The sequence below is a fragment of the Ammospiza caudacuta genome, chromosome 8 (assembly GCF_027887145.1).
Source record: "Ammospiza caudacuta isolate bAmmCau1 chromosome 8, bAmmCau1.pri, whole genome shotgun sequence".
Lineage (NCBI taxonomy): Eukaryota > Metazoa > Chordata > Aves > Passeriformes > Passerellidae > Ammospiza > Ammospiza caudacuta.
In genome coordinates, this window is record NC_080600.1 from 12,240,647 (window position 1) to 12,312,735 (window position 72,089).

Here is a 72,089-nt window from a genome sequence, read left to right on the forward strand (position 1 = left end):
TAGTTAATGTTGGATATGGATTGTTGTGGTACTTAAAATTGGATATTGATTTTTGTTTGTGATGAGAAAGCTGCCAGCACAGTCCCAGCATGGTCACCCCTCATCTGAACTGCTCATCCTCATGTGCAGGCATGAGGTGGGCAGCAGAGATTTCCTTAGTCTCCTTAATTCCAGTAGAGCACCAATTTATAAAAAAATATTAAAAGGTAAGGTTGTTCAGGTGTTGCTTTATGTTTTCCCTGTGATATTGCTTCTTCCCTGGAATTATCATTTTTCTTCCCTCTTAAATGCTCCGGGGAGCTGTTTAACATGTTGACTCCTATCCACAAGCAAGCACATTCTATTTCAGCGCAAACACCTCATTTTCTGTTCAGCACAATAGGCATGGCAGAAAAAAAAAAAAAAAGAGATTTTTATGGTGGAGCAACCCTCATGTCAGACACCTTACTCTGCATTTTCCAAGTGCATTGCATGTGGAGTCCAAAGCGATGACAGATACTCCGGGTGGAAAAATTTGCTTTGAGTTCTTTTTTTGTTAGCAGAGACAATTGCAGTAACAAGCAATGAGGCAGATGTTCAGGTGTCTGCCCAGTGTGTGACATTTGGGAGCTGCAGAGAGGATGTGGCTGTGAGCAGGGGGGAGAGCTGAGTGCTGAAATAGAAATACCTGCTGGTGGCGGCCAGTGCATTTCCTCGAAGAGGGAAGCTCAGGAAACCTATTTTTCACTGCCAACAAAATCATTCTCCAGTGATTTTCTCTAGTAACACTTTCCCAAGTCAAGCTAGCTCAGTGTGAAGCTCCCCCTTCTAAAAAATGGAAAGGGTGTCAAGAAGTTTTGAGGTATTGATCCATGATAGATGGTAGAAAAGTGTTTAGTGAAGTACTTAGGTGCTTAAAATACACAAAACATTGCTGGACATAAAGGCAGCATTTGATAAAATCAGGGGTGGCCTTTTTACTCCTTGCTGAGTAGAGCAAACAAATCTGTTGTATTTTCTGTGCATTTTCTCACTGGCTTTTGAACAGTATCCACAGACAAGGGATGAAGTCCTTGACAGTGACTGAACATATCTAACCCCTCTGAATTTCAGAGGTTCCATAAATGATGCAAATAATGGATTTGAGTTATGAATTTGAGTTAATAATACAATAATCTTGTTGTACACATGATGCACGTGTGAAATTGTGGAGAAGCTCAGATTACTTCCTGTGCTGGTGCATGGTAACTCTTCTGGGGATCACCTAGGACATGCAAGGAATTCCTTCCCTGAGGTGTTAAAAATACCCTTGATCTCTGCACTTACAGCAGGATTATTTTTTTAAACATAAGACAGCATTAAAACTATTGCTGTGAATCTATTTGCATTCATGGGGAAAAATTACAATCTTTTAATATTCCCTTTTTCACCCCATGGGTGTCATGTCATAATCTGCTTAACCTTTGTTTTGCCTCTAATCTGGTGTGGAAATAAATCCTTTTCTTAGGGATATCCCCCTATGTGCTAGGCAATTTAGGCAATGTTGGTTTGTTTTTTTTTTTTTTTTTTGCTTTTAAATCTGTTAAAATGCTCACCTGAGGCAAAATTCAAAGATATCACCCTGTTTAAAAGATATTAAAATAAAATGGATTTTTCTTCATTTCCAAGTGTTGTACTTGATATATAATTATTTTTCCCCTAAAAAGTATATTTTCTCATTTCCTATTAGAAGCAAGAAATTAATTTAGCAGTGTGGATAAAGAGGTTGGAGAATAAAAGGGACCCAAGTCACTAAGGATCAGTTCCTAACTCAGTTGTAGAATAATCATTCTGGAAATGATGTCTGAAAACAAATGTGCTTATACTTTCACCAATGTTCTCCCTTCTCCTACAAGGAGTAATGGCTTTAAAATGAGAAAAGGCAGGTTGAGATTATATGTTAGGAAGAAATTCTTTATTCAGAGGGTGGTGGGGCACTGGCACAGGTTGCCCAGAGAGGTTGTGGGCTCTTGCAAGTGTTCAAGACAAACCTGAATAGAAATTTGAATAACCTGTTTTAGTGGAAGGTCTCCCTGCCCATGGCATGAGGTTGGCATTGGATGAGCTTTAAGGTCCCTTCCAACCAAAGTATTCTATGATTCTGCGTGATCCCTCTAATTTCTGTCTTTCTCTTTTCCTGCTACTTAAATAGATTTATTTTTAGATCCCTGAATGTGGAGGAGTGGGGAGCAATAGAGTTGTTCTCTACCCAGTCTGCTGGTTTGGTTTTTTTTTGTTTTTTTCCTACCTGTACACATGTTAAGGCCTTACAAGAGCAGATGGAGCTCCTGCTATCACATTTCCTCATTGCCATTTTTAATCAGAGCTGCTGGGCTCTCTGGCTACTGCCATCCTTGTGGAATTTACAGGATGGTTTCAGAAGAGGAGAGCTGCTTTGAAGGAAAGGTGTTTCAGCCATAACTGATTCCATTCAAAGTCTTTGCTGTGTTATTCCTTACTCTTTCTAGATTATGGATAATTATTGGTAAATGCATTTCTTTTATAAGGTATCCATGCAGTATTTTCTGTAAAATTCACTTTGTTTTCACTCTTAGCATTTTTTTTTTCATTTCTGTTCTTGTTACTGGGCCAGGTGAACTAGTGGTTAAAAATGAGTTTATCATTTTTCTCAGTGTATCCAGCCAAAAGTAGCTTTCTTTATTATGAGGGGAAAACTCCATTATAAAAATATAAAATATAAAAATATAAAACTCCATTATAAAATGGGACCAGACTTTAAAACCACATGAAGTACTCAAAGGAAATTAGTTCAATCTTTTAGTTGATCTCAGCTTACAGGTACATTCCTTTACTTTGACTTTTTCTTTCAGTGAGCAGAGTCCTGGGCAGCTGACCTTCCTGCAGGTAAGTCACACATTAAAGAAATTTAAAATATTAATCAAGAGCAAATACACATATTTGCATGAACTGATGTGTCCTGAAAAAGGACCAGGCAGAATTCCTCACTGAAAATGATCTGGTCTTCATGGTTTAATTAACAGTATTGCACAGACAAATTGAGGGCAAGAGAATGATGTGGTAAGTGAGAATTTCTCGTGCTCAGTTGTTGCACACGATGCTGCTCCTCAGCAGTGGAAGGTGGTAATGGACAGGCTGCTGGCTCAGACATTAATCTTCTCAGCTACATCCATAAATGAAATGTCATGCCTAACAACTCCTCTTTTATTGGTATTTCATCTTAGCTTTCCCTGATTAAAATTAATGTCTGTGCATGTACGTATGAAAATGGGGATTAAAAGATCCACATATTCAGATGGTCAGAGATGGTTCACAAACACACAGAGCCCACTTTCAGAGAACAGATAGGAAAAAAAACCCAGCTGCAAAAAGTCAGAGCACCTGTTCTTAACAAACATGACAACCTGCCAAAATTTCATCTTGAGATGTGCTTAAGAGTGTGACAGAGATAACCAGAAATTACTGTGCACTGGGATAGCAAATTAAAATCCAGAAGCCAGTGAGGCCACAGGATATTGGATTTAAGACCATGAAGAGGGTTGTCAGTGTTTTTGACATTTCATTGCTGGAAACATATCAGTGTACTCAACGTGTGGATATATTTGAATGCTAAAGCTGGGTGAAAGGCTAAGTCAAATCCACAGGAAAATTTGGCACCAGAAGCAGCTGAGCATCCTCAGTTCCAGTCAGTCGTGGGGGCCGTGGTTATATCAATGTATATATGAAAGAAATATGGCAAATATTATTGCAGTGAAACAAAAGTGAGATGTTTTATTGAAGTTACAGACTGGCCTTGGGTCCAGCTTGGTGTGGCTGCTCTGCTGGTGTAGTATTGATGGGAAGTAAAATGAAAGTTCCTCCCCAAGCTTTGCCATGTGCAGGGGTGGGTGTTATCACTGGGGCTAGAGAAGAGACACAAGTTTTACACTGAGTTCCCAAGTGTTGTGGGTTTGTTCCAGGTCTTTTCAGAAAACACACATTGATGTTACTTCTCTGAGCATAACTTCAATCCCTAAATTCTAAATCCCCTCCATTTTAGCTTGGCAATTAAGTCTGTTGAATTTTACTTGTCCCGCCCTGCTGACTAATCAAGCTGAGCATTTTGTGTGTTCTCATACTTTGATCAGCTTTGACTAAATCAGAGGCTTTTTAGAAGAATGCTTCAATAAGCTGTGACAGAAAGGGAAAATTTTAATGAACTTCACATGTACAGTTTTAGGGGTGTTTTGTGGATAACACTGTGAGACATGACTGACATGCTGAAGCATTTTGTCCTTTGCCTCATGGACTTTATTAAACTTTTTGCCTTAAAAAGGGTGTTTTTCCTCCTGAAACATAATCTCCCATCAGTTCTGACCACAGATCCAACCTGTGCTCTCTGACAGTAAATACACAGCCTCATCAAATCCCTCATCTTCCCATGTTTCAGCAGTAATTCTGAGGAAATCTGAATAAATTACCTCACAAATGGCACAGCTGCTCCCAAACAGCAGAACTAATGAATTGTCATGACTGGAGAGGGGGAGAGGTGCCTTGCATCTGTAATCCCAGACATCTGACAGGATGGTGCCTGCATCAGGTTTAGTCACCACTGCTAATTACAGGCTGAGGAATTACAGACACTCTGAGGTTAATGGCTGGTAAACACCTGGAGATAACTTACAGCAAGAGAGGATTTGCCCTGCAGCTTAAAAAGGGGATGGAGGAACATTTTGTGCCGCTGTGCTGACCCTCCAGCAGTGACTGTCCAACCCCAAGCCTTTTAATATTGATGCATTCTGGTTCCAAAGGATTCTAAATACCAAAACTGGGGACCTTTCCCCATTAATTTTATATATTTTTAAGCAGAAATATATTTTTTTAACACTTGAAAGGCAAGGGTGCTCAGCTGGAAGAAAGAATTCAGTTCTTATTCTCCTCCGTCACTACTTCTCCTCAGCTAAATCTGTAATGTTGTAATGAAAAATGTCAGTGGTGTGATGGTTATACCAACAATAAAACCATTTGCTCTCTGTTTTTTTATCTGAGGATACTAAATCTGACATGCCAGTTATATCTCCAGAGTGGGTTTGAGTGAGCAGTGAATACCAGCTCGGTCAGCAGAGTTTTAAATCAATCCTAGTGCTTTGTAAAAGCAGCAGGACCTTGTCAGCTTAGAAAATGTTAATGGACTATCTGGCAAGCATGACTTGAATTGCAATTTCAAACTTGTATTTTACTATACTCATCATTTTTGGCTTTTATTATTTCCTCTCAACAGTAACTCTCATAAATTCTCTGGTAAACCAGACCAAGTGGTTCATGCACAGATAGAGAAAGGTGATAAGTAAGAAAGGTAGGTAAAGGACAATAAAATCTGTAAATTTGAGTGAACTTTGAATTTGTAATACTGTACAAGCTTTTGTGTTGCTTAATATTCATCAGCCTGAGAATTTTGCTTCCAGACCTGTTGCAGTATTCATCCTCTCTGCTATCTAACAGGGATGGCAAAATCAAAAATCAATGTGTGTCTTAATACTGTGCTACTGACATGCTCAGACTTGCTTTGATATCCCTGCTTTGGAAATAAAAAATCCAAGAACAGGGAAAAAAAACACATGGACATTTTCAAAGAAAGCTCTTTTTACTGATAAGCTGAAGTAAGTCAAGTTGTTTAATTTATCAAGATGACAGCTGAGAGGGGATTTGATTGCTGTTATGTGAATAGTTTTTTGTTAGCTAAAAGGGGGAATGCTGAAAGGTCCTTTAATTTTTCAGGGAAGAGCATGACACATTCTGATTTATGGACAAATTCTAATGACATACCCTGCTGAAATCTATAATCTTTCAAAAGTGATGAAATGAGCAGAGCAGTCCAAAGAGACAAAAGGTAAGTTTAATGTACCTCTATCTTATCATATCTAACTTCTGGAAACAATGCAGGAGGATATTGAAAGTGAAAATACGTGCAATAGAGGGTTAAATTCTTTTTTTAAATTCTTTATTACTATTTGATATATTTCACTGAGGATTATTCACCTTTTAAAAAGTGAAAATGAACACATAAGCTTGGGTTTCTGGGCTAGAAGTGTTTCTTATAGTATCTGAAATTTGTACTAAGCTTGATATGATCTCGAAGTGAAAAAAAAAAAAAATTAAAAACCCAAAGTTATTGCATTTGAATTTCTTGTTTCTTCCTGCTCTGTTCCAGTCAGTTCTGGTGGCATTTGAAGTGTCACACTATTTGTGTGTGAATGCAGAAGAATCTCAGTATTGGAGAACTGTCTAAAGCTCATCCCAGATCTCTCAAATTTGGCTTCTATGCAGAGAGATCTTCTGTGCAGACATCTTCAGGCACAGAGAGAGTGTGAAAAACTACAGAATATCTTTTTATAGCTTCAAAATGAAAAATGTAAAGATAAAGCTTGGTAATTCATTCAAACTTTAGAAAGTCATGAATATGCTTACATTTAGGTCATTCTTTACATATATGGAAACCTCTTAGAGGGAAAGCCTTTTTAACGTTCTGTTTGAGGCAAAAGTAAATTGCTGATAACTGTTAAAATTGCATTAAAAAAATCCTTAAACCAGTTCATACTATGGCTATCCTGGTTCCCTTCCTAGAAGGAGCTTTCTTAGTTGTCTTGTGCAAATTCTTTCAGAGCAGATCTCCTTGGATATTTTTGGAACCAAACTGTGTGGTATGATGGACAAATGCCCACAATTTTGCAAAGTTGTTTGTTTTTTATATATTTTTTTTTGTTCAGAATTTTATGTGAAATGATCTCTGGTAGCTGAACTAATTCACAGACGCTTGATTGAACAGAAAAGTGGAAGATAACAATTTCTTGTGCTCAGCAGTCCTAGCTGGAAGGGCCATTCCCAAAATTACCCACGCAAAAATCTGAGCTTGCATCTCCTAGGACAGAAGGGAGCTCATGGTCATGGTCCCCAGTAAAGACCCAACCCTGTCCTGTGACAAGGGGCCAGGAGCCAACATGGGCTAAGAGCAGCAAGTCCCAGGGGCAGTTTGTATTTGTATTTTCCAGGTTCAGAGTGGATCCTGGCACAGGATACACTACACTCATGTGCAGCCACACAAGCTGCAGAGGAATTTGGCACAAATAACCTCCTGCAGCACATGGAACACAGCTCTGCTTCTCTGGTGTAGAAGGATTTATAAGTGCATGTAAGCAAAAGCATTTTAACACCTTTTTTTAAAGAAATAACTCAAGGACATGTTGCATGTTCAGATAATAATGATAAAAGAAAAGCTTGGATGAAACAAAATCTTGTAGTAATGCCTGTAAAACCTCCTGGCACTATCAGCCTTTGAAGTGTTTCACTCCAGTTTGCATTTATGCTAATGAGCACTTGAATATTTCAGTGGTTTTGTGTGTTTGCTTCAGCCTGACCCAATAGCATGCTTTTAAGATCTTATGCTCTGGGATAAAATCGTGCATTTTGCCCACTGTTGGAGCAGATGCTCCTCATTCCTCACTTTGAAGAGTCCCTGGACCGAGCCTGCTTGCAGTGTTGTGTTATTTTCTGCCACAGATGATGGGCTGCTGCTGTTTCAGGCATCTCTCAAATGGTCAGTGGGATGATGAGACAAACACCTGTTTGTTTGCAGTCTCTATAATCTGTACCACGCTTGCAGATGGTGCCCTGCACAGTTCTGTGAGGTATGTGCTAAATAGCCATGAATGACTTGGAAGCAGTGCTGGAAAAAATATTGACATTAAAACTTTCAGCACTTCCACTCCCATCAGATTTTTAAACCTGGCTGAGCACAGAAAGGGGAGGATCTGGAGATTGCAAATGTTCTGGGGCTGCTAATGTGCCATTTTTCAGCTTTGAGAGAAGTCTTGTGTAATACAGAAATGAAGAGGTTTACCCAGCAGAAAATAAGTGTTGCCACTTTATTGTTTTTGGCAGGAGATGGTGGTTCATCATTTGGACACATCAGGTACTTTCCTTGTGACTGTCATATAATTTAAAATGACAGTGCTTCAAATGGTGACAAAATGACAAAGCACTGATCTGTGGTGGAAGTCTAGCATGGAGAGAGAGCTGCAGCCAGGCAAAATTCTTTTGAAAGGGAGTTGGAAAAGCACTTTGCTTTGGGTTTATTTATTTGCTGGGCTCTGCCTTTGCTGATTCACTAGCAGGGACCCAGGAGCTGTGAACCTTGGCACGAATGTCTCCAGTTTGTGGGGTATTGTGTCCATGGCTCTCTCTGTGCTCCAACATTTGAGAACTTGTTTATACAACATTGTTCATCCCTGTGAAAAACTGCTGAAATCAAACCTGGTGCATTGCTGTGGTTGGAGTGCTTATATCCAACCACTTAGTAAAGAAAGAAATTCAGGGTTAAAACTCACTTGCTGGCTTGAATTGTCACAGTTACTTTTGAGAATCTCATGTAGCAGAGAATTTGCATTTTGGAGATATATGTTCAGCTGAATTTCCACAGCCTTAGAAATTCCTGTGAGTGCACAAGTTGCCCTGGGACAAACACTGTGAGCTGGTCAGTGTCAATAGCTGATGGCAGGAAAGTATCCGTGTGTGTCAAAATTCACTGCTGCCGTCAGAGATCCATAATCCGACAGACATTTTTTCTCAGGGAATTGAGTGCATCTTAGAGGTGATAGTGAAGATAGATTTTCTTTTTTTCCTACCAAAACAAAAGTAGAAAAATAGTGTATGTTATAAATATAGTGATTATATGAAGTCTAGTAAAAGTCCATCCTAACTGAAGCACATTCCTTTCAGCAAGGACTGAAGTTGAATGGATGCCTTGTGCAGGCTGACTTAGAACAGAGGCTGGGCAGAGTTAAAGAATAAAGTAGGGATTTATTAAAAGGCCTCAGTGGATGCACCTTGGGCAGCACAAGAGCTCAGCCAGGGCTACACCCAAGATGAACCAAAATAGTCACAAAATGAACAACTGGTCACGGGGTCTCTCACTTATATAAGTTCTGCTCCATTTGCATATTGGAGTTAATTGTCCAACTACAGCTTTAGGTTGTGAAGTCCCATCCTGCTTGTTTTCCTCTGTTCATTCTGCTGTTGTTTGTGCTCTTGGGCCTGAGAGTTGGATCATTTTTCCTTGGTTCCAAGCTAGGAAAGGAATTGTTCTGTCTCCCTGCTCTGTGAAGAGAGCTCACCATCCCCTAATATGAAGCTCAGAACTACACACTAAAGCAGCACAGAATGTGAAAAATATAAAAGCTAAAACCTGAGGCATCAAAATGAGATTCTTGAAGTGTACAAACATGTACCAGAGGAGTGTTAATGGATGACATTGCTATCTTAGAAACTGGAGCTGTTGCTAAAATGTAACACAGCTGTTTTAAACTGAAATTAATAGGCATAATGTACTATTTCATTTTTCTTAAGTCATTTTCACTGCTGTTCCCAGGAGAGGCTGTGGATGTGGGATTGATTTACAGTGAGGAGGATTTTCCTGCTCCTCATCCTCCCAATGGGTTTCCTCTAAAAGCATTCCTGCCCTCCTTCCCACCCCATGGCCCTGCTGGGCTGCAGGGGAGGCACATGTGGAGAGCTGAAGGAAGGTGTTCACACAAACCCCCCAGCTTTAACCCAGCCAAGGGGATTTTTTCTGTGCTGCCCCTGTTACTCAGTGTAGAAATCACTAATACTGACGTTCTTTTTCCCTGGTCATTCAGGAGATGTGAATTACCTGGCTGACTGGATGGTCTGTGCTTGTGGTTTGCAGGTTGGAACAATTCAGTGCCTGTAACCAACTCTAAAATGCCACCAATGAAACAATATCATGACTGGAGCTACCCAGTGTCCTTCAGATTAACAAGTGGCTCTGTAAGTACTGCTGTCCTGGTGGGAATTCTAAAAGGCAAAGCCAGCTCCTGTGGATGGTGGGAGCTTGGTCAGCAAATGACATGGTGGTAAAGAAAAAGCTTTTGTGCTTAGGAATTGTTCTATGGCTGTGTTCAGTTTGAACTTCTCTCATGTTTTTTGTGATTTATAGATATATTTCTAAACAAAGATAAACTGTCAGCCCTCCTAAAAGGGCTCATACATTCCCCTTTGGAACAAAGCATTAAATCCCCAATCCATCTGTGCTGCAGGAGACTCAGATTTGCCAAGTACTGCTTCAAAACTCAGGCTGGTGTCACTGGTCAGTGATGCACTTTAGAGATGTAAAATTTCTTGCTTCTACCTTGCATCCTGTGGTTTTAATCTTCTGTGGAGCTGTGCTGAACAGAGCAGCTGGCCTGTAATTGGGGGAGATTGCTGCAGCCATTTATCTCTGTGGGTGTTAGTCCTGTTCTCAGCATTATTGCAGTTAAAATGGTTATCATTTTCATCCATAGTGTCTTCCTAAGACAAAAATAAGCATGTGCCACTTACCTTTTAAGTGTTATTGAATCATTTTTGAATTATTCTAGTACAGAATGACTTACTTTTTTTTTCCTTGTTTTTTTTTTCCTGCTGATCTGTGACCATAGCCCAGGAGCAGTTGTGCGTTGTTATCACTCTCACGCTATTTAGCAGAAAGAAGAAAGGCCTAAATAAGCTTAAAAGTTCCTGATGACCGTGACTGGAGTGTCAAAATCCATTAACAATCCAAAAAAATTCAAATTATTTTATAACCGTGCATCTAAATTCTACAGGTTATTCAGCTCTTGTTACACTGCCTGCTTTTCATGCCATGTTACTGTTTTCTTCTAACTCTGAATGGCCCTGGGCAGGGGCCCCTTTTGTTGAGTCAGTCATTTCCTAACTCACGAAATTGGGAAGCCATAGGGGATGGTCGGAGCTCAGGTGAGTTTTGGCAGAGGGCTTGTACGAACAGATTAGGGCATGAAAAATCTGATTTCAATCATTATCTTTAGAAAATATTTCTAGTGGGACCTTATATGGTCCAATTATCAGTCTGGGTGTGATCTGCATCCTGCCAAGGTTAATAAGGGTGTTTCTTTTGACTTTGGTGAACTTTAGCATCCTCATCCCTTAAGTGGGGCCATTGCTGTCTTGTTTCTCTTCTCTTTCTAACAAACTGGCAATGCCTAATGTACATTTAGGAAAAACAAAACACTTGTGGCTGTGGCAGCACACAAGTAATGCTATTAATGCAGGAAGAGAAACCTTCTGAAGGTCAAGTTACCACACATCCAAACTCCAGAAAGCATTTGTCATGCCCTGGGAATTGAGCTGAAATCTGACCCATCTTGGAGAAGAAACCACCACAGAAAGAACACATTAGGATATCTCTTACTGACATTCCCTGTGGAGCTGATTTCCTGGAAGCAGCATTAGGTATGGTGTGGGTAATGGTGTTCTGGGAGGAGGCTTGTGCTTGAAAAGCAGCAGGGAAGAGCAGGAAATGCAGCAGAGCTCACAGAGGGAGGGAGGGCAGCTCAGGGGAAAGCTGGACCCCTCTTCAGGTGTGTCCTCATAAATGTCAGCACGTGGACCTCATTCTGAAAGATTTAATGCCTCTGCTTTACATTGTAATCTACAAATAATATCAGCTCCATGAAGACTTGAAAATAGGAAGAGGATGAGTAATCCTGATGTTGCTCCCATATTAGAGCACCTTGTACTGCAAACTCCACGTAAGTAAAAAATGAGAACATTTGACTGTTTCATAAAGCAAAGCATGTTTGATAGTGCCATATCATAAAACCCTTATCTTTTGGACAGCTGAGCGTGGTAGTTGTAAAAGTGCCTGATTTATGCTAGGAATTCTCTGTGTTCATAACTTGTAATTGCTTTTATTACTTGTAACTCAAGGCAGGTGTGCATAGAAAGAAATCAGCAATTTCTCCTCTGGCCACATGATTTCATGTAACCCAGCCAAGCCCCTCTGCACACAGAAAGAAAGCAAAGCCCCAGGATGAAAGCTCTGCCTGGGATTACCTGGCATTAAATGGTGAACACAAAAAGGGGATTAATAAGAAAATAGCTGAGGGCTAGCACAGGTCTTGTCCCCTGAATAGAGTCTAAGACACAGCCTTATACCCTGGTGGGTCTGTTCTGTGCCTCTTTAGCCATTTCTGTTTTAATGGTTTGTGCTAATGTGGGCTGGAACAAATGTAATGGATGTAGGGGGTAGGAAAAAAAGCCTCTTCTGTTCTAATGTTCAGTTTAAAGTGATTTTCAGACAAAAAGAAAGCTGAATATATAGTGCACAATACAGTTCTAGCTAAGGTAAGGAGCTGGCTTGGAAGAGAAGGTGGCTGAGACTGAAAGCAAACACAGCACAAGAGAAATGTGAAGGGCTGTCTTATAAACTGTGTATTTCTCCTGCTCTGTCACTTTATTCATAATTCTCTGTCTTTAAGGTAAATATACATACAGCATGGGTATTTTTTTCCATTTTTCTTTTGCCATTTGTATACTTTATTCAAACCATTTCTTTTCAATAGTGTTTTGCCTTTCTTTCCATGGCAACAAAGAGCCAAGGCTCCTTTGCTAAAGCAATGCAGTCCTTCACACAACACCCTCTCTGTGCTGAGGTGGGGACAAATCCACACCTGGGGTTAGGACTGCTGACATCCCTGACCAATATTGATGATAATGAGGCAGTTCCTAGCAAGGCATTATTAATAGGATGGTGTCACCCACAGCAAGTGATGCTCTAAGTTTTATTACACCAAGTCAACCTTAAAATTTTCAAATCATTTACAGCTTTATCACACTTTTTCAGGAGTTGTTATTGCTCAGCCATTCCTCCTTTTCATCCTCTCACCTTCTCAGATGAGAAAAGATCTTTGATGCTTCCATTTTCTCACTCTGTGAATGGATCAAAGAGCCCAAAATGCACAGGGCTTTGAAACAGGAGAGCCCAGGAAGAGAGAGATTACACTCAGATAGAACACACTGGTCTGGTTCTCTAGTTGATATTTGTGAGCATGAAAGCGTTAGGGACAAGTAACAAGGGCATTTTTAGATAAAATAATAAAAGTAATAATAAAAAAGTTAATTTTGTACTAAATACCACTGTAATATTATATCTTGCAGTGAATTTCTAACTATTGTGAAGTGCTAATCAGTTTTCTTTCCTGCAAAAGGATCCATAGTCTAAGGAGACTCTTGAGTGGCAGCCTAGGTATGAGAAATGTTATTTGAATTAGGCATTCTTATCCATGTTTATAGTACTTTCCAGAGGCTCCCTCTCACTTTTAGGCCTTCTTCACAAAAGCACATGCGATATAAATGTTACTGCTGCTAGCTTGTATGCCTGAAAGGTCAATTCTTCTTTTTGTTCTAACTTTATCAGTTTCTTTAATAAAAGATATTAACTCTCTTCACAAACCTGTCTCACAGAGAGAAGAAAAATATCCCCAGCTCCAAAGAAAATATCACTTCTATTTAATGATTAAAACAAATCAGTGTGAGAGAAGACATAAGGCAGCTACTAGAAAATTCTGGTGAGTAGCAGGTTATAAAAACTTCACTTTTCTGGCAAACCTGAAAGTTTTTGTTTTGGTTTCTTAGTAAAATTGAGCACAATAGAGCAAGAAATATTTTAAGGCCAGGGCTCATACATTAAGAAAAAAATCCTCTCTGGGAGAGGAGACCAACCCCAAACTCGCATCTTCCACTGCTGGAAAGGACTTTGAGAGCAAAGTCACCTTTGCAGAGGTGACCCTGGGGAGGCAGCACTGGATTTACCAGGGGACACTGATGGGAGGGCACTGCCTAAGGCCTCAAAATGAGCACACATCAAAACCATAGGAGATTATTACCAATAAGATCATTCTAATACTAGCAATTTAACATGATTAATAAAAAACAACAGTAATTGCATTTACATAAAATATAACCACTGTGGTATTAAAATAGTGATTTTTTTCCTAAGAAATATGTAAGTAGTTATTACTAATTAATAGTAACAAACAAAAACCATTGCAATTCCATAAAATGTAACAGTAATTAATAGTAACAAATTCAATTACATTCCTATAAAATGTAACAACTATGATAGTACCATAATAATTAAGACTGTATTGTAGCAACAAACAAAAATTATTACACTTTTATTAAATGTTGCAGTAATTAATAATTAATAGCAACACACAGAGACCATTGCATTTCTATAAAATCTGATGGTGATTAATAGTAACAGTCATTACATTTCTATAGATATAATTGTACAATGTTTGATCATTACGGTTCTAAAAAAAAATAATATTTTCAAGAGCCTGTATTAAAAATATATAATATTTTAAGAGCCTTTTAAAAAATATATACTATTTTTAAGAGCAATGCTAATAAGATGTTAGCCTAGTGCAGGTAACCAGACCTGTGGTGTTTATACCTAGAAGAACACAAGTTTTTGTTCTGAATTTCCCAGTTCCAATTCTGAGTGACTGCATTTTTGTTCCAGGTTCAGCATTTAAATTCCACCCCCTCTGGCTGGGAATATGATATGAGAGAAGTTATCCCTGTGTGACAGGGAAGAGCCAAGCCTGTTGAGGCTTCATCAGCACAGTGTGCTCTGCATGGTCACTGCTTGATTATTCAAAGGCGTTTGTGGAAAATAAGTCTAAAGTTCAGCTTTGGGGGCTGATCATTTTTTCTGCGCCATTTAAGCACATCATCTCATTTCTAAGTGGTGCTGATTACAACAATTCACGGGCAAGCACAGTCATTTTCTGAATGGAAGGGTGAGAGAAGTGTGACCCTGTCACAAAGCAAAGCCCACGCTGCAGTGAGCGCTGCTAACAGGGACTCAGGGCTTGGGGGGAGCCTGGTTCCATGTGTGATTAAATGCAGCTCGTTGGTATAATGCCTTCACATTTAAACAGCTTAATTTTTAAATCACCAGATAATTGTTTAATTGTGGTATTTCTGTTGCCTGTGATGAATCAGGGTCTGCTGTCTAATGGTTCTGTGGAAATAAAATTGCCTGAAAACAGTCTCTGTTGTGTGTTGTCAGTGTGGGGCAGGTAGATGATGTTTGACTTGGCAAATGCATCTACAGCCACCAGGGCCACTTCACTCCTCATTCCAGGAAGGACATTATCATGACTTCCTCCATGTGCTTCCACAGGCCAGCCAGCTGCTTCTGCTTTCTCCTTGTAGCAGCTCTTTTCAGGGTTTTGCAGCTGGGAAGCTGCACCATTGCTGTCAAAGGAAGGTCAATCCATTACAGACAGACCTGCTGGACTCTCCTGAAAAATATATACCCGAAGTATTTTCAATAAACAAGTGAGTCTCAGTGTTCTTTTTGTCTTCACATTTCACTCAAACACAAGCCATTTGCTAAACACATATAATTTGAGTTGAACTGGTATAAATGCCTGTCGAAGATAGGGATTAACACCAAGGATGATTTGGGAGAAACAGCTGGGTTTGTACAAACAGTCTGTTTGCGCTTTGCTTCTTCATATAGAATCTCCAGAGCCAAAAAAACCCCACAAGTAATTATGGGCAACTTCAGGTCATCTTTAATTCTTTCACTTCACCCAAATGGGACTTGGCACAGCATTTTCAAATGCAGCCACAGCCTGAAGAGAAACTGCTCTGCCCCAGGCTATGGGCTCTGCTGAAGGCAAAGGTAAGAGGGGCAGAAAAATGTGAGTCCAGGCCAGCAGAAATATTTGCTGTGTCCCCTGTGCCTGCACCCAGGGAGGGCTGTGTGCCTCACACACGGTGTGGGAAAGGATTAGAGCCCAAAGATGCCACAAAGCCAAGCCCAGGAAGCTCCTGAGAATTTGACTCCAGCTTCTCATGAAGGGGGATTATTCTATTCTATTCTATTCTATTCTATTCTATTCTATTCTATTCTATTCTATTCTATTCTATTCTATTCTATTCTATTCTATTCTATTCTATTCATCTGAATTTTACTCCAGATTTTCAGAATGCTGAATAATTATTCTATTCTATTCTATTCTATTCTATTCTATTCTATTCTATTCTATTCTATTCTATTCTATTCTATTCTATTCCATTCCATTCCATTCCATTCATCTGAATTTTTCTCCATCTTTTCAGAATGCTGAATAATTATTCTATTCTATTTTCTATTCTATTCTATTCTATTCTATTCTATTCTATTCTATTCCATTCATCTGAATTTTACTCCAGATTTTCAGAATGCTGAATAATTATTCTATTCTATTCTATTCTATTCTATTCTATTCTATTCTATTCTATTCTATTCTATTCTATTCTATTCTATTCTATTCCATTCATCTGAAATTTACTCCAGCTTTTCAGAATGCTGAATAATTATTCTATTCTATTCTATTCTATTCTATTCTATTCTATTCTATTCTATTCTATTCTATTCTATTCTATTCTATTCTATTCTATTCTATTCTATTCTATTCCATTCCATTCCATTCCATTCATCTGAATTTTTCTCCATCTTTTCAGAATGCTGAATAATTATTCTATTCTATTCTATTCTATTCTATTCTATTCTATTCTATTCTATTCTATTCTATTCTATTCTATTCTATTCTATGCTATTCTATTCTATTCCTCTGAAATTTACTCCAGCTTTTCAGAATGCTGAATAATTATTCTATTCTATTCTATTCTATTCTATTCTATTCTATTCTATTCTATTCTATTCTATTCTATTCTATTCTATTCTATTCCTCTGAATTTTACTCCAGATTTTCAGAATGCTGAATAATTATTCTATTCTATTCTATTCTATTCTATTCTATTCTATTCTATTCTATTCTATTCTATTCTATTCATCTGAATTTTACTCCAGATTTTCAGAATGCTGAATAATTATTCTATTCTATTCTATTCTATTCTATTCTATTCTATTCTATTCTATTCTATTCTATTCTATTCTATTCTATTCTATTCTATTCTATTCTATTCCTCTGAAATTTACTCCAGCTTTTCAGAATGCTGAATAATTATTCTATTCTATTCTATTCTATTCTATTCTATTCTATTCTATTCTATTCTATTCTATTCTATTCTATTCTATTCTATTCTATTCTATTCTATTCCTCTGAAATTTACTCCAGCTTTTCAGAATGCTGAATAATTATTCTATTCTATTCTATTCTATTCTATTCTATTCTATTCTATTCTATTCTATTCTATTCTATTCTATTCTATTCTATTCTATTCATCTGAATTTTACTCCAGATTTTCAGAATGCTGAATAATTATTCTATTCTATTCTATTCTATTCTATTCTATTCTATTCTATTCTATTCTATTCTATTCTATTCATCTGAAATTTACTCCAGATTTTCAGAATGCTGAATAATTATTCTATTCTATTCTATTCTATTCTATTCTATTCTATTCTATTCTATTCTATTCTATTCTATTCTATTCCATTCCATTCCATTCATCTGAATTTTTGTCCATCTTTTCAGAATGCTGAATAATTATTCTATTCTATTCTATTCTATTCTATTCTATTCTATTCTATTCTATTCTATTCTATTCTATTCATCTGAATTTTACTCCAGATTTTCAGAAAGCAGAATAATTATTCTATTCTATTCTATTCTATTCTATTCTATTCTATTCTATTCTATTCTATTCTATTCTATTCTATTCTATTCTATTCTATTCATCTGAATTTTACTCCAGATTTTCAGAATGCTGAATAATTATTCTATTCTATTCTATTCTATTCTATTCTATTCTATTCTATTCTATTCTATTCTATTCTATTCTATTCTATTCTATTCTATTCTATTCCTCTGAAATTTACTCCAGCTTTTCAGAATGCTGAATAATTATTCTATTCTATTCTATTCTATTCTATTCATCTGAATTTTACTCCAGATTTTCAGAATGCTGAATAATTATTCTATTCTATTCTATTCTATTCTATTCTATTCTATTCTATTCTATTCTATTCTATTCTATTCTATTCTATTCATCTGAAATTTACTCCAGATTTTCAGAATGCTGAATAATTATTCTATTCTATTCTATTCTATTCTATTCTATTCTATTCTATTCTATTCTATTCTATTCTATTCTATTCTATTCTATTCCTCTGAATTTTACTCCAGATTTTCAGAATGCTTAATAATTATTCTATTCTATTCTATTTTATTCTATTCTATTCTATTCTATTCTATTCTATTCTATTCTATTCTATTCTATTCTATTCTATTCATCTGAATTATACTCCAGATTTTCAGAATGCTGAATAATTATTCTATTCTATTCTATTCTATTCTATTCTATTCTATTCTATTCTATTCTATTCTATTCTATTCTATTCTATTCTATTCTATTCTATTCATCTGAAATTTACTCCAGATTTTCAGAATGCTGAATAATTATTCTATTCTATTCTATTCTATTCTATTCTATTCTATTCTATTCTATTCTATTCTATTCTATTCTATTCTATTCTATTCTATTCTATTCATCTGAATTTTAGTCCATCTTTTCAGAATGCTGAATAATGATTCTATTCTATTCGAATTTGACTCCATCTTCTTAGAAGGCTTATTAATTATTCTATTTTATTCCAATCTATTCTATTCTATGCCATTCTGTTCTATTTTTATTATATATTTTAGTTTTACTGAATAATGTGAAAGGAAACATCAGAAGGCTAAAAAAGAATGGTAATGAAAGCTCATGACTGATTCAGAGTCCAACACAGCTGATGGTGAGTGGTCATTTATTAAAAACAATTCACATGGAACCAATTAAACATGGACCCTTTGGCAAACAATCTCCAGACCACATTTCCAAGCAATCACATATTTATTATTTTTATTCTTTTCTGAGGCTTCTCAGCTTCCCAGGAGAAGATCTTGGTCAAAGAGGATTTTTCAGAAAATACCATGGCGACACTTGACTTTTATTTTGTTAATCTAAACAAGCCTAGCAAAGCTATTTGAATATGTCTTTAACAGAGAATATGTCTTTTCCTTCCTAGCAGTTCTTTTGTTATCCAGTCCAATAAAGGGATGGATATAGTTTCAAGGGAACTGTTATAAATGAAAGCAGATAAATGGCTTTTAAAGGGTATTTTTGGATTATGCCAGAAAACACCATGAAAAAGGCACTGATTTTCTCTTAGCAGTGGCACATGTGTAGGTCAAAGCCACAGTAAACCAAAAATACTCCCAGGCCTCTCTTTTTTTTTTTTTTTTTTTTTTCCTCTTCTGTAAATTCCAAATGATAAACTGCAGAAGTTCTTGTCCCCTGAGACATGAATTTATGCAGCACATCTTGTGATAGCAGAATCCAAAGTACACTTCCTTGCATAATTATGTTAATCTTATTTTTGTTATTGTACCTGTTGAAAGGCATTTAGTTCCTTGTTTAGACAGAGACAGCCCTGACTTCTGTTTTAGCATCAGTTGAAAATTTAAAACAGGGAGGATTTTCTCACACATTAATGAATATTTTAATAAGTATTGAACTCCAGTTCTCCTTTTTACATCCCTTACTCTAATTTACTTCTGCCTCTGAGTGCTATGCAAAACCCATAAGGGGGACAAAGCCTGAGCAGAGAGACTTCAAATGAACATTTTACAGCTTTACCTTGAGAGGAAACCTTTGTAATTTTGATATTCACATGTTGAGAAGAGCTATTAAAATACATGGTTCTCTGAGCCACTGCTTTGCTTCACTTCACTGCTTCACCTTCCCACCCTGTTACAGAACAGCCAGTGCACTCCATTCCTGTGGAAAGATTTAAATTGTAAATTCCTTGGGCCATGGGTTGTTACCATTTTTGCTCCATGCGTTCAAACTTTTAAGTCCCAAGAAGCCAATGACCTTGGCTGGACACAACAAGGCACACCTTGGACAAATTATCCCTTAATTATTTCCAGAGTCTCTTTTTGGCATCACACAAATTTATTCAGCCACACTGAATATGCATCCAGCTCAAGGCAAATTGTCTAAACTTTTTGCATGATACTCTGCCTTATTTATGAATATTTCAGCTTCTAACCTAATCTGTGTCTCCTACACCTTCTGTTTCTCACCATTTTTAAGGATAAATCACTAACTTCAAAAGTCAAGAGCACTGTCGTGAGTGGCCACCTGACAATATGTATGGCAAAGACTCCAAAAATTATATATATTCCTATTATTATATTTTATTCCTATATTTCTATATTATATTCCTACCTTATTACATACTATTAAACACCACCACACCCATAAGTTTTACTGAGTTGGAAACAGACTGGACGCCAAAGGAAAACAGTCTCTAAAAGCTTAAGAAATACAATTTTACATCTTGAGTGCCCTTGTGTTTTGAAGATTTTTAAAAACTGAACCAAAATGTCTAAGATTTAGATACCAACTTGAGCTGTCAAAAATCACTACAGGTGTAGGTAAAATTATTTTTGATATAACAGAATCTAATTTCTATCTCTTGCTGGGTTTTGGACAAAAGTGGCTGACAACTCACACTGCAGTTACACTAAAAGATCACTGTTGAAAGCACAGACAGTTCCAACATTTTTCTACTACATTTGTAGTAAAAAAGACTTTTAAAAAGCTTGTAGTTGTACAAAAATCAGCAAATATATGAGAAAAACAATGGTTTAAGATTAATTCTTTTGCCAAGTATCAAGTAAAAGCACTAGAAAAAGATACTGCACTATTTCATGAAATCAGAAGAAGGTAAAGACTTGCAATTTAATGTCATTATATAGACACACTCCTATAATATTGTCATCATCTACTACTTGAGACAATGAAACCAATCCAAAAACTTCACCTCCAAATAAGTAGCATTTTATACTGGAAACAAACTGAACACATATGGCAACCCGGTGCACTGTTCAAATTAATCCTGGCAAATAATACTTAAAATTCATAGATATTGTCAAACTTAGTAGAAAAAAACTCTTGAAATAATCCCCCTACAGATGGCACTGAAATTAATAACATGCTGAGGTAAAATGGCTTTCTGGAAATAATGAAGATATCCAAGATATGGAATGGAAGGAATAAAGGGAAGATATTTACCTCTAGATTTTCAGAACTTGAATGATAGCTTCTATTCAGAATATATGAAACACTGCAAAATATCACTGTTCAATGGAAAAAAAAAAAAAAGAGGGAGAGAGACAAAGCAGGATTTGAGCTTAATTCTTGGATGCTTTTGAAGGACAAATAAGGTAAATGTCTGCAAGTACAATGCAGATGCAAGGGGCATAAAGATGCTCGGAGCTTTTATATCACATTTGTTTTGTGATAGAAATTTTCACATTACAAGGCTTTCAACATAACCTCAACACTTTGAATTTAATTTCTTCTTTTATTCAGACCATAGAAAGATTACACAATGGGAGGGAAAGAAACCTCACTCAAACACTACTGAACAAAACACAGATGTAGAAAGAGCTTCTTTTTTGTGGTAATTATCTTTCTGACACTCCTTCGTGTGATTTCCTACATCAAGAGGAACCACTAACACAATTAAGTATTTCCAAGGTTCGTTTTGCAGTTTTCATAGCTAGAAATGTTCTGTTCAGTTCCACTAAAAGGACAGATAATGTACAGGGTGTGGAGGAAAAATGATCTTTCCCTCATGCTGTTGGCTTCCCATCCACTACATGGTGTTTGCTGATATGATCACAGCATTTTCTATGGGAAAATGAGTTTGCTCAAATTTCTATTATGAAGGCTTCAGAATTTAATTAAGAGCAGTCTAGAACAGTCCAGTACCATCCTTAGTTTTAGATAGGACTATATATCGGAGATCCAGGATATCCTTATCCCTGTATCCATCAAACTACTGGTAATTTTGAATTAATGGTACAATGGAACTGCTGAGGAGTTTTCCCATTCTTTTAAATATTTTACCCCTTAGTGCTTCCATTAGCAATATGTACTTCAAAGAGATGAGAATATCCTGTAAGGTATTTTCAGACTAAGATTATTGTGGCAGGTATTTCACACTCAATTGTTGGTGCATTAGGGAATGAAAAATATTAGAGACAGAAGGCACCGATAAAGGGACAGTCTAATTATCTGAACTGAGTGTCCAATCTGACTGGAAATTTCATCTGAGTTTGAGTGTCTTTGGAATTAAAGGCAGTTATCTGACCTCAGCACTTATGGTTTTCTTAAAATTGCTATTGCAAAAAAATAAAGCTGAAATATAAAAATTTCCCAAAGAAAGACCAAAGAATAACACAGCACTTCTTAAACTCAGTAACACCACCAGGATACCTGCTCACTCTGTCAGGATGCATGATCACCCTCAGTGATACCTGGTCACTCTCAGGCAACACTGCTGCTTGCAGCAATTTCTGCATCCAGTTTCCTTGGTGGTTTTTTTTACCCATATCACAATTTTACATGAAATTACAGGTAGATAATTGGAAGGAAAAACCCAACACCTTTCTACCAACACCTTCCAGATATTTTCTAAACTGAAAGTAAGGATGAGACCCATTCCAAAAAAACAATGGAGGGCAGCAGAGATGCCCTCACTTGCCCATCACTTGCTCCATTAACAGCACAGACCAGGTGGCCTTTGAGCCACAGTGGCCACCAGCCCTGTTGTGACAGTGTTCACAGGGGTCTCAGGTTGAGGGAAGAGATGAGGATCTGACTCCATGTTTCAGAAAGCTGATTTATTATTTTATGATATATTTTATATTCAAACTATACTAAAAGAATTGAAGAAAGGATTTAATCAAAAGGCTAGCTAAGAATATCAAAAGAAAGAATGATAATAAAGTCTTGTGGCTTGGACAGAGTCTGAGTCAGCTCCCTGTGATTGGCCATTGATCAGAAACAACCATGAGACCAATCACAGATGCACCTGTTGCATTCCACAGCAGCAGATAACTACTGTTTATATTTTGTTCCTGAGGCTCCCCAGCTTCTCAGGAGGAAAAATCCTGAGAAAGGAAAGGATTTTTGAGAAAATATCATGGCTACACCCTATGCTCCCCATTCCCAGCACAAACTGCAGGGATCAGGGCATTTCTGCTGTGCCCTGCCCTGCAGCCTTTATGGAGTGGAGGCAGAACCTGCAAGCCAAAAGCTTTTCTTTCCCTCATGAGCATCTCCTGTGCTGCACTGGCACCTGTCTTGTGGCAGTTACAATGTTGTTTGAAGTTATCTCCTTCTCTGTCTTATCTGCCTCCATTTCACAGGAGAATTGAGCTGCTTTCCATGTGGGGCCAACTGCATTCATTGAATGAACTCCCAGCAGGAAACCTCAAGGGCTTTTTGGGACAGACCATGTCATTCCAGAGCACTGTGTGGAAAAGGAACCAAGAAGCTCCTCCAACTGCTTCTGTACTACAGAGCAACTACCACCTTTCTGCAAGTTTAAGGCTAGACCTGATCAACAAAAGGATTTCCAGTCTGTCCCCAGGATGTTAAATAGACACAGCCAGCCAATCCAAATATTATGAAATTGAATAACCTCCTCTATTCTACATAATAAAACCAAATTGCTCCAGTTGTGTCATTATATGCCCCGTGCAGAGAGGATGAAGAGTCAGAGCAGCCCTTAGACTTGTGTCCAGCCCTGTCAGCAGCACATGTCTGCCTGCACCAAGGCAGAACACCTCTATCCACGTGCTCCCTGCCAGCCTGGGTGACAAATGCAGCCCAGCCTTGGTGCTCCCAGCTAGCAGAGGGAGTCAATGACAGATAAAGCCCCTCTTTGCTCTGATCCAGGGATAGAAGGCATTGCACAGACAAAGACAAATGTGATGGCTGCCTGCTGCTCGGGCAGAGCCAGCCACTGCAGCTGTGAGCTGATTCAGAAAAAACACAGCTTATTTCATGTTTATGGGTTTGAACCCAAGCTCAATGTGTTTGTAAATGACTGGGGTGCTGCTGTGGCTTGGCTCCCACCTCGTGCTGCAAGCCAGGCCTGCTCACTGGTGCCACCAGATCCAACCTGCATGGAAACAGTTCCTGCCCTCCTCAGCGCAGCTGAGTGTCAGCCCCTCAGGGGCAGCAAGGGCAACCTGAGCTGGCTGTCACAAACACCAAATTCCCAGAAGGACTGGGGGGACCTGAAGGGAGAGAGGTTCAGGAGGATTCCCCTGTGTTTGTAATGATCTGCCAGTGGTGTAGGACTCCCACTACCACCATGGCAAAATTTGTCTTCCAAGTGGCAATGCCAAAAAAAAACCCCTGACTATCATTTTTGCAAGGCTCAGCTTCCTAAATTGCAGTGAAGGAAAACAAAAGGTCACACCAGAGTAAAGTTTCATTTTTGTTCCTCCTTACTTGGTCTAGCCCCTTCTACTTCCCACATTCTAGCAGAGGAAAGGTTCAGGCTCCTATAGAAATATCTGGTGCTCTTAGTAAAACATTTTATACAAAGAGGCCTATCAGAGGAAATTAATAATAAATAATTAATAATAAATAATAAATAAATAATAATAAATAAAATTAGGTTCATCCCCAGACAAAAGGTGCAGTTGATGTCCCTTGACTCCTGTAACTGGAGAGTCTTACTCCTGTAAAGAGAGGCTGCTCCTAAAGGGAATTATGACCCCCTAGATGGGCTGAGCCCTGTCTCACAGCAGTGGCCATCAAGTCCTGCTGCTGATACCTGGTGTGTTTGGCTGACTTGAGAGCCTGGGTCACATCTGAGGTTCCACCTCATGTTTTTCAGATGACTAAACTTAAGCATTAATAAACCCAGGCAGATATTAGGCTTTAAAGCTCATACACCCTGTTCATCACTGAACCACTGTTTGTGATGTGTATTACTGTTGAATAATACACAAACCTGCAATTTCAGAAATAAAATGTGACAGCTCTCAGGCTTCTGGGGCAGCAATGATCGTTGCAGAATAACACCACTGAAACAGGAGATGCTGTTGGCTGTTATTACAGGGCCTGTTTCCATAAGGCTCCTATAAAATCCATATGCACAGTAACTATTTGCAAGTGAAAACAGTGGCTGATGTGTGCAATTGTTGACTCTGAATACAGAGCAGACATCTGCATGAGCAAATCGATGTGCATGCAAATTTCATCCAAAACTCACAGAGACAGCTTTGAGCCAAAGCCACAAATGCTTTTTGGAGTATTCCTATTGATTTCAGGGATTTTGCCCACCAATATTATTTCCACACCATTGACTTTACTCCACTGTTCTTAAATATCAAGAAGAGCCTTAAGTTTTCTTTACTTCCAGCACAGTTCAACTGATATTGAGACAAACCAAGCCCAAATACTCTAACAAGGGATAATCTCAAGAAGTAAGCTTGATAATCACTAAATAACAAAGCATGAATCATACTGCTATTTATCGTCTCCTGCAGTGGATATTTGCAGGCAAAAATCAGGGATTTCTTCTATTTATTCACCTATTTTCCCCTCCAGGAAGTCTGTTTAATGAGAAGAAACCTCCAAACTCTTAAAACCCATGTGTATATGCTAAAACTTTTCAGTAAAGAAAACCCTTCATAAAGCTCAAACATGTCTCACAATTATACTTTGCTGTTGCTGCTAAAGGATCAAAAGGATCACAAAACCTAAGCATGAAAATAAAATATGCTGAAAAGATTTTCAATTCTGTAATTGTGTTCATGTTGCAAGGTTTGTGTTTTTTTTTTTTTTTGTTTTTTTTTTTTTTTTTAAATTGGAAGGCTCTCAATAATTGGAAAGCTACCAGGTTGCCCTCAGGCAGAAAAGTACCACCTACTCTCTAATATAATGCAAAGAACCAAGGGGTATTTGGTGCCTCTCCCTACCATACATTTGCTGCTACCCAAGGGTCTGGGCACTTCATCTGCTCTTCTGTGGGCACAGGGGCATCTTCTGCTTCAAATTCTGCCAGTCACCCTCTGTGTGCACCAGGTCCAAGGTACTGGTGAGGTCTCAGACAGAAATGGAAAGTGGCCAACAAGAAACAATGACCTCCAGCACTTCAAAGGGCTGACCAGTGCAGGAACGGTCACTTGTTGTTTTGCTTTGCCAAATTCTCTCAGGATTCCTCATGAAAAATTAAAGTTTCTATCCCTTTGGCTTAAGCTGCTACACTTTAATAAGAAGAGTTGTTGTTCTTGGTTTGCTGATTTATAAGGTTTGAAGCACTTTTGCTTTGCATTCTGTTGCGTGTAAGCTGGTGGTGAGCTAGGAGGAATAATTTATAAATGAGATGAATTTGTATAGATTAGCCAAGTGCCTACTGACTGAGAATATAGCAATGTCTAAATATTTAGATGAATTAAGCAGCAAGGAAAGATAAATATTCTTGAAAAGAACACATTTAGTAGGCCACTGAAGTATAACTAGGAATAAATAAAAACAAGCAAAGAAAAAACATAAGAACACAGAGGAAAGGCGTCGCAGTATAATGAGGCAAACAAAAATAGTTTGCATGTCTTTATTTATACCTCCCCCATCACTAAGTCCAAGTTTATGACCTCCAAAGTACAAAATACTGGTTAGGTGAATGATCTATATTACTATGTTCAACTGAGCAGCTTGGGACACACATTGTGTCTCTGTTGGCCATGCTAAAATAACTGCTTTACATTCCTGTCACTGCCTGCAGACAAATATACATTCCCATCTATATGTACACATCCATACATACACACAGGAAAGGATTAGGTAGTGCAGCCACCCCTTACCTTGGAAAACAAAAACACTGGCATAAATTCCTGTCTGCCTCCTGATTGTAACAAGCTAGGAAGGGGAGGAAGTATTGCTCTCATACTAAATCCATCATCACAAGAACTGGTTAGGCACAATTGTTTTGGTCTTTCCTATAAGTTTTGCCCTGTGGTGAGTTTTTTCCCCCTTTTTTCCTTAATGGAGAACAAACATCACCAGGCAACATGGCACAGCAAGTGGGCAACCTCTGTGGCATCCAAATACCTCCCCCAGTATTGCTTTCAAACTTTCCTAAAGAAATAAATAAATCTAAAGATTCTCCATTTTCTACTTCTGGATGAAAATAAGTTTGAAACAATAGGAAAGGGCTAAAAAATAAAAAAAAAATTAACCACAAGTTAAAAATACCCATTTCTCCAGTGATCATCTCATGTGATTCTTAGACAGATGTTAAAAGTATAGTCTAGAAGTAAGAAGCACCACTTCAGTCTTTCAGTACATTTGTATTTTACTGACATGAGTTCTTGTCTCTGTTAATTATGGAGGTCTGGGTGAGGTAATTAAATTAAGAGGAAAAATAGGGCTTGGGTTGTTATTTTAATTATTTGAGTAATGCCTACTTTGTATAGTTTACCTTTTAAAAAATATAGTCTAAAATCTCTAGAGAACAGCGTAATAGCTCTGAATAATCCTAGGGAGAGTTTGACTTCATATTAATGGGTGTGCCAAATCACAAAATGGTTATTGCCTGCATATATTTAAAAATAGATTGTAGGATCTTAATCACTACTTTTAATCTTGAATTCTTTCTGGAGGTAGCAAAGACAGCTATGTGGTTTATGTCTTATCTTGTTTCTTCTAAAAGTTATTAGATTCCTTCTCACAACAGTCTGGTTTGTTTTCTTTCTTTTGGGTAAGTATACTTTAAAATGTATCAAAGAGAATTTACAGTTTTGTATAATTTTGGAAAACTTGCAACAACTGAAAATTATCCCATTGTTCTCATAAAATCATAATATTTCCATCAGATGTCTTCATTATGTGGAACAGGTCAACTCTACTTCAAAAAATCTATATTTACTTTATTGTAAGAACAAAAAATCTAGCATAGGGAGCCAGCTAAACTAGAAAAGATTTCAAGTAAAATGGTTCTCTCTACTCTGGGCATGGCCTTACCCAATGCATTTCCCAGGTTATAATTTTTGAAGCAATTTACTGACAGAAGAAGTTAAAATAGTTATTTGACCTTTCTGGAGTAAGTGAATCTAAATTAAAGTATGAGTAATTACTGCAGTATTTAAATTTTCCACCTTCCCTCACTGATTTCCCCCCGCCCCCTCAGTAAGTTTATTAGCACTGGTTACTTGTTGCTTGTCTCAGAAATTAATTTTTAAATTTCAAAAATCAGCATAGAACAATTTTTTTTTAACTGATGCTGTGAGGTGAATTTTACTACCAAGCATCATTAAGATTTCAGTCTCATTTCAAGGAAAGACAGTTCCACAGTCTGCAAGGAAGAACAGATTATTCCACAGATTAAAGACAAAGCCCAGAAGTATACATGATGACAGCTGCAAGAAAGTTAATATATTTTCAGTCTCTGCAAAACATTAGGTTTTCTCAGCTGAGTGATGGAGTGAAAAGTTATGGGTTTGTATTATGTATGTTCTCAAAGCCATAACAAAGGCAGCCACATTTTTCTCCATGAACTCTATCAGAAAACTTCCCATTTGATTTGGAGCCCAGTCAATAAAAAGGGTAACTATTTATGGCATTCAAAGCTATGGATGGAATTTCAGCCATAAATTAAACCCCCAACCTGCATTTTAAGAGTTTCATACAACTGGTTTATATCCCAGCTTTTAGAGGGCAAGGCAGGCTATACACTTGGAAGAAAAAAATCCTGGATCTACTCAAGATGATGACAAACCTACCAAGCATGCAATGGTGTTCAAAGGAAGTTCATTATTATTGACCCAAAAAGAAAGAGACAGACAAGGAAATCACATTCTTCAATTCCTTGTCTCACCTAAAAGCACTAAAGCCCAAAGAACTTCCTGTCTGTTAAATCTGTGTGCCATCAGCCAAAACAACAACAATCCATTTGAGGTTTTACTGACACTTGAAGTGCTGGTAAACCTCCATCTCCTGTCATCCCTTTATGAAATGGATTGGACAAGTCAGGCTGGAAGCCTTTAGAGATATTAGCTGAAAATCAAAATGGAAGGGAACTTTTTCCTGACATATTTCTTCCTCACTCTTTGACATTTTCTCACATTAAAAGTAAATAGTATGATTCCTCTCTTACAGGGTACCTGGTTTAACATTAAGTCTTTTGGAAAACTCCAGTTCATCTCAAAACCAGTTACTTCCCACCTAGTTCTTTTTCAAGCCAATAAAATCAATTTGATCCTTTGTGGGCAATCAACTGATGCCTCAGGTTTTAGCTTTTATGTTGTTCAGATTCTGTGCTGCTTTAGTGTGCAGTTCTGAGCTTCATATGAGGGGATGGTGAGCTCTATTCACAGAGTATGGAGACAAATAATTCCTTCTCTAGCTGGGGACCAAGGACAAACGATCCAAATCTCAGGCCTAAGAGGACAAACAACATGGGCTGAAGAGAGAAAAACAAGGAGGAGGGGGCTTCCTAACCTAAAGCTGTAATTGGACAATTAACTCCAATATGCAAATGGAGCAGAAGATATAAAAGTGAGAGACCCCGTGACCAATTGTCCATTTTGTGGCCATTTTGGTTCATCTTGGAATAAATAAGGAGCTCTTGTGCTGCCCAAGGTGCATCCATTGAAGCCTTTTAATAAATCCCTACTTTATTCTTTAACTGTGTCCAGCCTCTCTTTCAGGTCAGCCTGCACAAGGCATCATTTCCCATCTTCCTAGGGCTACATCTACCCAAGCACCTCCAAGAAAAGGAGAACTATTATTTGCATTGTGGTTTTAATACATGTTTTATGGTTTAGTAAGGTGTATGCTTAACTAACACAAACCCCACAAACGTCTCAGTAAAATGTTCTGTGTTGGAATGTCTCGTAGAATAAGGGAAACAATCCTTCCTTGCACTTTCTAAAACCAGCATGGTGCATTATATAAAACTACCTGTCTATAGAATTATAGAGGTCTTCACTTCTGGAAAATGCTAAATATTTGCAGTATTTCCACTGAGTGACAGCACTTGTGACAAAGAAACAAAGACACATGATCCAGAGCTTTCCTTAACTAGAAAATTGATTGGACTTCTTAGATCCAGAAGGCAGCAACCAAGGTTGCCCAAGCCTCTCTGCAACATTTTGTTAAGAAATTTAGATTATATTGAGCTTTCTCAATTACATCTTTTAGGTTGTTTGAAAGGTGCAGCTCCTGTATTTGAGTTTTCTGAAGCATCTTTCATATGGCTACCATGGGTTTGCTCTGGTGACATTTTTAGGAAAACAACTGGTCTTTAAGCAAAGGGAATTAAGAGACAGAAGTACTCAATGCTGCTGTCTGAAGCTGCATGCAAAGGGAAGTGTGAATTTCTCTAAGCTGATTGTTTCATTTATTCTATTTTCGTATTCCTGTTTCCATATATTAAAAGGGTAAAGAATACACTGCCTCGTTTAGAAACCCCCTTCTCTTAGGAGTTAATTTTATCTCATTGTTAATGTTTATCAATAGATGCTTAAAAGAATCTGCTTTTTTTTTTTTTGTTTTTAAGTTACTGTTGCAAGTAATAGCAAACTGTTGGGGAGGGCAGTGAGGTGCAACGAAGCCCTGCATTGTGATGATAAAAGCATACTGAGCCATTGAAAAGCAATGGAGAGGAAATAAAATGGAACTCTACAATATACCAAGTGTCATCACCATTAAGTTAATATTACACTCAGGCTCTGTGAAACCCCTGATTGTGGAGACCACATTTTCTTCTAAGTATTTAGAGGTATTTTCTGTCCACTCATATACAAAATTCTACTTCAAGTTAAGCTTTTAGCTAGTATGCAAAATAAAAATTTCCCTAGAAAATGCAATAAATTTTTTATCTAATTTGAATGCTTTCCAGTTCTGGCAATGTACAGCTATCTTTTCTCCAAGCATTGTTTGTGACAGCCATCCTAGCAAGAACATGTTTTTAATTCACATCAATTTTAGATAGATGACTGGGGTGATTTTCCTCCTCAGTTCATGAGTTCCAGCTGAAAAAGCATCACTTTGCTATGTATAAGTAAGTATCACTTGCTATCTTTGGGTCATTTAGACTGCTTAGAGGCAGGGGAGAAAATACCTGGGGTTTTATTTTTTTATTTTTTGATTTTTTTTTTTTTTTTTTTTGAGGAGGGGGGGATATCTGTCTTAAAAAAAAAAATTCTGCAGGATTCAGGAGTTTGCATTTACAACAATAGGGATTCCATAACCCCCCCCCCAGAAAAAAAAAAAAAAAAAAAAAAAAAAAAAAAAAAAAAAAAAAAAAAAAAAAAAAAGCCAAACCAACCAACCAAAAAACCCATGAAAGAGTCTTCCATTACTGGTACATTTGGCAATTCCAAAGCACCAGGAAATGACCTCAGCTACCCAGTAAAAGTATCTTTCACATGAAGAAGGTCATAGCTTGCAGAAGGCTCCAAAGCCTTCCTGTCTGTGATCATTTGCTGCTCTGTTTTCCTGTCCTGCTCACCAATAGCTATTTTTTACTCTTGCACTTCTCAGTTCAGTTTTCTCATGCCATGCACATTCAGTAAGATGGAATCACATCCAGCAGCTTCTGATCATGATCAAAGTTTACTGCTCAATCAGAATTTACCCTCAATTTACTGCTGCAATCATCCTTTGTGTCAGAGACAGACACCCTGCACTTCCATATCATCTGGACTCCCTCCTCATGCCAAATTCTTCCTGCTTCTTTGGTTTTCCTCTATGGGAAGGAGCTGTAACACCTCTGAGCCCCTGAAATTTCTCAACTTCTACAGTTCTTTCAGGTTATTGCTCCCTGAATTCTTTGGGTGCTGATAGATTAAATTTCTCTTGCCCCATCACAAGATGCTCTAATATTCTCAAAGGAAAGGGGAAGATAAAAATGATTCTCTAAGTAAATATGTACATGTGTAAATATGTAAAAATTATTCTCTAAGTAATATTTTTTTTACCAAAAAATGGTGAGAACAGATTTGAGTTGTCAAACTTTAGGGGCTATACTGCACTTGATAGCATAGCCAAACTTCTTGGGACTTGCCTTCAAAATGCAGATTTGTACTCCTGCAAATTGGGCGCAAAAAGGGGTAACATGCAGGCCAATTTACTATTTTTCTGCTTCCTAGTTTTGGGTTCTTATGGGGCTTATATCTATCTAAATAACTATCCAAGCAGGCAGTAATTCAAGTATTGTCTAATTACTTCTGGAAATTTGAACAAATAATTTGCTGTTCCTTCCACTTCCCAGTTTTCCAAATCTATAAAGGATGGCAGAAAACCACTGCCTGAGGGGAGCTGCACACACAGGGAGTTAGTCAAGTACTTGCTTTCCAGGAAGGGAAGGTATGAACTGAAAATGAGAAAAGAAATCAATTTCAGTCCGGAGCTGCAGCTACTAAAAGCTGCAGATGTTGTGGTACCCTACAGCTGCTCTTGCCCCGGGGCCTTTCAGACCTACCTGAGTGTCTGGGCCATGCACATCAAGATGACTTTGCACACTCTGCACACCCCAGGGGAGCCCAGGCTCTGGAAATAGCACACTCACTTTTCCCTCAGTGCAGGGTTCACCAGGTAATTACTCATATTCCAAGAATCATGAATACACAGCCAACAAAGTAGGACTTGTCCTCTGGCACTCACATGGGGTTTTCACAACTTAAATAACTAAGAACATGGAACAGAAAGTCACTTTTCAAGGTCAGTCTCACATTTTGAGTGTCCTGCTGATGAGGCTGGGCTCTGTGGCCAGGTCAGGACACACTGACAGCCAGGGCAATGAGTTAAAACATCCAGAAAATGAGCAACACAAATGCTAATAATCTTTTAGTTCTGTTCTGCAACTAAACAGTTTTATGAACAAACCCTGTAAAGGTTAACAGATCACAACCTTTTAAAAGAGTCATAAATAACATCCAAAAAGATCTGCTGGTTAAATGCAGTTTTTTTATAGATAGGCATGTATATTATACACACATGGCACTATGTTTATGTTGGATTTCATGTGTACATATTTATAAAGTAAACCAACTACAGGAACATAAATTATCAAAGGCATCATTCTACAGTCCACATAATCTCAAAACAATTCCCTTCTTTAGACCCAGTTTTGAAAAAAACAAGAGGACGGCAAGTCTTTTTGCCCATTAATCCCTCCTTGGAATATAAACCACCAATCAATATTTTTTACAGCCTGTTCTGACATTTCACACCCAGTCACTTTTCTAATTGTGGGCAGGAACAAAGCACCGTGCTGTTGAGCTTAAACCTACTCAGAAATTCTATTTTTAAGAAGTCATACAGAAAAATCTAATCTGTCCTTTGCCTCTTGGTTTTGTAAAATCACTGTCATTACTGAATAACAGAGTTAAGTATTCCCCATAAGATCATGCAATAATGATCTTTGGAAATTTAGATATTATGGTTGCATTTAACTTCCACATCCATCCTGTCAGACTTTTACAGCTGGCAGTCAAATGCCATAATTTAAGCCTCTAAAGCATAAATAAAAACAATAAAGGTAGGAATCAAAGTTATTTAGAAAATGGAGAAGAAATTCTGTGCCAAATTTCTGGTGCTGTAACTGTGGTATCAGTGTGTAACAAGAGAATTCAGGCCTTATTTCCCCCAAAACCAGGGATAGCCAGACATTAAGACTGACAATGACATAAGACCATCTCTCATGTATGTTGTGCTGTGACTAAGCTCTTGATAAAAGGTTCTAGAAGCCCTGTAAGAATTGTATTTTAAAGTCAAGTTGGTTACAGAACACCCAGAAGCACCAGTGAAAGCTTCCCCATTGTTTGCCTGTGCCTGTTTTGCAGCCAGACTTGGAGAGGTCAGTTTCTGATAAAACTGTAGAAGACAGGAGAGTTAATGACTCACATCTGTGATTTTAAATTATTCAGTTACCACTTGAGCACTAACCAGAGGCACAATAAACAGCAGCTAATAGGAGTCATGCATGTTTCATAAAGGGAAACTGTACACTCTGGAGTGTATTACATCCAGCTCTGAAAACACTCACAGTGTTTTCAACATCATTTAAGGCCAGTTCCTCCTACTATTGCTTTAATTTTCTGCAGTGGTACGTCTCATTGGTTTGAATCAGTTTTATTGAGGAATAGAAAACAGATTGCAATCTGTTAAAAAAATATTTCCTTTTCAAGTCATATAGATAGGGGGAGATCTTTTATGGATGTTGTCTCAGTTTCCCTGTGGCCTGTGCAATCCTCCTTTGCAGGGGCTGCAAGAACAGCTGCAGCCACATGTGCTTCACATTCTGCTGAGACATCCAAAAGCCTGAATACTCTCCAAGAGCCAGACACACCCACCAGGAACAGGAGGGTGTCACAGATTGCAGAGACTGCACACTGCAATCAAAGCCTTGCCTTTGCAGTCATATGCTCACCCAACATTTGCACCCTTCAGCAGGCAAATTCTCCTATTGTCAGCAGAGTTTGAACATGACCAAAGCACCTTTTTCCACTGTTTGGAAAGGAGTCTGCTACAGAAATACTGAACAGACACCCAGAAGAAGGAAGAAAGTAGGAAGTACTGGTAGGAACCTTAGAAATACACTTTTAGGCAGCTAATCTTAAGAGCCTGGGTCCTTCCTAGTTATGACAGAAAACCCGAACAAAGCTCACTTCAATTGTTCCTCAGTTATCCAGGAGAACTTTCTGCTGAGCTTACCTGCAGAGAAGTCTCTCCTGTTGGCAGTATTAATAATAGCAAAGCTTGTGAGACAGAATGTCAAAGAAAATGGTGGGATGAAATGATAAAGTTCAAACCTCCACAGAAGTGTTTGGCATGAAGTAACAGTCTGCTAAATCATAACTGAAGATGAAAAGAAAATTTTACTCTAAACAAGTGCATCATGAACACCTCAGGAAGATGGGGAGAGGCACTGCTAGGGTATAGCCTTAGGCTGTTAACTCCCATTGTAATCTGGACCTGGCAAAGGCAATATTTGCATAACTCTGCTACACCGAGACTGCAGCTCACTGAGCTGTTTGCCACCTCCTTACACTTCTCATCTTTTCCTCCTGTAATTGGTTCCCTACCCTTGACCTGGGGAGACGGTGCCATGTAACAACACTCTGATAGCAGAATATTTGTACCTCTGAGGGATTAATGGCACTGTGCTCTCTATAAAAACGGCTCTATTGAACCAACACGACTGCTCTTATAGCTCAATTACAGAGCAGTCATCCAGGAATTGAAGATGACTTCTGAGGCAGGAGAACTCATGTCCCTCCAGAAATGATACTTTTTCTCCAGCTGTGAAGCCGTGACCCCTCAGGATCCAAGTCATTAAAAGAGCCTGACTATCAGAGGATCTGCCATCTGATTACTGCAGTCTGTCTTCAAAAGAGCTCTTCATTCACAAAGGTATTAGCGGGGAGTTAAAGTGCCATCAATTTCTCTCTGCTATTTCTTGGATAGCTGTTTCCTCTCTTCCAGCTAATAAGGTTAAAGAAGGAGAGATTGTCAGCCAAGCCAGAGTAAATTAAAAGTGAAACTTCTCAGTTATTGTTATTCCTCAGTTTCTGAAAAAATTTGACGTCTCCTTTTTGAGGTTTCAGTTTAAATGAATGACACCGAAGTTTTAGAGAAATAAAACACTTGAAACCCTCACCCTAACCTTTCCCTCAAACAAATGTCTACAAATATCCATGAAAGAGTCCATTTCTGATAAAGAAATGTGCTGCTTTCAGAGTGAGAACTTCAAATGCGCCAGCAAGTGGCACTATTCTGGAAGCCCCCACAGTTTTCCTTTGTGTTAGTTCCTCATGGATTCCTCATTATCTTTCAACACAGCCATTTCTAACTTTGGCAGGTTCACCAACGACCAGCAACAACAAAGTCCCTGTTTTTAGTCTATTTCCATGATGCATCTGTCCAGAACCAAGGTCCTTATAGCAGCAGATGGACTGGGAGACACACAACACCCTGTGCCTGAGCACTCCCCTCTTCACTTCCCCAGCTCATCCTCAGGAAAACAAGAGGTCCACAGGGACAAGAAGCAGCAAATATCCCTTTCACTGACTCCAGCCATAAAGAGAGAGGCATCCACATGGCAATCAACACACTGAATTATATTTTATAAATTAATTCACAGTTAAGCACCTCCTCTTTTATAAAGGTACATGTCTCTCTTTGAAGTTCCATAAACTCCAGCTGGCTTTAAATTCTTTACATGTAAATTAAATGTGTGCTTTTCCACTGGTTTCAGGTGGGAGTAGCCAGTCTATGCAGTGGAACAAGGACTGAAAGAACATTCACATGTGGCTTGGTTTCTGGTTCTTCTGAAGAGCTGAAAAACCTGTTTACTAGATTTGAGTTTGGAACCCTCATGGCTCCTTCCCAAATATGGAGAACAGGATTTTCCCCCAAGGTGTCTCTGCTGAGCTTAGAGCTCAGCAAAACAATCTTGTTAAACAAACAAACAAAGGAAACAACTAAAGAACCAGCACCACAACAATACCACAAACCACTGAAACACTACAAAATGCTTTGCTCCATTAAGCAAACAGTTTAGGAACTCTGGCAAAGGAGAGATGCCCTTTACTGCTAGAATCTTTGAAACAACAACAGATATGGAAGGCCAGAACCCTCCTGAATCTAATTTCATTCATTCCTTCATGACATCTGGTGAGGTGAGCCATTATTTACTACAGGTATCAGTACACTCAGGTTATTGCCTAAAGAGATGGAATAGTGCTGTACTCTGCCTACAAAAAAATCTGAACTGCTTTTGGACAGGTGCTGACAACAGAGAGGGAGAGATAAACATTTTTTTCTGCATTAAAAGTCAGTTTTAAGATGATGATGATATCAGAGCATTGTAAAAAACCAGAAGTGACATAGCCAGAGATGTGATTAATATTCTTATTAGGATGGATGTACTACTACTGCCATAGCAATGGAAAGAGAAATCAAAATTGCCATAGTAATTAATGAAACTATGAAGAGGCTTGAATGCTATAAGTAGTAAAAGAAGAAAAACATGCACAACTAGAAATGGAGATGAAAAACAATCTGAACAGAGCTCAAATTAAATTAAAATGTCCCATGTTAAAAATAACAATAAAATGGAATACAAGTGCAAAGGTAGAAAAGAGCCAGAGGAGCAAGACCTTTTCAAGACAAGAGAATTAAGCTCTGCAAAGAGGTATTACTCAACTCTTGAAGGTAAAATAATCTGAGTCAATGAACCTGATGGAGCTGATACAGTCTTTTGCCCACCCAGTAATAAGTGCTGTAATAAATATTTTAAAAAGTAGTATTTTTAAAATTCCTAAAAATCTGAGTATCACTTTTAAAACATCTGGAAAGGGATTAGTTAATACTTTTTAGCTCAAATATATGGCAATGGAAATTCTTGATTATAAAGTAATAAAAGATATAGATATGAAAGTAATTTTTTTTAATAAAATGTAATGCTAGGTAATGAAATATACACCAGCTTGGACTAAGGAAGCAGAAGAATTCCCCAATTAAAGACCAGAAGGCAGAAATTACCTGTGGTTTGATACCACTTCTTTTAGTTATTTTGGCAGCCAGCTGGATGCCCTTGAGGACAACAAAATCTCAGCTATGCAGATTAATCAGTGGAAAACCATGACCTAGAGGTGTCATAAACTATGACTCAGTGGTGTCATATGTAATATTTATAGATACTGCCATGGGATTCCTTAACTAACACATTTCCAATAAACACTATGAAGCAGCAGATATTTTCAGCTATTTTAATATTTTCATGTATTGTTAAAACCATAACTTCATTTTCTATGCAATTCTCAATATTTAACTTCCAGGATAAAGAGGATTTTGAAATAAAATTTTGTTCCAGAGAGGCTCACTACAATAATAACCAATTAGATTGAGGACAAATCAAATTATTTGTGATTAACTGAACCCCCAGTTTGTCCATTCTTAAAAATGTTTTAATGGATATAAAATTAAATCAGCCCTTAAACAATAAAAACCTTATGTCTGTTTTTAGGGTACAAAATACTAATCTCAAACTTGATTCCTTCCAAGTAGGCACCACACAGAAACTCACATTTCCCACTGCAGAAAATCTGCTACAGCTGTTTTCTTAACTTCAAATCTTCTGCTAAAAAGTGTAAACAACCCCCTGCCCTTTAGTCTCCAAGGGACAAATTCTACCAAACTCTCCTTTATTCATCCCTACATCAAAAGCATGTATGCTGCTAAGAATCCAATTAATCTTTCAGAGCCCCTACCATCTATTTTGAATTCACATACCTTAAAGGAAAAACTATCATGAATCAAGTCTGCTGCTAATTATGACCCATAGCATAAAGTTTTCCCCCTCTGTCCAACATGAACTTTGCAATATCCATTATCATTGTAAATTATTTACTGCAGAGCTGCTGAACAAAAAGCAGGCTTATTGGAAATACTGTTGCTACACAAAATAGCTTTACAATACATTACACCTTCCTACTTCTATTAGACTTATTACTTCATATTTCAAGCAGAAGTAAATATTCCCCTTGTGGGAGACTACTGTCTATTTGTGTAAGACTTAATGACACAAGGTAAATGGCGCTGTTGGTTTGAGTTAGACATGCAATACACTTCAATAATGTGCTATTTCCCTCTGTATATGATGCAATCCTAAAGAAAACATGATTAGAAAACCCATTTGTGCTTGAAACTTCCTGTGATTGTTTTAAAGGCTATAGCTCAGATCAACACTGTAGTCTTCTTCCTTCATCAATTTCCATTATCAGTTTGGTTCAGAGAAATCCTGTCCCAGGTTTTAAGTGGATATAATGCTCTGGTTACAAAAGAAAAGCAAACAAAACCTACTGATTCAATACATCCTGAAAGACACTTAACATGAGTAATAAGTAGTAAGAATTGCATTCAAAGATATTTTTTTCACATTTTCATTACAATACATGTTCTTTCCTCAAAGAACACAAGCAAAATATTACTATGGGTAAAGACTTCTCAGATCTTTACAATAAATTAAATTTTCTCAAGAGCTTTCCTTTTTATTAGGAGTCTAAAACCAGGAGGATGTATCCAATCTCATCTGGTCTTTCCCTGCCACTGCTCATTTCCCCAACATTTGTAGCAAAGAATGTTTGCTTGGCTTTCAATATTCAGTGTTCTGTTAAAAAAAAAGGAAGTGCAGTACTAGGAGAAACATATAAATAAGGACCATTGCTAATTAATGGACAAGTCATTTTTCAAGGAAACCCATGGAAGAACCCCAAAGTGACAACCCCTGTGTGTATGACTTTTTGTTAATGTCATATAAATAATGGTGGTGGGATGAGGCAGCAGGAGCAGAAACTCCAGAAAGAAAATGAATCCTCCAAGCAGTGCCCTGATCCAAGTGCAGTCAATAAGCTCCATGAACTGAGGGCTCTCTGCAAAGCAATCATTTTCCTCCCAGCACCTCCAATAGATATTTAACCCTGAGAGGTTAACAGACTCTATGCTGCTTTAGAAAGTCCATTCAGAAAAAGCTCCTCATTATTTCTATTCCCTCCCCCCACCTCCATAAGCACTAATTCCTATTCAAGACAAGATTTCATCTTAACAACATGTGAACAAGAGATGTTTATTATTTTCCAGGCTCTCATTCTGGTGCTGAACTTCACCTAGCAGATTTGTCTTCACATTTATTCTGTCAATAATTAATTCATTTCTCTATTTACTCGTGCATTTTTCACTGCAGGACACAAAGCAGGAAGGAATAAGGAATTTAAGCATTTTAGAATGCTTAAATTACATAGACAAGCAAAATGTGTGTTGTTGGCATATCACTGCCTATGAGTCACTGCTTGAGGAAGTAACAGGATAAAGTCAAGAACACAACACAGCTGCTCTGCCCAACCATATCCTGGCAAAGTTCATCACCAAAGTCACAAGAAAAGAAACCATGTCTGACAAGTAGTTGATAGAAATGCTGTTAAATGGGATTAATCTGTCCTGAGCCATGTTTACAGTCTCCTGACAAAATCAGAAAAAGACCACCTGTCCTGGACCAGAACAAGGGAATATCTAATTCTGTTCCTATTGCCAGCAGGAAGATGATGCCTAGAAAAGTTATAAATGTGTGACAAGTACTTATAATACCTCCCCAAATCCAGTACCAAATACCAGCTATTCTCAGCTAAGCAACTGTATAAACCTATCATTCACTCAGTCATCAGGGGAATAAAAAAATCTGAACCAAAAAACCACATATCCAAAAAAAAAAAAAAAAAAAAATCATTACAACTGAAAACACACAATGTGCATGTGTATAAAGTTAGAATGAACTCTTCATTTCTCCTAGCAACACTTAAAAATACCAACTTTACTTCTTTGGGGCAGAGGGAGGCCAGTTTGAGCTTCTCAAGAGCTGCAGCTCTTCAGGATCTAACTGTTCCCAGCTTCCCGAAGCACAATACACTGGAATAAACCTCACACCACTGGCTTTTGATGTACAGCAGAATAAATTCTTATGCACAGTGTCCCACTGCCTGCTCAGGGTTGCTTTCTACCTGTGTGAGAGTAACAGAGACTTCATCCAACCTTGACAAAAGTACCATTTGTAGATGGCGTTAAGGTCACCCAAAAATGATAATTCACTCTGATACTTCTTCATAAGCTGCTTTTTGGGGATATGAGACTCATTTTTGCAACATCAAAATGTAGCAGCAGCCCTCTCGTGAAAATGAGCTGAGACACAGACTTCTTGTTTATCACATGTATGAAAGGGGTCCTGGTTTATTCCTCTTTGCAATTCAGTTATCCTGACTATTCAGACTATTCAAAAATATCCACCCAGCTATTCACTGGCTCTGGCTGCAGCCAGCTCCTGCTCTTGGTTTCCCTGGCAGACTGACTGCAGGTATTTCCCTCTACCCTATGACTGCAGGTTTTAGTGTGCAGACTCTCCATGCAGGCTGCTCCAGCTGCATGCTCCAGACTGACTTCACAGCAGTTTTGAAAGATAATAATAAGGTTGTGTAATGTAATAGAACCTAATTTCCAGACTTCCTAAGACTTGAGGCATTGTTTGCAGCAGAGCAAGCAATGCAGCTCCTGCTTGCAAGGATGCCTGCGGCAAAAGCAGGCCAGTGTGAGAAGACAGGCAAGCACTTTATTGTCACACAGTACAGGCTGTGCTTCTCCTGTTTCTGCCCAGTCCTTCTGCATCTCCTTCCTCAGGAGCTTTCCTCAAGGTTTTTTTCCTCCAGGTTCTCCCCTGACCAGCCAACCCACACATTTTATCACACTTATCTTAATTAGTCACACTATAACCCATTAAGGGCAAGGCTGTCCTTTGGTAATTAATAGAGCTGTGACTTGTCATGGACAAGGACATCTGGAATCCCTTCTTCTGCACTTGACATGAAAAGATTTTCAGAAGTTTGAGTTTTGGGAAGCATCTCATGGAGCTGCTGAATGATGGGGTTGCTCAGGGTTTCCCTGCTCCTTGGGAAGGTTTGCAGTGCTCCCCTTCAGCACTGAGAGGCAGAAAATAAAGGCATACTCACAGGGTGATGCCATAATGTTAATTTATTTGAATATGACCTTCTAGAAATGCTGCAACTCCATAATTAAAGGAAAAAGGGGGAGTTGTAGGGGGAGAGAATATAAGAAAATAAAGATAGTGTAGAAAGTCATCTTACCCCTAAGGAGTTGAAGTTGGGCCAATTATCAAAGATTAGGAACAGGCCTGAATTTAACAGGCCACAGCTGAGAAGAAGATGCTATAAAAGAGTGGGGTGGCTGGCTGAGAAGGGAACTGGGGTCAGTGGCTGCTTTGAGAGGAAGAAAGAGTCAGTGCTCTGAGAGCTGCCCATGAGAAACACCAAGAAGGTGTGGAACTTTTGTGATAAGAAAACAACAGTATGGATCCCCTGTGATAAGATGACAACAGGGTGAGAAACTGCTACTGCTTCCTGGGGGCACTTCACCTGGGAGGGGAGGAAACCAAGTGCTGTGCTGAAGTGTGAAACTAAAATACTCAAAATTACGTCTCCAAGAAGAATTTAGTCGCTGGAAGTCAAAGCCAGGAGTTCTTTAACGCACCCAGATTCTGAGTTTCAGCACTGTTTCCTATTAGTAGTCAATTTATCTTAAATTCCTCTTTCCAGCCTTATCCTTTGCTAACTGGAAACACACAAGAGTAAATACAGCCTCCCAAGCTAATGCAATATTCTGAAAGGATTAAATAAAATCTCTCTGAGCAACCCTAATATCGTTATACATTTCTCAAGAAGGCTGAAGGATTATTAAGTGCTCTATGATTTTCTGACTAGAGCAGCAAGCTACTTTGGGACATGTCTCAGCCTACATTAGAGGGATTTTTATACATTTGCCTCATCAACTGGATTATCAGAAAGAGTAAATTCATTTAGAGAGACAGATTTTTTTTTAAGTACTGCAACAGTAAAGCCAACAAAATCTCAAGAAAATTTAATTTAAAGATTCTGAAAGGATTTTGTACATATGAACATTGGTAATGTGCAGTAATTCATAAAAAACTCATGGGATTCTAGACTCATCTGATTTTTTCTAAGATTAAGTTAAAAATACAATAAACATTTACTTAGTTTTGTTATTTTAAATGGAAGATAACATTTCTGCCTTAGAAAAAAATGATCCCAATATATGCTACTGAATGCAGAGCCTACTCATTGATTTGTAGGATTCTAATGGTAAAGATTAAAGATAATTAAAATTGCCTATGCTTGAATTCTGTTCTTCATATTCAGATACCCTTATGCTTAATGCAATTTGAGGCATAAGCCAAAATGTCAGCTTTAGAAACCAACAAGAAAAAACTATTTCATGAGATGAGATTAAGGAAGTCTTCTTTAAGGAATGCTAAGCAGAAAGCCACTGGAGAAAATCCATTAACCAATTTTCAAAAGAATAATTCCCCTCTAAGTATCACATGTAAATATGACCTGCTAAATATTCACCAATTCATTTACAATGGATTCCTCTCTTACCTTATTTATTTTTATTTTCTTGTGTCTTTATAGTTAGAAGGGGTTGAATTGGGAGCAGAGAGGAATTGTGCACAATCTACACCTCCAAACTGGAGCAGCTTGGGGCTCCAGGCCTGGCCACTGATGACACAGTTGCTAATTTTTAATTGAGATATAAGCAAAAAACCCATATTGTATTAATGAAAAAAGTATCTTTTCTCCCCAAAAAATTTTTCATGCATTTTTAATTCTTATTCAAATCAATCTCCTAAACCAAATTAAATGTAGTTCTGCTGTGGCAGAAATCTTCTCAGAGCAAGTGCTGGCACCAAAATGGTTTGTGATGACTATTCCTAAGCTTGTATAAACACTTCAGATTGCATCTGTGAAAAGGTATACATTAAACACCACAATAATACTCAGAATTTTAAAAAATACTGGCATAAGGCCACATCAATACCAACTGTTCAGTAATAATTAAGTCTGTAGGCACATGAGAAGAGAATTACTGAAACAGCTTTTCAAGCTAATCTTAACATTACCAAAAGTACTCTGTGTATCTGAATTCCTACAAAGAAAAATAAACTGTGCAACCATCAGCTTGCCAGTGCCCTGTGGTCCTTCAGAGTCTTTTGAGAAGAAAATGCTTTACTTTATGTTTGCACTATATGAATGCGAGTTTAGTTCTAATCACAAGGGATGTGTGCAGGATCCAGGCAGGATTAGATCTTTACCAGCCAGACCCACTACTGTCCATGACAGATCATTTAGTTGGTGATTTTTCATCCTTGAAAAAAACCTGTTCTGATCACTGGCTTTCCACCAGGAGTTTAAGTTTTTGTAGGAGCTGTAGAATATTCTCTAAGGCGAGGGTCCAGAACAGAGGTGGGGATATTTCTGGCCACCCTTCATTGCTCACAGTTTAACAGGACCAGAACCGATTTCTCCTAAACAGAATTTATGTTTTATGCTTTTTCCTCCCCCAATATTTTGCTTATTGAGAAGTTCTTAATCTTTTTTTTCTGCAAGTTCTTTTACCTTTAATAGAAGTGCAAGAAAAAGAAAGCAGCTGCTCTTTTTTGTATGTGTATTTTGTTGTATGCTTATTCTCACCTCTTTTGAAAATGTCTAGAATTTATGACTGCTAGGTAACTTTTCCCTGATATGAAGGGAAATTTTAGTGACCCATAAAATTTGGAATTTAAATTCATTTATTTTTGTTACCATTAATTCCTGGTGTGACCATCACTGCTCACAGCAATTTACCACACACTGCACACTTTTATACAGCTGAAGGAACAGGCTCTGGGATCCCTCTGAACAAATGACCATATTGAATGCTCTGTTCAAGTGACTGACTTTTCCTATTTTTTCTTATTCACACGGGGTCCCACATGTGCAAAGCCTGACTGAAGGCTGTCCTTGGGCTCCTGAAGCTCACAGGATGCAGCATTAGAGGAGACAACACTCAAAACTTGCTGGTTTCTTTTCAAACTGATTGCCAAGCTTTAAAAGCTAAAGGATAAACATTTGTGTTAAGTAGTTTTTCACTTTTTGGAAACCAGAAAAATTATTATGTGCGCATTAATTACCTTAACAAAAAACTCCTCAGTGCCACAGGGGGAAACTGCTCAGTTCTCAGGATTGGAGCAGTTTATTGATTCATTGATGGCCTAATTAAAAGGAATTGGTGAACTATACTTTCAGGGTCAGTATCTGCACTGCAACAGCCAAACCACTGCATTCCACAGCTATGAAATGTTACAGCCTATAATTTTATAAGTACTCCTCTATAACTAATTCCAAGAAGTGCCCATCCATGGGCACCACACTCAGAGATTTTTATCCACTTGGCTTTGCCAGGACTGGAGGGGAGAGGGAGAAGTGCCTCACTGGCACCCCTACATCTTGGCACCTCTTTCTTAAGGTTATAATGGAAAAAAAATCCTGTTGATTCCAAGGTAGATAGTATTTAATCCCTCATAGTTTTCATCCTTTTGAAAACAGAACAATAAATAAGAACTGACATTGTTTTAACCCTTACTGTCATTTTATTTCATTTGCAATGTCTGCATGCAGTTGTTATCTTTGCAGCCTAAAATTATTTACCAAGATTTTAGGATCTACATATCAACAGAAACTTGATTAAGAAGTGCTGGTTTTATTTCTAAAAGTAATTAGGCAAGTTAATCTCCCAAATACATATATTAAAAGAGTTTCTGTCAGCCTCAGTCACCTTTCCCTCCTTATAAAACTTTCCAGAGAGTCTGCATTAAGAAGGACTTCAATTTAAATGGTTTGCCAGAAATATGAGCAACATTTCCTATGAAAACACCTCCTGCAGGGATAATCTCCATATGGAGATCCAGCACAGCCTGGAGTGTGTGACAATAAAGTGCTTGCCTGGCATCCTTGAAAACAGGAGCTGCATTGCTTGCTCTGCTGCAAACAATCCTTCAAGTCTTGGGAAATCTGGAAATTAGGTTCTATTACATTGCACAACCTTATTATTATCTTTCAAAACTTTTGACCTCTAAGAATAATAGAGCCAAACACCAGAGGTGTTTTTGCCTGTACTAAACCATTTCAGGGCCAAACTCACAGGTATTTAAAAAAAAAAATAAATCATTCTGTAAGGCATTCAACAGGATGTTATTAAAGAACTGGCATTGATCTTATCTCCTGGAAATCAATTCCCCTCACAAGTGTCCCCTTTAAATCTGTGTAGATAATCAGCCCTTCAGTGACCAGTGGCAGGAGCAGCAGCTGTCCTGCACTCACACCCTGCCCTGGGCTGCAGTGAATTATCTCTGGGATGCTGTACATTGCACAACAGCACAGAGAGAATCCTCAGGACAGCAGCCTATGCAGAAAGTTGCCTCCATGTCTGAATGCTGCCAGCTGGCCTAGAAAAACTGATTCTTTCTTTAAACCAGACCTGTTACATTGCTGCTGCACAGAAGAGCGCAATAATCAATTACCCACAACAAAAGGCTGCATCAGTCACTGAAAGTACCTCCCACATGTTCAGACAGCCGCTTCAGAGGTTAGCAAAATTACTGATTATCTGGTAAATTGCAAGTGATTAATTCATAGCCTCAGAAAAGTTCCCACCACAGAGACACCTCCACTGGTGGAAGTCTAAGCCTGACTCAGCAGCTGGTCTGTGGTCTGGGTTCCAGATGCCTGGGAACATGATCTTCTTCACATTTCATTAAAGAATTAAAAATTAAAGCCTTTAAACATATTTAATTAGAATGTTTGCAGCTGATGTACCTATTTTTATTTTAAAAAGCCAGGTTTTATGCATCTGGATTGATGGCATTTCTGGAAAGAAACTGGGAAATCTGGAAACTTGTGGAATGCTCTTTCTTGGTGGGTTTGGGAGGAAGTTCTTTCATTGAGCTGCCTAGGCCACTTAAAAGGCTTCACCTGGCTGGAAAGAACAATGAATTTCAGCTGTGAATGAATTTCTTCACAGTGTCCTGTTGCTTTTTCAAAAGGCAAGCTGAAAAGCATCAAGATCCTGATCTGAGCATACAGAATTCTCCAAACTATTATTTGTGTACAAACCACATGTATAAAAAAACACCAGCATGAAAGTTAATTAGATTGAAGAGAGACATTAGGTTTTTTTATATGTGACTTTTAAAAGAAAATACAACAGAAGATTGTTATATTGATGTTATTTTGAAAACAGGAGCTACATCAAAGCATAAATACTGTTACAGAAAATCAATTATTGGACAGGTTTTACTGATAAGTTCTCAAAAAAAAAAATTAAAGTGGAATCTACATAAAGGAGGGCCTCAAAACTGTTCTGCCATACTGTACTAAATTGAAACATCTGTGGCCATGAGCCTGCAATTTCATACACTTGGACAGATTACTGTACTTGTGTGAAATGCAATCAAGTTACTTTTAAAGACTTCAGAGTGGTTTGCAGATGCTAAAGCAATCATAATTAACATCTGAGTTGCCAAAACTTACACACCAAGTTTGTATCAAAATCAGTGATTTTTAAGAATTCAAGGTCAGGCTTTTAAACTGTAAAATCTCTTGTCACTGAATATCTAGCAATGATTAAACATCTGGTTAGACTAAAATACAGTTGTTCAAGGAGATTAAGAACTAGCAGCCTCTAAAGGGGTGGAAAAAAATAGAACTGATTGCAGGTTTGTCAACCTGAGGCAGTAATTTCACTGCTTATCACTGTTTCATCAGCACATCTTTATATGTTGAATAAAACAGTCACCAGATTACTGCTTCAATCAGCATCATAAAACATCGTGTTTCTCCCTGCTTCCTAACAGCTGGTTTAAGAGGAATAAAAGGTTTATTTGATGGGTATATTGGAAGATCTCCAAAGGCCCTATAAGCTGATACATTTCTACAGCTGGACTTTCAAAGTAAGCCGAGTCTTCACAAATACTGCCAAGCCAATTTTTTTGAGCATGAAGCTTTCTATTAAAAAAATCAAGATAATTTTGGTACCTCTAGCACACAAATCTACTCACTCATCCTTTACCATAATGTCAATCATGCCACCTGTAAGAAAGAAAAATTACTTCCTTTAGATATTATTGGCTTAAAATCTAATTCTGTGTGACAAAAGTGATATTTCACTATCTACAAATTTTGCTGCTAAATTGTGAGGTTACTCAATTATATATAAATGTATTAAATTATTTTCACCTTCTTCTCATTTGCTTTCCCTGTGCTGTGGAAGAGACCCATAAGAGCAGAGCCAAGTGAACAAGGCAGTGTGTAAAGGAATCTCTATGGCATGGACATGACAGAGTCTCTCTGTACAGCACTGATTGCAGCATAGGACCCAAGAAACTTCATGGCAAACAGAAAATGAGACTTTTAGAAGGTCTATAACAACTTATTGCTACTCATACTGAATGTTCCCATGGTGTTGAGCACCTATAAAAATTCCAAAGGACACAGCAAACACCAGCATCCACCCTCCTGCCAAAATTAAAAAAAGAAATCCAACCATCCCCTGAAGGAGAGAGGTAAGGAGAGAAGAAGGGAGAAAGGCTACAAATAAAGTACCAAGTAAGTTCTCTCTGGTATTTTTAAAAAGACTATCTCTAGAATTACCTCCAATTATTACAATAATAATAACAATGAGGTAATTCAGCTAAATAAGGCTTGCATTGCTTCTCTTACTTTGGAACTGAACAAATAGCATCACTACATCCCTGTGGATGCCAGGAATTTTGTAGTGATGGCAGTTGCTAAAAAACTGAGCACCTCTCCTAATATCCCATTATTTTGTGTCATGCAGATGTGAGGTGCACCTTTAACATGGCTGTGTAAAACTGTTCCAAAAGTTGTATTTACAGCTGTGGTGGGGCTTCCACAGGGAAAATGCTCCACATGCTCACAGATTGCTTCCTGACACACTCAGTTTGAAGAGTCAGCTCCTCTTTGGTGAGAAGCTTTGCCTTCAGACTGCCCGAATAAATTCTCCTCTTGGGGAATCTAAATTATTATTACCTAACACATTACCTTCACTTTAGTTATTGAAAAAAACTCATTAGAAAAAAAAACCCTCTCATTTCAGCTTGAGGTCTGTAGTCATGAAAGAGAATGCAAAGGTAAAGTACAACACACCAAATTTTAAAATGTGTAATTTGAAAAGTGATGATTATTTGTACTATCAAGAGTTTTTATCAAAGCAAAAAAACCCCTTCCAAGCAGAGTCCCAAGTTTTAAGGGTGCATTAGACTTGGGCACGTGCACCATGCAATACTCTAAATAGTCTAGTCCTGTTGAAGAAGTTAACAACACAGTCAATTTATTAAATTAAATTAAAACAGATTCCCAGAAACTCTAAATTATGCCTGGGAGCTCTCCAGTCCCACCAGGATTAGGCAAGCACAAAACTGTTTTGCAGATATCTCTATTCCATCCTATTAAAAGGTGCAGCCCAGCGCTTCTAGTAACATTGATTTTTGCAGCCATGCTTTTATTTAAAAAAAAATAAGAGGCAAAGAGTATGTTGTATTGTTCAATAATCCCATACTTATTGATCAGAACATTTGGCACAGGTGTGCAGGAATCCAGGAGTTTTGTTCTGCACACACCTCCCTCCTTAACCAAGGTTCTCATCTGGCAAGGCCAACTACCCTTTAGTTTTGTCTTATTTTAAAAGTCCAAGCTGAGATCACTTAAGGATAAAATCACTAAGCTCTGGACTGGCAAGAGGTGTTATAAATCACTTATCTGGGGCAGCAGTGAAGCCACAGGTGTTCTGTTGCAATGGGGTAGAGAACTACAGTGTTCTAAAGCTCCTGCTGCTGCTCCACATCTTCCCTCCCCTGACATTAATGTTAATTTGGCTTGGCTTTGAGCCTTAAAATGAAATTTCCAGATACAGCAGGTAATACATTCAGGTGTGTGCATATGTTTAAAAGCCAGCAGACAAAAGCAATTTCTTTGCTTTAATGAGAAAGAGCAGCAAACTGAAGGCAGATCATTCTCAATGCAGACAGGAAAGTAATCAAGGCATCCACTATGATAAAATAATACAGCAATGCTGGGAGAAGAGAAAACCCCTTGACAAGCCTCAACTCAAGAAGCTTCAGCCAGACACACTTCAGCACAAGCACTAATGATTCCTTCAGGACAGTGAACAAGGGAAATTAAGATAGGAATCAGTTTCTTCTTTTATGGATATGCTCAATGCTCATCAAAATCTTATAAGGGGGTTTTATGCATTGAGGTGAGAATCCAATGTAAAGGACTGCCTAAAACAGCAGTTTTAGCTTTCATACATCCAGATCCCAAGCAAAAAAAAACAAACAAAAAACCCCAACCAGAATATAGAAATTAAGAAAAACAGCACATTGACAGAACCTTCTGTTTGAACTCCAAGAAAAATCTCATGCACCTGACTGCCAAAACTGAACTGCCCCTGCTAGTCCACAAGGAGCTCTGGGGACAACTCATCTCTGTCGTCCTGAAGTGTCCCAGGCAGAGCCCAAGATGGTTCTTTGTTTCCAAGACAAAAGGGGGAAATTAAAAATAAGGAATCAACCCCAGAGTCAACCATAAAAAAAGACTACAGAGAGATAAAAACAGAGGATGAAGAAGCTGAAGGCCAGGATGGTGTTTCACACAGCATCCTTTCATTCTGCACTTGGTCACTCAGATGAAATATTCCTTTTTCAGGCAGCAAAGATCAAGATGGAAATGACAAAAGATTACTTACCACAAGCTCCAGCTGTCTGGGAAAATTTAACCTCTTCAATAGAATTTGTCCTGTAGGTAGTATTCGAAGACCAGCTATCTAAAGAGATGTTCTCTTCACCGGCTCCTGTTGCATCACCAAAATCAGGCAGGGCACAGTTCCTCTATGACTGTAATCCTCTGGTTTACTTTCTAAAACAAAAAACAAACACCTTCCTCACCAAAAAATGAAAAAAAAAAAAAAACAACCTAAAACTAAAACAAACAACAACAAAACCAAACAGACCCACAAAATCAACAAACCAAAATGAAGCAAAAACCCAGCAATACCCAACAGCAATAAAACCCCACAAAACCCAAAGCTTTTTCTTTAGAAAAACTAATTTTTTTGAAGAGAAAGTACAATTCCTTTTACTTTTCATTTTCTATCTCCTCCTTTCTATAATACATTGACAAATGTATATTCTGCTTTAAGGACAGTGTCATATGCCAGTACCTACCTATACCTACAGTACATAGCTAACCAGTAAAGCACAGACCCATAATTGTGGTTGGAAACAGGTGAAAGCTGTAAAACCTTTCAGTGATTCAGGTGTGTTAGGACTGATAAGATGGCAGGAGAGAGGTTACACTGGAAATTGCTTGATTTCAGGGCTGAGGTCTAGGAATAGATGTTGCTCTCCTGTTTATGTGAGCCAACACTCCCTATTCACTGGCAACAGAAGAGAAAGATCTTGGTTTGAGACAGCCAGGTGAGTTCTGCAAATATTTTTTAGATTATGTTAAGAAAAGTTGGGTTTTCTTTTGTTTTTTGAGTGTGCAAAGCAAACTGCCCCCCAAACCACCCAGTTATTACTTTTCTACCTAAAAACATTGGCATTTCAGAAGCTAGATACTTATGGATTTATTCTGCTTGACATAAACCTGTGACAACTGCTCAACCTTTTGGACACAGATATATTACATTGTGGTTAATCCTGCTTTATCTTTTGCTCCTTCCCTCTGTGACCAGGCACATTCTGTTAAGTCAAAGCAGGGAAGACAACAGTGTGTGTGTAAAAAAGGGGATAAAGAGAGTGGGGAAAGGTGTTTCACATTCCTACTTTCTGCTTCTATATTATGGTTTTCATCCCCAAGAAAAGAAAAAGCATCAGAACAAAATAGTTCTTCTATAGGCTGGGTATTCTCAAGGGGAGAACCAAAAGCAGAAATGACACTTTCAAGCAAAAGGGATTAACATTCAGATTGAGTTTTGGAAGGCTCAAGATATCAAGTGTGGAACAGGTGTTGCTCAGATAGGTCTTCAGGGCTGCTGCTCCACACTTGGTTTTTGTCACAGCACATGTCACAGTCGAGACAGCCACGATACACAGAGTACCACCACACAATTTCAGAAAGTTCCAACCCACGCAGAGTAACACCTCACCTCTTCAGAGAGCTGCAAGCATCTGCCCTTCTTGTCCTTCAGCCCAGCCTTTTATCCCCTGCTGTTGCTGCCCTGCACCTGTGTGCCCTCTGTTCCCTTTGGTGGTTGGTCAGTGCCCCTGGGCACTCCATGGCTCGTTCCCTTCAACAGCATTCACCTGTCCTGCACAGCTGTGCCCACTGGGGGTGAGCCCAATTCACCCCAAACTGTGCCCACACCACGGCCCCACTCCCAATCACCCCAAAGTGTGTGCCTACAGGTTTGGCTTTTAATGGGAAGTACAACAGAGGCAGCAACTCCTCCATCACCCCCAGCCTGTGCATTTCCCTTTCTTTTCAGTGACCTCATTGAGCACTCCCTACCTGTGACAGCCAGTCAGGAGTCTATGTCCTTCCTTCCAAAATATATAATTCAGTTTTTACTTCCAAAAACATTTTCCAGACTAAGGTTCAAAGTGCCATCAAAAGCTAAGAAAATCCAACTGCTGGAATATTGGATTATTCCCCTACACCCCGATAACCCTGGGTCTAAGCATCCACAAAAGATGACTTCCATACTGAAAAGTTTATGAGCAGTCCAGATCATAACTGCTCTGCATCTATCAAATAAATAGTCTCTGATTTTTCCCCCATTAGTATTCCTTGCAAACAAGGATCTGTCTCTGGTACATTAAGGTGCCACGAGCTGTGGCATCTTCAAGCAGAGCTCTGCACTAAATGTACCTCCAGTGTGACAGCCAGGGGATTGCAGCCACAGCAGGGACAGAGAAAACCCAACAGATTCATAGCCCTGCCTCAAGAAAGCCAAATGCTTAAAATTCAATGTTCAATGCAATTAATTTTTTTTAAAGGGAAACTCTCTGCATACTTTCTAAGAAATGGACTGTGGCAGCCACCTAAATTGTTTTCCACTTGAAGGCAGGACTTGGAGCCTGTCACATTTACAACATTGTGACAACTGTTCATTTACCTTAAGTGATAAATCTTACAGTACCAAAGTCAGCCTTTTACACTTGTTTGATTTTTAATAACCCTGATGTGCCAACAGAGAGAGTCTGAAGCAGAGGAAGAGGCCTAATGCTCTGTGTGGCTCCTCATAACTAACTGTTCTGTGCAATACCTAAAGTAAATCCATCTTGGGAGAGGGAGAAGGGACTGAAATTATGTGGGCAAATAAAGCTAAAATAAACCAACATAAAAACCCCCAAATAAACAGCAGTGTACTCCACGATATAAACATAGTAAATACACTCCCACACATATGGGGAAAAATCAACGTATGAACAAACTAATAGGATTATGCAAAAGAAGCTTCTAATAATAGGCCCATAATTAATCTTTTTTAGTCTTGGGGCTCGCCTGTAATCATTCTTCATGTGCATAATACAATTTGGGCAATTCTAATTCTATGCAAAGGACATGTCTTACAACAACCCTCCAGTTGTGAGGACTATTTTTGCTAATCTAGTTATGGCTCAGCAGATGGTCCAGGGTCCACTCCTAAGCCAGGCTTAGCTTTGTGCCATGCTTTCTTTATTGACAAAACAGGGGGCAACTTTTGTTTGGACCACCAAAACACACTTCCCTTTGTATGAACAGATGAACTGGAACTGAGGAGAGTTTTACAGAAAACCAAGTTATCATGAGAATTACTTCACTGTACTCCTCAACTATTTTCTTTTTCAGTGATTATTGTGTAATTAAAAAAATGCTTTATAATTGAATCAAATAACATCCGTAGGATGAAACACTTTATCTGACATTTTATGCAGCATTTGTGCATGCACATATGTGTGTGTCACATAAAGCAACATATATTTTAAAATAAGCTTTCCTAGGTTTAATAAATTGATGATCCTTACAGGAAAAAAAAAATACATCCTAGTCACTTCACAAATTTCCTGGAAGAACAAATATTTAAAAATTAAAAAAAAAAACAGGGAAGTGAGAAAGGAAGCTCTACAGAAATTCTACACACCACAAAAAATAGTTTTCTTTTAAAACATGATATTTAGTGAAAATATTTTCCAGTTATGGAAAAAAGTGTGGTTTTCAGCCCCTAAAACTAATTCAAACCTTCACACAGAACTGAGAAAACATGCAGGAAGGTGGTTCTCTCTTTCTTTCCCTAAGTTATTTATTCCAGTTATTCAATTAGGGAATGACACTGCTGGAAGTTCAGACATTCTCTGGCATATATTCATCCTCCAGCTTCTCAAAATGCAATATGCTACAGGTGATAACTGAGGCCAATATTCCTTTCATGTTCTGATAGGAATAATTAAGGCCTTTGCCACACATGAAAAAAGTCTCCACCAGCTCTATCAAAAATACCTTGAGCACTGTCACACACTCTCAAATCACAGCCTGACTCCTCATTTTCAAGCTCAGTACTTTTTTCTCTGTTTCAAGGAGGTTAATTTTTTGAAGTGCATGGTGTTAGAGCAGCCCCCTGCAGGTTCCAAATTCAGCTGCTATTAGGGTACATAAAATGCAGAATAATATGGCTTTGCAAAAAAAGCCCAATATTGGCTAAGGTCTAATATTGGAAATAAGAAAAAAACCCTTAGACTTTTAAATGAGGAGAACAAAATGAATGAAATCTCAGTATATTCTGAGCAGAATCAGTGAAGATTTCCTAAGTGCAATTTAGATGTGAAGAGATGGGTTCCTTGGTATTGATTTCTTTATTTTAATTTATATTATTGCTACTGCTACAAGCTTCAGCTGTAGTGTTGGGAGACATGAGTTAACACTAAATTAATGCCCATAGAGCTGCCTGGCTAACACAGGAAGGGTCCAAGGCTGCTGCAGAGCCACCTACCCAAACCTTGGGGCAAGGAGAACTGGGCTGGCTGCACATGCTGACTGGAAGCTAAAGGCTGCAGCAGAAAATGCATGTACCCATTGATCAAAATTGTAAATAGAAACTGTCCCAAGTGACAGCAGCAAGGAGGAGTAATCACTGGGCAAACTGCAGGGGAGGTGGCAGAGATGGAAGATGCTTCTACAGAGTTTACAAAAAAACACCAGCCAGAAGAAACTGAATAATGCTTTGAAAAATGAAGCGGGGAAGTAGCATTCTTAAGGGTAGCAGGTAGATAAACAACTGTTTTTCATGTGGAAGAATGAAAAGAAACCATCCTTCCTAGGGCACAGCACTCACAAATCCATGACAAAAGAGCAGCAACAATGCCAGATAAGGATGGCAATTCACAATAAAATAGTAAGCTGCCATTACAAAAAATGCAGTCAAGGGGAAACTGCATAGTAAACTCAAAGCCAGTGCACATGGAGCTCCCAAGGTATCATTTAAAAGAGAACTGTTTGCTCCAGAATCTGTAGAAACCCTCCTGAGGAGATGTGCTCTATCAGGAGGCAGCACCCTGTGCCTGGCAGCTGAATGGGTTTGTGACACTGCTCACCTTGGGCTGTCCCCAAACTGCACTGGAGCTGCTGAGCTCAGACCCCTGTCACTCTGCTGGTCTCAAACACACCAGGCAGCTGCAGGGACACAGTCCAGGGCTTGTTATACCACTTTGGGCACAGTGTGACCTCAGGACAACAGGCAGCTACTGTTGTCATCTTATTGCAGGGTTTCCATTCTGCTGTCTCCTTATCACAAAAGTTTCACACCTTCTTCGCATTTCTCTCAGAGCACTGACTCTTTCTTCTTCACAAAGCAGCCAACTGACCCCAGCTCCCTTCTCAACCCACCACCCCACTCTTTTATAGCATCTTCTTCTCATCCCTGGCCTGTTAAAGTCAGGCCTGTTCCTTATCTTTGATAATTGGCCCAGCTGCAACTCCTTAGGGATGAGATTACTTTCTACACGATCTTTATTTTCTTATTTTTTATCCCCCTACAAGGTACAGCTCAAAAGCATCTCAGTTTCATCACACATTCCTTCATTTCTTCATTATTCCTCATGGACTCTGTTGTAGACATATCCCTGCCCTTCCAGACTGCTGCCTGCTTGCACAGTGTGGCAAAGCAAAGCCAGACAGGAGTTCTGCAGATTTAATAAGATTGCTGATAAAGTGTCACGAGCTTCAGTGCCTCTGGGGATCAGGTGTATTTAGAAATGCTATGTAATCTTCAACATTCTGCAAGTAACCATGGCTTGGGATTAAAGTACATAAAAACTTGTCAAGACTCTGATATACTTAATATCTGCTTAGTGACATCTCATTTAAATAAAAGATTCATTAACCTCAAAATGCTACTGTTTTGGGGTTTTTTCATAGCAGCAGTATGATATGCAAGGCTGAGCTGATGCTTGCTTTATAAACAGATTTTCAGAGTCACTGGCTGAATGGGTTCAGATCTCAGCAGCCTGAAATTTAGTACACCCAAGTACCAGAAAAACACTGAAATTCATTAAATGGCTTTGCATACTGGAACCTCACAAAATATGACTGTAGCCTAATTTGAGGTTGTGTCTGCTCCCTAAAATTAAAGAGAGACACTAAATTAAAATGACTAGATTTCATTCTACCAAGCATCCTCAGGATAGGTCTTTGGGTATTGTGGGGAAAATATTTGAAATGAGCCAGGTATTTTTCTGCAAGAATGAATATTAAGTACTGAGCAGGTGCAGCAGTTAATTTTCATAATGTTCTTGGTTATGCAGCTAATATAGCATTGCAAGTTTCATTACAAGGCAGAATAGATTCTAACAAATTTTGTTTTGACACTAACTGCCATTCAAATGAGCAAAAGTACCCTCATTTATTTTAATGAGGGCTGACATAAAAAAACCACATGCAAATAAGACAATATTACATAAAGGCAAAAAAGTCAATCAAATCATGAAACATAAATAAAATGCTAAATATAGGGATTATATGCTCTTAGAGTCACAAAATTATTTAGATTGGAAGAGACCTGGGCAGGGACATGGGCAGGGACACCATCCACTAGACCTGGTTATCCAAGCCTTGTCCAACCTGGCCTCCCAGATATAAGAGTATTCACCTCAGTTAAACATTAAAGAACTGATAGTGAATAAAGATAGTCAGCAGATAAACAATACACACACTCATCTGCTGTATTTACATGGAGTGTGTTTGTGGTCCCAGCAAAAGAGCTGCTGAAGAGGGAAAAGTGACAAATGTCCAGGTAACCAAAGCCAGCCCTGCTTCTCTGCCATTTTAGCTCAAACTCTAAAGATCTGTAGGTTCTGAAATAACTTCTTCCTTTTTCCCAATTCTTCCTTTAGCAATGCCACTGTCAAAACCACTGCTCTGTACATACAGCAAAACTCAGTATGTCACTGCTCTGGTCAATGAATCATATTTGGTGCTCCACACTCTTATTCTTGTTTACTCAGTCATCCTTCACCCTTCAAATGCTGACTGAATCCTAAGCAAAGACTCCATGAGAAGCGAAATTTTCTTGTATTTTCTGCCAATCTATTTCCAAGCATTTGTACAGTGTCATGTAAATAGCAGCATCATTGTATAAAACAGTGCAGCTGAAATGTTGTAATTAATTTTGATACCTGTAATCATAAACTGTAATTATCATGTAACTGGAGAACTATAATCAAGGAGCAAAGCCCAATTCCACATTTGATATATTTCACAGGAACAGCTCTGTGGTTACTCATCTAACTAGGAGAAAAAGCTACAAGAAGATTAGCTGTGCAAGTGCACTTTTAAAAGTCATTGTAATTAGAGATGCTCAACAAAACACAATTGAACAAAAGCAGAAAGGGGAGGGGAAAAAAATTGTTTTGCTGGCCTTCAGAGAAATATCAAGCTTTTTACATTTCCACACCTTTTAACTGTAATTGTGATATAACTACATAAAATGCATCACAAACATTACAGAGCCATCATTCTTAAACCCATATGCATTTGGCTGTCTGAACTGCACTGACTCCCCAGCAATAAAGTGGAATTTGTTATTATTTATAGATCAATCAGGCCAGCTGTTGAGGCTATAGTAATATTTGCTTAGATTATCATAGCCCTATTTTGACAACAAAGATGAATGGACAAAGGCCTCTGCAAGAGAGAAAAAACATAAGACTTAATAATAAATTACATTAAAAGGTTGAATAAAATCATTTGCACTTATTTTTCACACCCACACATTTGCAAGCACAGAAACACCTACACTGCAGTGATCTGTCCTACAGTTATACCTATCCTGTCATGGAGCAGAGGAGACACCAGCTCTCAGTATTTCCTATCTCCAGGGCTGTTCTTACAAAGGAGAGGCTATTTTTGCACATTTTCATGTATTTACTGTCTTCTGCCCCTTTATTTGGATGTTCCAGGGTTGCAGTGGTGTTCTTTATCTTCCCTTCATCAATTCCTAACAGCTTCTATCTGTTCATTATTTTGTTCTGTCCTTTATTTCCCAATCTCAGTTTCTCACAAGCCTTCATGTCACTGTGCTGCTCTGTGTTTTAAACCTTGCCTCATCTACCATGTTTTCCTTCTGGTGCTTCCACAGCCTTTTCTTTCTTTTCATGTTTTACTCATACAAATCTTACAATCTGTATGTATTACAGATTTCAATGAGTTTTCATAGGAGACCAAAACCCAAGCTCTGAAAAACACTGCTTCTCTCTATATTAGGTAGTTCCTATCTACACAACTGTATCAAAAAAATACTGAATATCCATCCACAAGGCTTGGGTCTGCAAAACCATCTGCATGCTTTTAATTACACAAGTTACAGAGTGATTTGTTGGGTTTTCCTTAAAAGTTCACAAAATAGAACAACAGTGAAAGAAAACCCACAGGTGTAACCAAGTTCACTCCTACACAAAAGAGAAATCACTTTGTTCCAGCATTTGGGTGATTTGTGTTGCATTTCCACTATTCTCTTGTTCTGTGATGGCATAATTATCTTTAAGGATATTCCTGTAAAACTGGCATTTCATCTGCTGCATAATTTACAGGTTGGCAAAGTTTAAATACATGTAAACGACACCCTCACCATTAATGCCAGGCAGACAAAGGAGAGCAAGCAGGATCCTGAGGAGATGCCATGCTGCTGCTTCACCACCTTGCGCAGGGCCTCTCAATGCCCTCACCTGCATTTCCCAAACATCTAATTTCACCCAAATCAGGCAGATGGATTCTGAACACAGCAGCAAGGAAATTCCATGGATACCATACTCAGTGCCCTGTGCCAGGGAGCGTGGAAGAAGCAGATCAAAGCTGATGTGTTGATACTGATCAAAATGGAAAAGATCAAGTGGGACATGATCTTGTTCACAAAGAGGAGTTGACCGAAAATAATTTGTACAAGTTTCAGCTAGTACAAACTGTCCTTAAAATGATAAAACTTACAAAAATGTAAAAAATATGCTTTAACTGCAATAAATCCTACTAAAATAACACTCAGTCTAAAATGTGTGAATGGCATGGATTTTATCTATGCTATGCATCAGAAATGGACAATCTAGTACCCTCTACTTGCTTTAAAAACACTGAAATCTCTAGTACATACTCAAAAAAACATAAAACATGTTCTTAAATTGCAGGCAACTGAACCTAATAAAAACCAAACAAGTGGATTAAGGCCAAAACAATCTTTACATCAATCCCACTTCATCCATGTCCTGGGAACCTGATGGATTGATAAATGAAACATTTAATTATTATGGCAGCCACAGACTCAAGACAGATGTCTCTTTAGGAATTCCCACTTTGAACCCATATCTTCCAGTGAATCCAGCTCATAATATTGTGAAAAGATTGCCATTACCTCCAAAGGAAGGATTAAACTATGGCAAATTTTCAATAACATACTGCCTGGAATGCTAATTATAGCACTCTTTTCATGAATATTTAATTTTCTGTTGGGTCTTATGTCCTTGAGCTAAAGCCCATAACTTCTATCAATATTAATGCCAATTATGCATTCAGATCCATAGAGATCAGAGAAGTTACCCAGAGATCTTAATATGCCCAGTCTTGTTTAACTATATTGATTTTCAACTTCATCTTTACCTGGTGCTGTATAACAAGGATACCAAAATCACAGAAGATTTCAGCCCTTTTTAAAGGGCACAAATGATGATGATCACAGTAGATCTCATCAGCATCTGATACCAGATAAAAGGTGAGTGAGCTTGAAAACACTGATTAACTACTAATTATTAAAAGAGGAGGAAAAGCTTGAGACTCTTCCATTTTAAAACCTAAAATCCACATCTGTAAGACTATCACAACTACCTCACTTAAGCTCATCTCAAAGAGGTGCTTCTGCTCAGAAATAGACTTTTGAGGATACAACTTTCTCTCTCATAAGTAACTCAAACAATGTGTCTGCAAGCTTGAAATACAAAAAAAAAAAAGAAAAAAGAAAAATAAAATCAGAGAGAAGCCATGAGAAATTAATAACTAGAAATGATGAGTTATACTTAAGTATCTGTCAAAGTCTGAGGAAAAAAATTCTATTACTTGGGTCTACTACTTACTCCTACATTGGTACATGATAACAAATACATCCAGGAAAAAAAAATGCTCCATTGCAGTCAGTGGGGAAAAATGCTGTCAGGTATTAGGGTTTTATCCACTGGGTGATTTTTCAGATCATAATGGATTCTATCTACTGGGTGTTTTTTCATTCTGTACAGAATCGTGCAGAAGTTTCTCAGCCTAATGAAATTTTGAACTTATGCTAAGCAGTTTTGAGGTTCATTGGCAAAGTGAGAAAACATTTATTATAAAGTTGTTTTAAAAACTAATATTTCAACAAACCTCTGCTCCACCTGTAGATTTCTCCTCTTTCCCCATCTCAAATGAAATGAGTGGGTTTTTTTGTAGGTCCCATAATTCCCTCAAGTCTTTTTGCATGGACTCTCCAGGCTCTCTCAAAGACTTCAGCAGGCTACAATGAGAGCATTTAATAATCACATCAGTTTGAAGAAGACTTTTTTTAGCCAAACTAATTCCAAAGACAGACACCAGCTCTTTGTCCAGCAGCCCATTCACTCACTCCAACACTCCAAGCCATGACTTTCAGAGCTCCCTTCCCAGTTCTCCCTTTCCTGCCAGCTGCCAAGCTCTCTAGAACTTGGAATTTGTAAGAATTAGAATTTGTATTCCAGTTTGTAAGAAATGCCATCTCTTGATGCAGGTATGTACATACATTAAATTTAGCAATTTCTCTCAGATTATGTCAGTGTAAGATGCTTTTTTCAAAAATCCATTAGAAAAGTTTTGAGGGAAAACTACATCTGTTCCATCTTGATTGTAGAACAAAAAGAAAATGTTTCACCTTCATTTTCATGGCAAAAATTTTATTTCTGGTTAACTTTGTTAAAATTTGCAAAGCATTAAGAAAACAAAGCAAAAGATAGAGTTTATTTTTTTCCTTTTTAAAACTATTTTTCTCCCCATAGATATTTTCAATTGTACAGCTTCAAAATAAACACCCAAACCCACATTGTTTATGAATTTTCATAAGGGCCACTTTGATTTGTAAGAAAAGTCTTACTGAAATAATCCAGTGTTTGCAGATCTCTGGTACCAGGATTTGCTACTCTCAGTAAATTTTTAGGAGATTTCATTTGGTACCTGTTTCAAGCCCTTCATATTCCTCTCTGCAGTTCAAAGGTTTTGTTACTTGTCTGCAGCACAAAAACCATCCAAGTGAAATTACCTAAAAACAGCACAGCATGAGCATAAACAGCAGCTTAAAATTCAGAGACTAAAATTCTATCAAAATAATTTTTATGCTTCTCCATCAAAAAATATCTATTTTTTCTAGAAAGATTGCCATGGATACCGAATTTTGTCTTATATAAAATACAATCATTTTTCAAACACCACAACTGATCAACAATTTCCTTTTGCATGTGGAAGAGCCACTTCAGGGCCACATTTTTTACATTTTCCAAAAGCTCTCCTCAGGTTGAGGTCACTTTGCCTGGTATTTAAGTGGAGCAAGAGCTTTTTAATGCTTCTTAAAAGAAAGGGAATGACAAAAATCCATTGTGGTTCAGTAACCTCCCCAGTGTCAAGACACTTTGACATGTCACCACAAGAGCTTAAACACAACCCCATGAAACTTGTGCACAATGTAATGTTCAAGAGGCGCTGCACAATTCATGCAATACAACAAATTCCTCCTCCAGCCTCACAGTTTGGTTTGTTTTGTCCTAATAAATAAATGCATAAATAAAGATGATGATTAATTTATTGCTGACGGTTACTTTTCACCAGAAACTGATGTGCTGCTGCTGGGGAGAAGCACAAAACACAGACCATCGAAAGGCCTGAATGAGCATCAGCCTCTGTTAATAAATCACAGATTTCAGAAGAGCTCTGTGAATTTTCTATCTCAGTATTAATTAAGATTTACCAACATACAAAGCAAAGCACTGGCAAGCATTTTGCATAATACTGTCAGAGTACAACATAAAGCAACAGTTCCAGATCTGCGAAGCTACACTGCACAGGAAAGCCCCACATCCGTGTTTTTCAGTTTTTGCCACCATTTAACTTTTCACATATTAAATATTTGCAGCTTAATCTTAAATTTTCACTTTTTTAAGACTTAAAATCAGGCATTCTTATTTCAGAAAAACAAGGTTTTGACCAAATACTCCAGGTAGTGAATTACAAGATCATAGCCTGAGCACATAAAACAATTGTGGAATTATCAGCCTGAGCTATTTTAGATTAAATCTAGGTGGGTTTTTTTCCAAAAGGAAATAAAAAGTATGCATTTTAAATTCTAGATTTTGCATTTAGATTGTAGATAAAGTTCAGAAGGTCACAGCTTAATCTCAAAATGTACAAATTTCACCCCCAAAAAAACCCAGTAAAAAAGTGATAAAATATTCCTCCCTACTTTTTCATTAAATGAGGAAGAAAAACTAATCAAAACAGAACCAAATCAACAAAGGGGCCAAACCCTCTCCTTGGTCCCTAAATCTACCATCTTCTCCTGGAATGGGCAATGCCATTCTTCAGAGAGGTTGAAAACAGGATTTGGAATGGAAAATTTACCTCAGGTACTGAAGCCTGGAAAGCACATAATTGCAACAGCAGCATGAAATTCACCCTTTACTCTGGCTTGAAGTGCTATTTGCCTGGCTGGTTTATGGTGTTTGTGCTCAAAGCTCCTTCTTTGCACACACAAAGGCTTCAATGTTTACACTGTAAACATCATAGCAAGCAGATAAAAGCTCTGGTTAAGAAGAGCATGGAAGCTGAAAAGCCCACTTTTAATTGCTGAATTCTTAGGGATTTTCTAGAAATTATTCCAGACTTGATGGTGTAAATTATAAGACTAGGAGAAGAGAGTGTGAATTCAGGAAAGTTCAGCTCTGGTGTGCTGAGCTGCTGAGGCTGAACCAGGCTGCCAACTCACAAGCTGGTGTTCTCAGCCCCAGGGAGGAAAGGAGATCCAGCAGCTTTCAAGGTGGCCTCATTACCTCCAGAGAAATCCATTAAAAATGAGCCTGTATTTAGATGGTTGCAAATTCTGTAACCTCCCCATTACACATCTTTTTGTATAAAGAACATCCTATTTTAAAGCAACAAAAACCAGCCCTGGATTTGGAGTGGGGAGAGCTGGGCTGGAAATCAGAGTGCAACAGCACATCCACTTGCTCCTCACTCTTCTCTAGGTCCAACACCCCAGCACACAAAAGGCTATGAAAGAACCATTAAGTTTGCACCACAGCTCAGCTGATCTCCACTCCTGCTGCTGCCAAAAGGGCCCTCACACTCTGCAGAGAGGGATTTTTTTCTAATTAGCACTTCTCTGCCTTGTTAACACGCAAAGAGCACTGTGGCATATGCTTGCCAGCCAAAACAAATGCAGTGCTAGAACTTGTAAGATCCTGAGACCACGATGTCTTGTCTCTTATTGCAATGCACAAAGGGTTTTATGTGGGTATGTTGTAAAAACTAGAGGAAGAGAGGGAACATGTATGCACACAATGAGAAAAAAAAGAAAATAAATGCCTTTTAACTGTATTATATCTAAAACATTTCTGCTAAAGCATCCGTTAAATTAGAAAGTGGACTGTTTGTCTGAACAGCAGAATGAAAATCACATCAAGCTTTTGTAGATGGAAGGCCAAGAACAACTCTTATTTATTTTTTGAGACAAATGCCACCTAGCAGTGACAGGAACTTGGCCAGGAAGGTCAAAACCAAAATGAAGTAGGGCCTTTGTGAAAATGGATGAGTAAATTTCTATTGATTTCTTTCTACTTCTTAAGGAATCAAATTGCTGCAAGGCTCACTATGGAGCTCCCAGGTTTTTGCTCAGTCGGTTCAACCTCGACTCAGTAACCTCTGTGACACATCTGTTTCAATTTATTATACTCAAGCCAGTGGAATTTGCGCTTCTTTGATGTCCTCATAGTGATTTGATTTTCTCTGGTTACACAGAGGGTCATTAGGTTTAATGTAGGGCAGCAGCACATGCACTGATTTGTAAGCAAATGTAATGCAAAGTGGTATTGGGTGTTAAAAAACCACAGCTGGAGCACAGGGGGCCCTAGACAAAGTCAAAAATAGAACTGAATATTCCTCTAAAAGAGAAAATAACAGCAGGACTCAAAGAATGCAACACTGGTTATGTTCTGTTTTCTAAAAATAAACCTAAATACCTCAATAAATTAATAAATTTGAGGCCATAGTTGAGAACATGGGTTGAATGCAGGGGAAGTTTGTTATTCAAGCCTTAGAGGAAGTAGGCTTAGCCCAAAGGGGATACTGAAGGCATTCATCAATGGATCTCTGTTTATACTAACAACAGACTTGTGTTTGCTCCAGAGTTATACAAGTGTATTCACAGGACCTGGAGCTCTGCAATCCTGCAGTTCCAGCCCACTCAGCTACTGCCTTGAAGGGTTTGAGCATTGCCAAAACAATGTCTGCTTAGATTTGGGAGTTTTCAACATGTTATTCTAATCTATTAATTTAGGCAGAGGTTGTGCAGCAAATATCAGTAAATTGTGAGTTTTATACAATTTTCCAAACCAAAGGCCAGCTGAATACCTGTTCTTTTTACCTAAATCCTTCTTGGACATTCAGAAAAGAGACACCAAACTGGGGGAAGCCTTTTTCCATGTCACAACTGACTGCTTTGTCTCATTGAGCCAAATCATCCTGAACACACATTTTGCACTCATTTTGCACGATCTCCTATGCATTTTAATACATTTAGATGAGTTCTGCATACCTCAGTTGCCACTTGGTTGGCAATCATTTTTCCCACCAGAGGAACAGAGAGATCCTGCCAAGTCAGCTAAAAGCTAAGGAACAGGTCAGAGATAACAAAAAATTAAAATAAAGATCTCTTTACACTCAGGGAAGTTCTTACTCCAATACAGACACACCAACAAGGAATGCCCTCCATGGGAATAAGCAACATACAGTCATATCCAAAAGAAGGACTACAAAGAAGATAAAACTTGGTCAGGTTGTATATTTAAACAAATTAATAATAAAGGGAGATTACACCAAACTCCCCCAGTTTTACTGTTGTTCCTTCTGGCATCATGAAGAGCCTGTGACTCTTTTTTAGTGTGTTAGAAGAGGATTTCCAGAAAAGGGAAATATAGAACTTCCCACGTATAGAAAGGATAATGCAACTAAAATATTGAAATGACACTCAGTAATTCTGACATTTTAGACTTCAAACCATTTCAATAATCCTTAATATTTCTGTTTCTCACTTCTTTATCTGTAAAACTTGAGGATTTTTTCAACCGCAGCATTGTAACACACTAAATTATTGCCTATCACATAGGCATCCACTATGCATGTATAAACATAAAATATTAAAACTAGGAAGAAGGAACTTAGTGCAGGGGTTCTGTAAGCTCTTTGTTCCAGAATGGTTTTCTGGGGCCAAATACAGCTGATTGACACCTTTAAAACATGGTTTTTTGTGATTTCTTGTCTGCACAGAAAAATTTGGTGTATGTGCATGAACAGATCCCCTGCACCACAGCACAAATGGGACAGACCCTCATGTTGCACTGGAAGGGGAATGGGAAAATGGGAAAAAAATCCCAAATGGAAAAAATTCAGGTCAAAATCTCTATTACTACATCATCTCCAATGCTTTGGAAGTATTGAAAAGCACTCTCAAAGAGCTCTGAATTACACTCTGTGATACACATAATTATTACATCACACAGATAATTGCATTGGGAGGAGCCAACATCACATTATTTTGGTTTTTTCACTCAAAGCCCATGGCCACAAAAGAAGCAGCTATGTGCCTCATGTTCTCCTTACCTTAACCAGTCTCATTTATGAAACTGAACTTAAAACATCAGTTCAGAGGCTCTTTCAAATCATTTCAAGAGTTAAATCTCTGCCATTTTCCTTCCGTCCTTACCATATGTACCTTTTTAGAAACAATATCATCCTCTGTGCTATTAATAGTGAAAGGCAAATCTCAGGAGGATCATGAGTAGTCAGCACATCTTAATGCTGATTCCAAAATTAAAAGCCAGAGGGGCTTCTTTTCCCTCTCTGAGGTCTTCCAGCAAATTATTGATTGTTGCTGATCTTCTTCCATTAATATATTTCTTTCTTACAGCCTGAGTGATTGCGTTAAAGTGCTTAGTAACTCTCTAATCATGTACATCTCCTGGGGCTGAAAAGAGCTTTGGTTTTAAAAGTAATTTGTTTCAAATGAGGCCTTATTCGTCCTAATGTGAGGGTCAGGGGCTTGGGGGGAAAAAAAAATTCCAGGATCATACTTGGAAGATCCTAAATTCTAAGCCATTTGAGGTATAATAATAACTCAATTTGGTATCTTCTCAATAATAATAACTCAAATTGGTATCTTCTGAAAATCACCTACCAGTAAAAACCACCTATGAATACCCACTGCTACAAAACTAGTGGTTTAGAATATAAAATCCTTTTAACAAAATATATAATACTAGGGAAAACAATTTAATAGCTTCCAATCTTCAGCAACCTTAAACTCAGACACAAAATATGAAAACAATTGAGCCACAACACTCAATTTTTTTCCTAAGTACTGCAGCAGCAGTTTAGTGTCATATCCCAGTGGGATGACCAAATGCTTTCACTTCCTGTAATAACATTTTCTGTTCCTTGGCTTGGATTTGTTTAAAAGCCAACAGCATTTTCAAGGTTTATGGGAAGTCCTGATACTCCCACTCACAACCACAAGCAGAGACAAAACCCTGTGAAGCAAAGCCAGAGGATGCAAGGGACCAACACTGAAGGAAGGAGGCTTGATACTGGCTTGATTTTTGTCTTTTTTTTTCTTTTATGTATTCTCTGTATTCTTCACACATATATTTGGAGCCCTGTAGACTATAGTTGTATTCCGTCTCATTTTCCCAGTTCTTTTCCATGCACTTTACCTAGACAGAAAGACAAAACACATTCTAGAGCCCCTTTCCTATCTTGGTTATTAGAAACCAAGGCTGTGGGATCTCAGCACCTCAGGATGGAGGTGCAGAGAGGCCGAGACCACCCTTGGGGGGCTCAGGAGTCCTGGAATGCTGCCAGAAGTGTCTGGTGGCTGGACTTTGATCCGACACAGGAGACGATGCCTGTATGAGGACTGGGAGGATTTCACTGGGGTAAATGGTGAAGGGATAAGTTAGTTAGAGTGTAAAACACAGGGTTTAGGATTTTGGTACAGGGGGGTCTAAAGAAGTAAGATGGAGGAATTGGGGCGTGTCCTGTCCTTCTTCTTCTTCTTCTTGGCCTCCATCTTCTGTGGTGATGGTGGCACTTTGGGATTGGTTATTACTAGAAGTGCACTGGTTAATAAGGGTAGAAGGTATTGGGGAAAAATTATAAATATTGTACACGTAACTTAGGGTATAAAGATAAGTGACCGCCCCGGGGGTTTGCGGAGTGTGCCCATGGCTGGCTGCTGTGCAGACCTCTGTCGGGCTGAAAGAAAATCTTTTAGATAAACAATTAATAAACACCGAGACCGAGACAAGATCAGAAGTCTCTCCTCGTCCTTTGAAGCGCCGGGCTCTTCAAGGCCATCCCTGGGCCTTTCCAGGCCACCTAGACAGCACAGAAAACTTACAAGTGGCATCCCTGAGATATCTCCGGACATAAATCAGCCGGGAGAAACATGAAAATCTACACAAGGTCAAAAACCAGCTCTTCAGGCACATTTCCATCAACAAAGTACAGACCCATCTGAGGGGGCAAGGCTTGGATTAAGGGGGTATTGCATTGCCACTTTTGCTCCATATTGGTGCTTTTTTGTAAATTATGCTAATTTACCAACCTTATAACACTGTATGCTCTCCTGTGGGGGTTAGGCTTTTGTGGACATTTTCCATAACTGTCCCTGGAGGTCTTCAATGAAGATCCACTTTTATATTACCTCCCATACTAATATTTTCTTGGAAGTGTGGGAAAGGTTGAAAAAGGCATCAAATCCACCCACACAAACCCCACAGGTACATTATGTGTAGAGATACAGAGGATCTTCTCTAGGCTATTTGAGCACTTGAAATAAAGCCATATGAAGGAGTGGAAGTTTAAAGAACTTTGCATCAGCTGGACGGCAGTCCACATTCTGTGCTATTTTAAAAGTAGAATTCAGCTCAGACATGAAGTTCCACAGAGAATATTTACTTCCTTACTTATTTGAAATCCCTCTTCTTGCCCAAAATGAAATCAAAGACTGATCTTTGAACTGCAAAACAACACCTCCATGGCAGGCTTCCCAGTGTGTCCTACACCTTGAACTTTTTCTATGATATCTAAACCAAGTCTGGAAAACAGGATTTGGATGGAAAATTTGGGACCTGTGTAGTGACACATAGGTACCTGATGTCTAAGAAAGGGAAAAAGGGGACAGAAAACACACACAAATTGGTCACTGCTGGTTTAAATAGAACTCTCTCTTGTGATCAAACACTTTCTTAAATCAGGGCTCCAAGCAACCACCATGAGCACTGTTGGGGTGAAAGAGAAGTAGGCAAACCTTTCTGCTGGTATGTACTGAATTAGTCTGGCAGAAAAAAGCAGTTAAACAAAAATAGTCTATTAGCTAAACCTGGCAGCTTTTCCACTCTCTGCAGCACTCAGCACCATTCAGGTAACAGACAGGTCCTGGCCTTGTATCAGCAGAACAAAGTGGATCCCACCATTCACTCCTCACACCAAATATCAAATAATTCCTTTTGCAGTATACGCCACTCAGATTATATTTGCTACAAATTGTAAGATTCCATCAAAGATTTGTAGATTTTTGGCTATTTACTCCTAGATTGTATGTGACATCTATTCAGCACCATAAAATGGTTTCTTGGTGTGGGAAGAAAAGGGGCCTCAGGTCTCCACAGGAGTCACTGAAGACAAAAGAAATTTATCTTAACAAGTACTTTGGCTGAGTGGGTCTGTCAGAGAAACTGCCTTTCCCCTCCTAAGAGGATGTGGCTCTCTTATAAATAGGGCAAAAAATATTACTATTTCTCTTGGTTTATCCAGGGAATGCACTGTAACTTCCCATATGCAAAATTTAATCGGTTGGTAAAGTTTCTATCTCTCCAGTCCCTGATCTGTTAAACTACAGGGTTTGTTAGATCTAAGGAAAGGTCTGATCTCAACATCAGCAAGCCAGGAAAAAACTGCAGCTCAACACAGTTTCCTTAGCAGGAATCTTAAGCTTTTTCTGATAGACTTTGAATCCAAACCCTGAAACCACAGTTGAAGGTATTCAAGCTGTCTGAAATCCAGATTAAAACCCAAAGAAGTGGTAGTTACTGGCAATGAAAATAGTTTCCTTTCAGAAGCTCTAAGTATCTCAAAGTTTAGATTTAGTTCTCTCCCCTGAGATACTCAGTACCTGAAAAGGACAAGAAAGTTTGTAACATCCACTGTGTTTTGCCAATAACTGTTAATTTTGTTTATGAGACCTGCTTGTCCTAAATAATCCAGTAAAGTGAAACACATTCCTGTCTTTTCCCTTTTTATATCACCAATGTATTCAGGGACCTTGCTGCTAAGTGAAGCTAGTGGCAGTTTCTTTTCTTCTTGCAGGAAGAGTAAAACAAAGATTATTAAATATGTTGCACAAGCTTCATTCCTCTCTAAAACCTGTGTATAATACTGTAGAGTAGCTTTTAGCTAGCTTCACTATTTTTTATACTGCTGAAGTCAATTAAATTCCACGCATAGTCTGTATTTCAGATTACTTGATGCATTTTTGACCAGTGTTGTATTAAGAAGCAGATGTTTTAGATGTTATTGCCATCCAGAGGAAGATGCCTTAAGAGCACATTGTGTGTGTAGTGATGTACTTCCCACAAAACAGGGCTGTAACACTTAGGCTGCCTCAAACTAAAACTTCTAATTCAACATAAAGTAATTAAGTGGAGCATATTGGATCTACAAGCAGCAAGTGAAGTGCACAGGTTAATTTATTGGTGTTATTTATATGGCAGCTCTGTGTGCCCTCGGCAAGCACAAACCTCCCAACCCACTGCCAGAGCATCTCAGCCTCACCTGATCCACACAGGTCTCATCTGCTACCACAAACACCAGATCACTGATAATGAAATGTTCCACTTCATTTGACCTTCTCTTGTAGAGAGATATTAAACATGTATAAAAATGGTACATTTTCTTTCATTGATTTCAGAGCGTATTCAAGTGAAAGCAGCAGAACATGCATTTCAAGAGCTGTCAGACACTCAATTTACTGCTGTTCTGGGCACTAAAATGCACAGGGCTCACAGAAAATAAAAAACAAAGCTACAGATACATGCTCAGAATATAGAGGATCCCAAAGATAATTCAGCTACTTGCCAGCAGGTTTCTCAGGCCTCAATTATTTTCACGTTTGCTATGCAGACTACTTAGAGACAGTGTAACAGTGTATTTACTGGCATTTCTCTCTCCTTTTAGTATTAAGTTTTAATTCATCACAGTTAGATCTGCATATTTGTGTATGTGCATTTCCATGACTGTGTGTGTATATATATATTTATGAACACCAATAATTAAGACTTTTCTTCTACATATTTAAAAACAGGCTTAAAGGCAGTCGTGATCCTCTGATCTGTCCAGTGGATTATTTCCTTATTAAAAATTGCCTATGTTTGATTAAAATGTGACATGAACTATATCCTCTACAAGCAGATATTTGGGCCTTGCACATCACCTTCCTAGAGAGAGGGATATCAGTAGCAAAGGGCATGGAAATATTCTACATGCACCTTGTGCTTACCAGCATAATAAATACCAGTCTCAGCTTGGGACAGAGACAGTCAAGTGATGTCTTTCACCTCCCTGGGAGCCCAGCTCTGTGCTTAACTCTGCTGACTAAATTAACTCAGATCAGAGAACCAGGCAGATAGCGTATTCCTCCCAGAAAAGAAAAGAAAAAAGGGTGAACATGGAATAAAAATAACGACCTCGCATGAAACAGAAGCCTCCACGGCCTCACACGCTTCTGAAATGGTGCAAAAGGCTTTAGTGAGGTTATTTTAGTGTTCTGAATAGAATTTTTCATGTCTTCTAGTGAGGTAGCAGCTATATTAGCAAGCATAAAGCTTCAATTTCTCACATCTGAGACTCTGGGCTTGCTGCCTGTGGCCTTCCTTCTGCAAGACAAGCTTTTACTCAGCAGGTTCCTGGATGCCAACAGGGGCATGTCCTGAAAAAGTTCCTAAAAGGTGCAAGAGAAGGCAGCCACTACAAAAACTTTTCTCAGTGAAAAATACATTTTTGCACTTTTAGATTACTTTTTTGTTTCTTCACACATGAAATAGTGGTATGTTATAAACTAGAAAATGGCTATTATTTAAACAAAATAAGCACCCTCCGAGTGGTCCATACTTGGATTTGCTTTGTTCTGGGGCTAAAACTAGCTGGAGTTCCTTGGAATGTTTAAAGGCACTTATTTCTCCCAAACAGGGGCCCAGAAACAGGCCTTTAGGAATTTTAAAGGAGTTGCTGGTCTTTCTTAGATGATGTCTTAGGTTTTAGCTTTTATATTTTTCAGATTCAGTGCTGCTTTAGTGTGTAGTTCTGAGCTCCATATTAGGGCATGGTGAGCTCTCTTCACAGAGTAGGGAGACAAAACAATTCCTTCTCCAGCTGGGGACCAAGGACAAATGATCCAAGACTCAGGCCCAAGAGCACAAACAGCATGGACTGAAGAGAGAAAAACAAGCAGGATGGGACTGCATAACCTAAAGCTGAAATTGGACAATTAACTCCAATATGCAAATGGAGCAGAACTTATATAAGTGAGAGACCCCGTGACCAGTTGTTCATTTTGTGACCATTTTGGTTCATCTTGGGTGCAGCCCTGGCTGAGCTCTTGTGATGCCCAAGGTGGATCCATTGAGGCCTTTTAATAAATCCCTACTTTATTCTTTAACTCTGTCTGGCCTCTGTTCTAGCTCAGCCTACACAAGGCATCCTGGAGAACCCTCATTATCTGCCTTTGTTCACTGTTCATCAGATTTCCTGTGGCAGCAGCACTTTAAAAGTTCAGTTTCCTGTAGAACATAACTTGTGCTTGACTGCACAAAGCCTGGCTTCAGCCCAGGCCTGGCCATTGAGTGGTTTCAGTAATCACATGGCACAGGGACAGCTTCATGTCACCAGATACTCTTTTCTGCTTTCAAACTACATTCTGCTCTTTCTATTAGCCATGTGGGTCAATTACAGGATGGTTTGGCTAGAAGTATGAATAAAATTATTAGTTTAGGAATTTTAGTCCTCTCTCATCTAATTTCTCTAATTGGTCTCAGTATTTAAATTTTTCATGAAGAAAAAAGTTTATTATTTCATTCAAATCAGTATTTACCATTAAGTTTACCATTAACT